The sequence below is a fragment of the Scyliorhinus canicula genome, chromosome 2 (genome assembly GCF_902713615.1).
Source record: "Scyliorhinus canicula chromosome 2, sScyCan1.1, whole genome shotgun sequence".
Taxonomy (NCBI): domain Eukaryota; kingdom Metazoa; phylum Chordata; class Chondrichthyes; order Carcharhiniformes; family Scyliorhinidae; genus Scyliorhinus; species Scyliorhinus canicula.
The window spans coordinates 98,293,039-98,365,127 of record NC_052147.1 but is presented as its reverse complement, the minus strand read 5'-3'; the positions used below and the strand labels follow the sequence as shown (position 1 = coordinate 98,365,127).

At 47.9% G+C, this 72,089-nt stretch overlaps 1 protein-coding gene across 2 annotated transcripts; it reads left to right on the top strand.

Annotated features, from left to right (window-relative positions):
- Window positions 1-19,311: 19,311 nt before the first annotated feature.
- On the top strand, window positions 19,312-60,920 carry jmjd7 (jumonji domain containing 7). 2 transcript variants are annotated; one of them, XM_038783914.1, is made up of 8 exons: window positions 19,341-19,459; window positions 29,023-29,176; window positions 29,816-30,069; window positions 30,772-30,828; window positions 34,023-34,118; window positions 39,272-39,348; window positions 55,393-55,552; window positions 60,046-60,920. In XM_038783914.1, the coding sequence occupies exons 1-8, from the start codon at window positions 19,411-19,413 to the stop codon at window positions 60,132-60,134; spliced, it is 936 nt and encodes a 311-aa protein (XP_038639842.1). In that variant the 5' UTR covers window positions 19,341-19,410; the 3' UTR covers window positions 60,135-60,920. The 2 variants fall into 2 exon arrangements, with proteins under 2 accessions (XP_038639849.1, XP_038639842.1); XM_038783921.1 differs by lacking the exon at window positions 29,023-29,176 and having other exon boundaries at window positions 19,312-19,459.
- Window positions 60,921-72,089: the final 11,169 nt, after the last annotated feature.

The following is a 72,089-nucleotide window of genomic DNA, read 5'->3' as shown; positions in this document are numbered from 1 at the left end:
GTGGCCCCCTGACCTGCCCTGCCCCCCTACCTATCCGCAAGAGCCCAATAGCCCCTCCATAGCAACCCCCAAGGCCTTCAATACCACATTTACCCCTCCCCCAACCACACCACCACTGTCCCCGACCCCTACCACTGTTCCCACCCCCTGCCACGTACCTTTCCTTCGGATCCCAGCACTTCATTCCAGGCAGCTGACTGCAGTTCCTCTTCTGGCCACTGCAGCACTGTTCCTGGAATGACTGAACAGCTGCTGACCAGTCCAATTGGCCGGCAGCTCTCCAAGGTAGGTCCCCCTCTCAGTGACAGGCAGACGTCCCATCTTCTGCCAGTCAACGCTCTTAGAGCTAGAGTCGGTGGGGATATGTTCTGAGCCTCCGCCATTCTGAAAATTCAGGTACCAAGTCTTTGTTAAAGAGGAAATGTGCAATATGGAGCAACATTAATTTTTGGTTCTTCACCCTCCTCAAGCCAGTTTGTTTTCACTCTTGTTACCTTCTGATGGATAAGTCCCAGCATGCACATCTTTGAGATAGAGGTAAAATATTGACAACACCTTTATTAGATGGTGGCATAGTCGGAATGTCACTACAGGCATGGGGGCATGGGCCAGACTTTACGCTCTCCCACTGGTGTGTTCTGAGGCAGTGGAGGAGGGTAAAATATCATAGATAGGATTCCCTCTAGGATCCCATCTACTCCGCCCTGGACATGATTTTACAGTGGGGCGGACAGGGATGTGAAGCTCACCTGGGCCTCTATTACCCAACCAACCTCAATTGTTAGGCTGGAGAGAGCCTGATGACCAAGAGTGGGAAACAGGAAAAGTTCTGACCTTCAGTGTTGGGTGGGAGGGGCTGGAAGATCCTCCCTCATGGGCCAGAGACCTCTGGCACCCACCCCCCCAATCGGCCTATCCGCTGACAGCAAGATCACCCTCAGCCTACCTCTCGACAGCAAGACCCCTTCACCTGCCCTTGGCCTACTCCCCGACAGCAAGATACCCCCCCCCCCCCCCAACCTACCCTCGACAACAAGATCTCCCAGGGCATCCCATATCCTCCCCCACTCAGGATCCCTGCTACTTACCATCAATGCGGTTCTTGGGACTTAGTCTCGGGCATAACGCTGCAGTACCTCTTCTGACCACTGCAGTGCTAAGCTTGGATGGGCTGGTGATGGGATGGTTCAGCCAATCTGATTGGCCAACAGCTCTCCAAGGTGGGACTTCTTTCCATGTGCGGACAGAGGTCCCGGCCTGCTGTCAATCCACACGCATTAGAGTGTAAAGTGGCAGTGGACGTGTCTGAGTCAATGAGGATGGTGTACCCACACTCTCCGGGTGATGAGCGCCACGTACCCAACATCCTGAAAATTCAAGCCATGGTGAGCCCAATCCTTTCACCATAGCAACTGGTGAAATTTAAATTTCAATCAATAAAATCTGGAATATAAATCTACTGTAATTAATGGTCGCTGTCACAAGCATCATTGATTGTTATAAAAATCCATCTGGTTCACTAATCCCTTTTAGGGAAGGAAATCTGCTGTCCTTACGGATGGGAACCTATGCAAGAAGTCAGAGGAGGAGGAAACAAGGACAAAATCAAAAGTCAGAAAGGGGAATAAGAAAAGTGATAGGCAGAGAAACCAAGGACCAGATTCATACAGGGCACAATGAAAAATATTGGGAACAAGACAAGTAATGTTGAAAAGACAAGCTTAAAGGCTTTGTGCCTTAACGCGCGGACCATTTGTAATAAAGCACATGAACTAATCACGCAAATAGACGTGAGCGGGTAGATATAATCGGGATTACGGAGACATGGCTGCAGGGTGACCAGGGATGGCCACTGAATGTCCCAGGGGTGTCCAGTATTGAGGAAGGACAGACAAAAAGGAAATGGCGGTGGGGTTGCATTGCTGGTTAAAGAGGAAATTAACACAATAGTGAGAAAGGATATTCGCTATGACAATGTGGAATCTGTATGGGTGGAGCTGAGAAACACCAAGGAGCAAATAACATTAGTGGGCATCGTAAGTAGACTGCAGTGGTGATGTTGGGAATTACATTAAATAGGAAATTAGAGACGCATGCAATAAAGGAACATCTTTAATTATGGGTGACTTTAATCGGCATATACATTGGGAAAATCATATTAGCCACAATATCATAGAGGTGGAATTCCTGGGCTGTACACGGGATGGTTTTCTGGACCAACGCGTTGAGGAATCAACTAGAGAACAGTCCATCTTAGATTGGGTACTGTGTACGGAAAAAGGAATTATTGGCAATTTAGTTGTGCAAGACCCCTTGGGGTTGAGCGACCATAATACAATGGAATTTTTCATCAAGATGGAGAGTGAAGTAATTGATTCTTAGTCTAGGTTTCTGAATCATAATAAAGGAAACTACAACCCATGAGACATGGGTTGGCTTTGGTCGATTGGGGGATGTTACTTAAAGGGATGACAGTGGATAGTCAATGGCAAACATTCAAGGAGCATATGGGGGAACTGCAACAATTGTTTATTCTTGTCAGGCACAAAATTGAAACGGGAAAGGTGGTCAATCCATGTCTTGCAAGGAAAATTAGAGATGTTCAATCCAAGGAAGAAGCTTACAAATTGGTCAAGAAAAGCATCAGGTCTAGGGATTGGGAGAAGATTAGAAGTCAGCAAAGAAGGACCAAGGGATTGACTAAGAAGGGGAAAATAGAGTACGAGAGTAAGCTTGCAGGGAAGATAAAAACTGACTGTAAAGGTTTCTAATGGTACGTGAGGAGAAAAAAATTGAAGACGACAAATATGGATCCCATTCAGTCAGAAACAGGGGACTGTATAATAGGGGCAAATAAAATGGCTGAGCTACTAAATACATACTTTAGTTCTGTCTTCACAAATGAGGACACAAATCAGAAATGTTGGGGAACATAGGGTTTAGTGAGGGGGGTACTGAAGGAGATCGATATTAGTAGAGAAATTAAATTGGGAAATTGATGGGATTGAAAGTCAATAAATCTCCAGGGCCTGAAAATCTACATCCCAGAGCACTTAAGGAAGTGGCTCTAGAAATATTGGATGTATTGGTGGTCATCTTCCAGGATTATATAGATTCTGGAACAGTTCCTGCAGATTGGAGAGTAGCTAATGTAAAGGGCCATTCACCTGAAGAAGGAGCCGTGCTCCGAAAGCTCGTGTTTGAAACAAACCTGTTGGACTTTAACCTGGTGTTGTAAGACTTCTTACTGTGCTCACCCCAGTCCAACGCCGGCATCTCCACATAATGTAAAGGGAGGTAGAGAGAAAACAGGGAATTATATACCAGTAAGCCTGTCGTCGGTAGTGAGGAGAATTCTAGAATCCATTGTCAAGGATTTTATAGCTGAGCACTTAGAAAACAGTGGCAGGATCAGACAGAGTCAGCATGGATTTATTTATTTTTAGAATATTTTTATTCTCCTTTTTCACATTTTCTCCCAAATTTACATCCACCAACAATAATCAGTAACGAATGCAATATCAATCCCCATATCAACAACAACAATCCCATCCTCCCACCAACCCCCAAACCACTGCCCGCATGTTAACATAAACAAATAACAAAAAGGAATCAGGAATCCCCCATAGCCACCATTAACACATACAGTCCCCCTCCTCCCAACGCCCCCTCCTTATGTTCGATGTAATCCAATTCTCGAAAGTGCATAATGAATAACGCCCATGAATTGTAGAACCCCTCCATCCTTCCCCTCAGTTCAAATTTGACCTTCTCAAGAGTCAAGAATTCCAGCAGGCCCCCCCCCCCCCCCCCCCCCCCCAGCCACGCCAGGGCACAGGGTGGAGAGGTTGCTCTCCATCCCAACAGGATCCACCTTTGGGCGATCAACAAGGCGAAGGCTACAACATCTGCCTCCGCACCGGTTTCCAACCCCGGCTGGTCCGACACCCCGAATATGGCCTCCCAAGGCCACGAGTCCAGTTTCACATGCACCACTTTAGAGATTACCCTGAAAACTTCCTTCCAGTAATCCTCCTATCAGTATGGATTTATGAAGGGAAATCATGCTTGACAAATCTACTGGAATTCTTTGAGGATGTAACTAGTAGAGTTGATGAGGGGAGCCAGTGGTTGTGGTATATTTGGACTTTCAGAAGCCTTTTGACAAAGTCCCGCATAAGAGATTAACGTGTAAAATTAAAGCGCGTGGGATTAGGGTTAGTTTATTGAGGTGGTTGGCAGACAGGAAACAAAGAGTTGGAATTAACGGGTCTTTTTCAAATTGACAGACAGTGACCAGTGGGGTACCTTAGTGATCAGGGCTAGGACCCCAGCTATTCAGAATATATATTAATGATTTAGATGAGGGAACAAAATGTAATATCTCCAAATTTCCAGATGACACCAAGTTGTGTGGGAGGGTGAGCTGTGAGGAGGATGCAAAGATCCTTCAGTGTGATTTGGACAAGTTGAGTGAGTGGGTGAATGAATGGCAAATGCAGTATAATTTGGATAAATGCGAGGCCATCCACTTTGGTAGCAAAAGTGAGATGGCTGACTATTATCTGAATGGCCATAAATTAGGAGAGGGGAATGTGCAACGAGACCAGAGAGTCCTCGTACACCAGTCACTGAAGATAAGCATGCAGGTATAGCAGGCAGTAAGGAAATGATATGTTGGCCTTCATTTTGAGAGGATTCAAGTGCAGGAGCAGGGATATCTTGCTTCAATTATATAGGGCATTGGTGAGGTGACACCTGGAATATTGTGTGCAGTTTTGGTCTCCTTATCTGAGGAAGGATGTTCATGCTTTAGAGGAAGCACAGCAAAGGTTTACCAGACTGATTCCTGGGAGTGCAGGACTGACGTACGAGGAGAGATTGAATCTGTTAGCATTGTATTCGCTGGAGTTCAGAAGAATGAGGGGGAATCTCATAGAAATCTATAAAATTATAACAGGACTGGGCAGGGTAGATGCAGGAAGGATGTTCCCGATGGCGGGTGTGTTCAGAACCAGAGGGCACAATCTGAGGATACGGGGTAGACCATTTAGGACAGAGATGAGGAGACTTCCTTCACCCAGGGCGTGGTGAGTCTGTGGAATCTGTTACCACAGGAAGTAGTTGAGTCCAAAACATTGTATGTTTTCAAGAAGCAGTTAGATATAGCACTTAGGGCAATGGGGATCAAAGGATAGGGGAGAAAGCGGGATTAGGCTATTGAGTTGGATGATCATAATGAATGGCGGAGTAGGCTCGAAGGGCCGAATAACCTTCACCTGCTCCTATTTTTTATGTTTCTATGTTTCTTACCTGGCCTGGCCTACATGTGGCTCCAGATCTATAGCAATGTGGTTGACTCTCAGCTGCCCTCTGAAATGGCCAAGTCCACTCATTGAAGGGTAATTAGGGATGAGCAACAAATGTTGGCCTTGCCAATGAAGCCCACTTCTTATGAAAGAATAAGGAAAAAAATAAAGTGCAAACCCCATTTTGTTACCTGGTTACTGAACGAGGAATCTGCAAGATCTCGGCAATCTCTTAAAGCAGCAGTAAGCTTTCATTCAAAATAGAAAGCAAATTTATCACATAAATAATGTTAGAACATAGAACAGTACAGCACAGAACAGGCCCTTCGGCCCTCGATGCTGTGCCGAGCAATGATCACCCCACTTAAACCCACGTAACCCGTATACCCGTACCCCAACAATCCCCCCATTAACCTTACACTACGGGCAATTTAGCATGGCCAATCCACCTAACCCGCACATCTTTGGACTGTGGGAGGAAACCGGAGCACCCGGAGGAAACCCACGCACACACGGGGAGGACGTGCAGACTCCACACAGACAGTGACCCAGCCGGGAATCGAACCTGGGACCCTGGAACTGTGAAGCATTGATGCTAACCACCATGCTACCGTGAGGCCCAAAATAACCACCATGCTACCGTGAGGCCAACAAAAATGTTGTAGCATTTTTATAGCACTTTTCAGAGCTCCAGTAGCTTTACAGCCAATGAAGTGCTTTTTGAAGTGTAGCCACTGTTACGACGTAGGCAGCAGTCAATCTGAGCACAGCAAGATCCCACGAACAGACACCTGATTAAAGGAATGATTTGCATTTAAATAGCGCTGTTCACAACCTCGGGCGTCCAAAAACATATTTTGAAATCTATTCACTAGTATAATGAAATGTGGATAAACTGACACAAAATCTGCTGTCAGTTAAGGGATAGTTATTATCCAGGGGAACTCATGGGATCTTTTACATCCACCAGAGAGGGTCTTGGTTAGCATCTTATCCAAAAGACATTGCAATCTCTGACAGTGAAGTACTGCATTGAAGAATTGGTCGTGATTATGTGCTTAAATCACTACAGTGGGCCTCACTTAATTAACTTATTAGTCCAACTCCTTGAGTTGTAAAAGTAACAGCGCAATTTGCCACAGGATGACGATGGTGAATACAGCATGCCCTTGCTTCACAAGGCCCCGCCTTCATGAAGAACCCGTCTTCTCAATCTTGCCCCTCGCTTGAGGTGTTGGTGATCCTCAGGTTAAATTGCCACCAGTTAGCACTCCCCCTCAAAGGGAAAAGCAGTCTATGGTCATCTGGGACGACGGTGACTTTACCTTACTTCACAAGGTGAGTCTGAGCTTCATCTGCATTAAATATCACAATTCTTTCATAAGTTCCTAGACAGGGACCTCGACAGTGCCAGCCACACAACTTTGGTGAAGACAATCGAATGGATGAGAAGAGGGCATCCTCCAGTTAAATCTTCCCTTAGCCTCCACTTGTTCCAAAGAAAACAAACACAGATGATCCAATCTTTCATACCTGGCAATGCCTTTGTAAATCTCTTCTGTATTCTCCCTAGTGTGTGTCACATCCTTCCTGTAATATGATAACCAGAACTGTATGCAGTACTCCAACTAAAACTAGTGTTTTATACAGCACGAGCATAATCTCCCTGTTCTTATACTCTAGGCCTGGACTAATAAAGGAATAAATCCCATATACCTTCTTACGCAAGGTTGGTTAGCTCAGATGGTTGGTGCGTGATGCAGAATGACACCAACAACATGGGTTCAATTCCTGTACCAGCTGAGGTAACTCAGGAAGGCCTTGCCTTCTCAACCTTGTCCCTCAAGTGTGGTGGCCCTCAAGTTAAATCACCACCAGTCAGCTTTCTCTCAAAGGGGAGATACCTGTCCTATCTTCAGGGATCTGTGGACAAATGCTCCAAAATCCCTGTTCCTCTACACTTTGCAGAATCTAACCATTAATTGTGCATTCCCTGGCCTTGTTTGCCCACCCCAAATCTATTGCCTCACACTTCCGTTTGTCATTTTCTGCCCATCTGACCAGCCATTCGATATCTTCATGCATTCTAGAACTTTCTTCCTCACTATCAGCCAGGCAACCATTTTTGCATCAGAAGTTGGAAGGGTGAGTAAGCTGGGTGGGAGGGATCCTTGATTATGCTGCCCGCTTTCCCCAGGCAGCGGGAGGTGTAGATGGAGTCAATGGATGGGAGGCAGGTTCGTGTGATGGACTGGGTTGTGTTCACGACTCTCTGAAGTTTCTTGCGATCTTGGGCCGAGCAGTTGCCATACCAGGCTGTGATGCAGCCCGATAGGATGCTTTGTTTGGTGCATCTGTAAAAGTTGGTAAGAGTCAGTGTGGACTTGCCGAATTTCCTTAGTTTCCTGAGGAAGTATAGGTTGGAAATTCCGTGGAGAGTAACTCAGTTCATGCCTCCCCAAAGCCTGTCCGCTATCTACAAGACCCAAGTCAGGAGTGCAATGACTGCAGGAGTCTCCACCTGACTGGATGAGTGCAGCTCCTACAACACTCAAAAGCTCGACATCATTATGGACAGAGCAGCCCATTTGATTGGCGCACGTTCAACATCTACCCCCTCCACCACCAACACACAGTGGCTACAGTGTATTATCTACAAGATGCATTGCAGGAACTCAGCAAGGCTCTTTAGGCAGCACCTTCCACAGCCATGACCTCTGCCACCGAAGAGTAGCAGATACATGGAAACACTGCCCTTCTGGCTGGTGAACTGTAACTAACGGGGTGCCGCAGGGGTCAGTCCTCGCACCTCAAGTGTTCACAATCTATATAAATGATCTGCAGGCAGGGACTGGGTGTAACATGGCAAAATTGACAGATGATACTAAAATAGGTGGGAAAGCAGGCAGTGAAGAGGCGATAAAGAGTTTATAGACAGCTTTAGATAGACTTGGAGATTAGGCCAAAATCTGGCAGATAGAGTTTAATATGGATAAGTGTGAGGTTATCCATTTTGGCTGAAAAAAATAGAGACCAAATTATTATCTAAATGAAAAGCAGATTCAATATGTGTCTGGGCAGAGGGATCTAGGTGCCTTTGTTCAGAAATGTTGTTGCAATTGTTTAGGGTGTTGGTGAGACCACATCTGGAGTATTGTGTCCAGTTTTGACCTCCTTACTTGAGGAAGGATGTGGTGGCAATGGGGACAATTCAGAGGAGATGAAAGGGTTAACGTATGAGGAGAGATTAAACAGTTTGGGCTCAGAAGAATGAGAGGGGATCTGATCGAGGTGCATAAAATACTAAATAGAATTGATAAAGTAAACAGAACAAATGTTCCCCCTTATGAGGCAATCTAGATCAAGAGGCAATCTAGAACAAGAGGTCACAAATATAGGTTGAGAGGTGGTAGATTTAGAATTGAGATGAGGAGGAACCACTTCTCACAGAGGGCGGTGAATTTGTGGAACTTGCTGCCCCATAGTGCGGTGGAATCAGAGTCATTCAATTGTTTCAAGAAGGAGATAGATACATTTCTGAAAAACAACATGTTAAAGGGATATGGGGAACAGGTATGGAGGTGGATTTGAGACCAGGAAGAGATTAGCCATGATCTGATTGAATGGCGGATCAGGTTTGAAGGGCTGAATTGCCTACTTCTGCTCCTAATTCCTATATTCCTGCATCAGCCCTTCCAAACCACACACCATCCTGATTTGAAACTATATCACTGTTCCTTCACTGTCGCTGGGTCAAAACCCTGGAACTTGATACAGTATAGACATAGAACATACAGTGCAGAAGGAGGCCATTCAGCCCATCGAGTCTGCACCGACCAACTTAAGCCCTCACTTCCACCCTATCCCGTAACCCAATAACCCCATCTAACCTTTTTGTTTTTTAAAAATTTATTTTTATTCAAAATTTTTCAATAATTTTTACAAACCACTACAAAAAGAAAAACAACGAAAAGAAAACATAGCAATAAAACAGAAAACAACTTAACCATTTAACAAAACAAGTTGAAGTATCTGCCCTTTACAAATGAAATCCATCCACCGCGCAAACCACCCCCCCCCCCCCCCCGGGTTGCTGCTGCTGCTGACCTCCACCTAACGTTCCGCGAGAAAGTCAAGAACGGCTGCCACCGCCTGGAGAACCCTTGCAAGGACCCCCACAAGGCAAACTTTATCTTCTCCAACCTGAGAAATCCCGCCATGTCACTGATCCAAGTCTCTACGCTTGGGGGTTTTGCGTCCCTCCACGTTAACAAGAGCCTTCTCCGGGCTACCAAGGAGGCAAAGGCCAGAACTCCGACCTCTTTCGACTCCTGCACTCCCGGATCGTCTGATACCCCAAATATCGCTATCCCCCAGCTCGGTTTTACCCGAGTATCCAAGACCTTGGACATAGCCTTTCCGAAGCCTTTCCAAAATCCTGTAAGTGCCGGGCATGCCCAGAACATATGGACATGATTTGCCGGGCTCCCTGAGCACCTCACACACCTGTCCTCCACCCCAAAGAACGTACTCATTCTCGCCACTGTCACTGTCGCCGGTGCACCACCTTAAATTGAATCAGGCTAAGCCTGGCACAAGATGAGGAATTAACCCTGCCCAGGGTGTCTGCCCACAGGCCCTCACCCAGCTCCTCCTCCCACTTGCCCTTCAGCTCCTCCAACGAGGCCTCCTCCGCCTCCTGATATATTTCCGATATCTTGCCATCCCCTACCCACATGCCTGAGACCACCCTGTCCTGTGTCCTCCGGGCAGGCAGCAGCGGGAATTCCCCCACCTGCTTTTTCACGAACGCCCGAACCTGCATGTACCTAAAGGTATTCCCCGGGGATAGCCCAAATTTCTCCTCCAGCGCCCTCAGACTAGCAAAAGTACCATCGATAAACAAATCCCTCATCCTTTTGATACCCGCCCTGTGCCAACTTAAGAACCCCCCGGCTATTCTACCCGGAACGAACCTGTGATTGTTCCGTACCGGGGCCCAGATTGGAGCCCTTGCCTCCTCCCTGTGCCGTCTTCACTGCCCAAGATCCTCAATGTCGCCGCCACCACCGGGCTCGTGGTATGAAGCGGAAACGGTGCTGTTGTCAGTGCCCCCAAGCTAGTATCTTTACAAGATGCCGCTTCCAAGCGTTTCCACGCCCTCTCTCTCCATTACCCATTTCCAAATCATGGATATATTCGCTGCCCAGTAATACCAGCAACAGTTCGGCAGCGCCAACCCACCCCACCCCCCCAAGTGCGCTCCAAGAACAGTCTCTTAACATGCGGGGTCCTGTTTGCCCACACAAATCCCGCAATAATCCTATTTACCCACTTGAAAAAGGACTTGGGGATGAGAATGGGAAGGCACTGGAAGACGAACAAGAGCCTGGGGAGGACCATCATCTTTACGGACTGCACCCTGCCCGCCAGGGAAAGCGGCAGCATGTCCCACCTCTTAAAGTCCTCCTCCATCTGATCCACCAGCCGCGCTAAATTGAGCTTGTGCAGGACACCCCAGCTCTTAGCCACCTGTATGCCCAAGTAGCGAAAGCTCCTCTCCACCATCTTTTTAAAAATAAATTTAGAGTACCCAATTATTTTTTCCAATTAAGGGGCAATTTAGCGTGGCCAATCCACCTACCCTGCACATCTTTGGGTTGTGGGGGTGAAACCCACGCAGGCACGGGGAGAATGTGTAAACTCCACAGGGACAGTGTGCCAGAGCCGGGATTCGAACCCGGGTCCTCAGAGCCGTAGGCAGCAATGCTAACCACTGTGCCACCGTGCTGCCCTTCTCTCCACCATCTTAAGTGGTAGCTCTCCCAGTCTCTTTTCCTGGCCCCTCGCATGTATCACAAAAAGCTCGCTCTTTCCAACATTCAGTTTATACCCCGAAAAGTCTCCAAAATCCCTAAGAATCTGCATGATCTCCCCCAACTTCTCCACCGGATCCGCAATGTACAGGAGCAGGTCATCCGCATACAGTGAAACACGATGCCCCCCCCCCCCCCCCCCCCCCCGAACCAACCCCCTTCATTTTCTGGACTCCCTCAACGCCATGGCCAGCGGCTCGATCGGCAGGGCAAACAGCAGGGGGACAGGGGGCACGCCTGCCTTGTCCCTCGATGTAATCTAAAGTACCCCGACCGCAGCCGGTTCGTCGACACACTCGCTATCGGGACCTGATACAACAATTTGACCCATTCTATAAATTCCTCTCCAAACCCAAATCTGCCTAACACTTCCCACAGGTACTCCCACTCCACCCGATCGAAGGCTTTCTCCGCGTCCATTGCCGCTACCACTTCTGCATCCCCCCCTTCCGAGGGCATCACATTCACATTCAGGAGCCTCCGCACATTCGGATTCAACTGCCTGCCCTTCACAAACCCTGTCTGATCCTCATTGATCACTCCCGGGGCATAGTCCTCAATCCTAGTGGCCAAAATCTTGGCCAACGGCTTGGCATCCACATTAAGGAGCAAAATCAGCCTATAGGAGCCACATTGCAGCGGGTCCTTATCACACTTGAGGATAAGCGAGATTAGAGCCTGCGGCATCGTCGGGGGAAGGGTTCCCTTTTCCTTAGCCTCATTGAAAGTCCTCAACAACAGCGGACCCAGCAGCTCCGAGAATTTCCTATAAAACTTTACGGGATACCCATCCGGACCCAGGGCCTTGCCCGTCTGCATGCCCTCTAGCCCCTTAACCAGTTCCTCCGTCTCGATCGGGGCCTCCAATCCCTCCACTCCCCCCTCCTCCACTTGTGGAAACCTCAGTTGGTCCAGGAACTGCCTTATCCCCCCCAGTGTTGGGGGGGGGGGTTCTGACTCGTACAATTTGCCATAAAAGTCCTTGAAGACCTCGTTAATCCTTGCCGAGCTCAGCACCGTGTTACCTCCCCATCTCTAATTCCCCCAATCTCCCTGGCCATCTCTCTCTTCCGCAGCTGATGCGCCTCCAGACCCGCCCACAGACCTCCTCGTCCGCCAGTAGTCCCATGTCCATTCTCCACAGAGGGCGTTTGTCTCTCTTCTCCCCCAGCCTCAACTCCACCCAGTGCGGGGCATGGTCCGAGATCGCAATGGCCGAATACTCCACTCCCCCTACTCTCGGGATTAGCGCCCTACTTACCACGAATAAATCAATCCGCGAGTACGCCTTGTGCACGTGGGAGAAGAAGGAAACTTCCTTCGCCCTTGGCCTGGCAAATCTCCACAGATCCACTCCCCCCATCTGGTCCATGAACCCCCTCAGGACCTTGGCCGCTGCCGGCCTCTTACCCGATCTCGACCTAGACCGATCCAGTGCCGGGTCCAGGACTGTGTTAAAGTCCCCCCCCCCCCCCCCCCCCATTACCAAACTGCATGACTCCAGATCCGGAATCCTACTCAACATCCGCTTCATGAACCCTGCATCGTCCCAGTTTGGAGCATACACATTCACTAGCACCACCCGGGCACCCTGCAACCTGCCACTCACCATAGCATATCGACCTCTTTATCCACCACAGTCCCACCGCCTCAAATGCCACCCGCTTGCTCACCAAGATTGCGACCCCCCTGTTCTTCGCATCCAGCCCTGAGTGGAAACCCTGCCCCACCCATCCTTTCCTCAGCCTGGTTTGATCCGTGATTCAGGTGCGTTTCTTGTAGCATGGCTACGTCTGCCCTTAGCCCCTTTAAGTGTGAGAACACACGGGCCCTCTTGACCGGCCCATTCAGGCCTCTCACGTTCCACATGGTCAGCCCCCCCCCCCGACTAGCCATCTCCTATTTTAGGCCAGCCACGTGCCTGCGCCTCCCGCACCCTCCAGCCCCCCAGGCGGAGACTCCCCGTCCCGACTCTCCCCTTTAACATCAGTTCCCCCTCAGTCAGCACAGCAGCACCCCAGCACCCCCCCTGAACCCCCCTCCCCCAAACAAGCATCCGCTTAACCCCCCCCCCATTGCACTCCCGTAAGTCAGCTGACTCATGCTGACCCCTGCCGCTCCCGCCTCCACCTCCAATCCCCCTGTGGGTTCCCCTTCCAAATCTCCAACCCCCCCCCCCCCACCTAAGTGGGGTAGAGAGAGTCCCCCCCCTACACCCTGTGTAAACAGAGAGAGAAAAACAAAACAAAGTACCGTACACTCCAACCCCCAGCTTCAGGTGCCACCCCCACCATTTCGCGGGTAAACCGCGCTCCCTGTCTGAGCCGACCCCACCTCCTGTGACGCAGCTCTTCCCAACTGCAACCTCGCCCAGAGCCTCGAGGGCCCAGAGCAAAGGGGGCCACAGAAACACAAGAAAACACGGGGAAAACCCCAACATAACATCACCCCCTTCCTCCCCCCCCCCCTCCAGCAACCCCTCTAACATACTGCAGTCCATTAACTCGAGTCCAGCTTCTCATTCTTAATGAAAGTCCACGCCTCGTCTGACGTGTCGAAATAGTGGTGCACGTCCTGATATGTAACCCACAGCCTCGCCGGTTGTAACAGTCCGAACTTCACCCCCTTTCCGTGGAGGACCGCCTTGGCCCGGTTGAATTCCGCACGCCTCTTGACCAGCTCTGCACTGCAGTCCTGATAAATACAGATCTCGGTGTTCTCCCACCTGCTGCTCCGCTCCTTCTTCACCCATCACAGGACACACTCCTTGTCGGTGAAGCGGTGGAACCTTACCACCATAGCTCTCAGCGGCTCACTCGCCCTCGGCCTCCTTGCCAGGACTCTGTGCGCTCCATCCAGCTCCAAGGGCCACGGGAAAGCCCCCGCGCCCATCAGCGTACCCAGCATCGTGGTCACATACGCCCCAGCATCCGACCCCTCCACGCCTTCCGGGAGACCCAGAATCTGCAGGTTCTGCCTCCTTGACCTATTCTCGAGGTCCTCCAGCTTCTCCTGCCATTTTTTGTGCAGCACCTCGTGCGCCTCCACTCTAACCGCCAGGCCCAGAATCTCGTCCTCATTATCAGAGGCCTTCTGCTGCACCTCCTTGATCGCCGTCCCCTGCATCTTCTGAGTCTCCACCAACCTTTCAATCGACGCCTTCATAGGGGCCAGCATCTCCGCCTTTAAATCCGCAAAGCAGGTTCTTAAAAACACCTGCTGCTTCCGTGACCACTGGGCCCAAGCTGCCTGATCGCTGCCAGCCGCCATCTTGCTTTTTCGCGCCTGTTCTCCTCTCTTCTCCAAAGCCGCTTTTTTGATTGCCCCACTCCTGGTCCACTCCATACAACGCTGGGGGACCCTCACTGTTTCCTTCCCACACCGGGAATCGTTGTCAAAGTGCCGATGGAGCTCCGTAAAAGGGCCCAAAAGTCCGTTATTGGCGGGAGCTGCTGACCATGCGACCTACCTAGGCATAGCCGCAACCGGAAGTCCCTCCTAACCTTTTTGGACACTAAGGGCAATTTAACATGGCCAATCCACCTGACCTGCACGTCTTTGGACTGTGGGAGGAAACCGGAGCACCCGGAGGAAACCCACGCAGACATGGGAAGAACGTCCAGGCTCCGCACAGACAGCGACCCAGCGGGGAATCGACCCGGAGACCCTGGAGCTGTGAAGCCACAGTGCTAGCCACTTGGGCTACCGTGCTGCCCATTAACACCATCTCTAACAGCACTGTGGGTGTACTTACACCACATGGACTGCAGCGGTTCAAGAAGGTGGCGCATCACCATCTTTTCTAGGGCAGTTAGGAAAGAGCAATAAATGCTGGTCGAGCCAGCGACACTCACATCCCATAAATGAATAAAAAAGTACCAGCAAAATACTGTCAAAAAGTCGGAAAACAGAGGAAATGGAAGTCGTGCAGTTGAGGAAGCCAATTGATAGTCACATTGTGATGCACGATCAATTGTACAAAGACTAAGGTTGGATACAACTGTGGCTTTATTGCAATAAGATGTGTGGCCTCCCACAGCAGCTGGCGAAATGGCTGCTGAATAGAGGACACGCTCCTCCTACTGGGCGGAGCCAGCAGGCAGGGGCTACCGGCGAACCTGTAGTACAGGGCCTACCTTACATCACCTAATACAGGTGTAACAGTGGTTTACCACATTCACCCCCTGTTAAAAATGAGTCCGGTGGGGATGGTGGAGAACTATATACAGTAGTATATTTATGTACAGTGTTTTATCAAGGAAAAGAAAAGAAAATGTCCTTTGAAAGTCCGGTGCCAGTTCGAGATTCAACTGGTCTGGTGCCTTGACGTTCCGCTGGGAACGACGTAGCGGTGGCGGCGATGTCGATGCTGGCGATGCCGATGCTGGCCTGATGTTGGATGACTCCGGGAGTGTGCCGAAATCCTCTTCATCCTCGGGCGTGGGCAGGGGGGGAGGACGGATGGTCCTGGTGGGGTTAATGTTGTGAGCGCCGGGGGAGGGGAGGGTGGCGCCGGGCCGGAGAAGTATGTATGGGTGGAACCTGCTAGTGCCAGGCTCCTGAGGGAGACAGTATCTTGGCGGACGTCAGGGTATGCCGCATACTGGGGGTTGGCATAGAGCAAGTGCACCCTATCCACCAACGGGTCCGCCTTGTGGAGTCGGACGTGCCTACAGAGCAGGACCGGTCCTGGAGCTGCAAGCCAAGTGGGGAGCGACACCCTGGATGTGGACCTCCTGGGGAAGGCTAAAAGACTTTCATGGGGTGTGTTATTCGTAGCGGTGCACAGTAGTGACCGGATCGAGTGTAGTGCATCAGGGAGGACCTCCTGCCAGTGAGAGGCTGGGAGGTTCCTGGACCGTAGGGCCAGTTGGACGGCCCTCCATACCGTCCCATTCTCCCTCTCTACCTGCCCGTTTCGCCGGGGATTATAGCTGGTCGTCCTGCTGGAGGCGATACCCCTGCTGAGCAGGAACTGACGCAGCTCATTGCTCATGAATGAGGATCCCCTGTCACTGTGGATGTAGGCGGGGAAACCAAACAGAGCGAAGATTGTGTTTAGGGCTTTGATAACAGTGGCAGATGTCATATCGGGGCATGGGATGGCGAAGGGGAATCTGGAGTACTCATCGACCACACTGAGAATATACGTGTTTCGGTTGGTGGAGGGGAGGGGCCCTTTGAAATCCACGCTGAGGCGTTCAAAGGGGCGGGAGGCTTTCACCAGGCGCGCACGGTCTGGCCGGTAGAAGTGCGGCTTGCACTCCGCACAGACCTGGCAGTCCTGGTGACTGTCCATACTTCCTCGACGGAGCAGATTGCGAGCTTTGACGAGGTGATAAAGTCGTGTGACCCCCGGGTGACAAAGGCTGTCGTGTAGGGCCCGGAGTCGGTCTACTTGTGCGCTGGCACATGTACCTCGGGAAAGAGCGTCTGGGGGCTCGTTTGCCGGGGCGATACAAAATCCCGTAATTATAGGTGGAGAGCTCGATTCTCCACCGCAAGGTTTTATCGTTTTTGATCTTGCACTGCTGCGTGTTGTTGAACATGAAGGCTACCGACCATTGGTCAGTGAGGAGAGTGAATCTCCTGCCGGCCAGGTAATGCTTCCAATGCCGCACAGCTTCAACGATAGCCCTTGGGCCTCTTTTTCGACGGACAAGTGCCACATTTCTGAGGCATGAAGGGTGCGGGAAAAGAATGCCACGGGTCTGCCTGTCTGATTGAGGGTGGCGGCAAGTGCGACGTCTGATGCGTCACTTTCTACTTGGAAGGGCAGTGTCTTGTCTACTGCGTGCATCCCGGCCTTGGCTATATCAGCTCTGATACGGGCGAAGGCCTGTTGTGCCTCGGCCGTAAGGGGAAAGTGGATGGACTGAATGAGTGGGCGGGCCTTGTCCGCATAGTTTGGGACCCACTGGGCATAGTAGGAGAAGAACCCCAGGCAGCGTTTGAGGGCCTTGAGGCATTGGGGGCGGGGAAGCTCCATGAGGGGGCGCATGTGGTCGGGATCGGGCCCCAGAACTACGTTCTGGACCACATAGTCAAGGATGGCTAAGCAAGTTGTGCTGAACACACACTTCTCCTTGTTGTAGGGGAGGTTGAGGAGAGTGGCGGTGGGGAGGAATTTGGCAAGGTTGGCGTTGTGGTTCTGCTGATCGTGGGCGCAGATGGTGACGTTGTCTAGGTACGGGAAGGTGGCCCGCAAACCGTACCGGTCGACCATTCGGTCCATCTCCCTTTGGAAAACCGAGACCCCGTTAGTGACGGCGAAGGGAACCCTCCTGGTGGCAATGAGTTTGCAATCTGGAGTTAGATTGGCAAAGAGGGAGGGTGGGTCGACCTTTAGGGTCGCAAGGCCACACACCGTGAGGGGTGGTAGGGGCCCGCCAAATTTGAGGGTAAGGCTCTGGAGATTGGTCTGAAAGTCCAGGCCTAGTAGTAGTGCAGCACAGAGATTAGGAAGGACGTAGAGGCGGAAGCCGCTGAATTCTACGCCCTAGACCGTGAGAGTGACCGTGCAGAACCCCGGATCGCAACGGAATGGGATCCGGAGGCCAGGGAGATTCTTTGATTGGCGGGGTGGAACACGAGGGAGCAGCGCCTTACTGTATCCGGGTGGATGAAGCTTTCGGTGCTCCCGGAGTCCAGCAGGCAAGAGGTCACGTGACAATTGATTCTCACGCTGGTCGAAGCGGTGGCCAGGTTGTGCGGACGAGACTGGTCGATCGTCATTGAGGCGAGCTGTGGTCGGTTGTTGCTGGTGTCAGAAGATGGAGAGCGTGGGGGCCCAGGTCATGGAATGCTGTCGGCGTCCACGCCCCGTGGGGAAGACAGAATGGCGGCACCTGAAGATCTTGCGGGGGACAAAATGGCAGCGCCCGTGGGCTGCACGTCGCGGGAGCTGGACAAGATGGCGGCGCCCATGGGCCGCACGTAGACTGATTGGGGGGGGGGGAAGATGGCGGCGCCCACTGGCTGCTCGCGGCCCTGGGACGTGAAGATGGCGGTGCCCACTGGCCACTCGTGGCCCCGGGAGGTGAAGATGGCGGCGCCCACTGGCCACTCGTGGCCCCGGGAGGTGAAGATGGCGGCGCCCACTGGCTGCTCGCGGCCCTGGGAGGTGAAGATGGCGGCGCCCACTGGCCACTCGTGGCCCCGGGAGGTGAAGATGGCGGCGCCCACTGGCTGCGCGTGGCCCAGGGAATCAGTGCAGACTCGATGGGCCGAATGTCCTCTTTCTGCACTGTAGGAATTCTATCATTCTAAAAGCCAGCCCAGGAAGGAGCTGGCATCTCATGATGGTCCCGGCAGGGATTCGGGAGTGTTGCTTAGTTGCTGTATTTGCTAACTGTGAGTAGGAAATAAACAATTTTCGGCTTGCCGTTTCAGGGCTCCTCTGACTACAATACCAATCAAATGATTATTTGTTCTCCTCCAGCTTTTCTCCCCATCTGTAACTTAGTTCAATTACCCTTCCTGAGTGCTTGCAGTCTGAGAGATTAATTAATCTTTAATGCCTGGTCCTGAAAGGCATTAAATAAATGCAAGCCTTTCCCTTTTTTAAAAAGTGACATTGACTGATCGAGTCTGCACTGACCCTTTGAAAGACCACCCTACGAAGGCCCTAACCCCCAGCCTAAGGGGCCAATCCACCTAACCTGCACATCTTTGCACTGCGGGAGGAGGCCGGTGCTCCCAGAGGAAACACACACAGACACTTGAAAAAGTGCAAACTCCAAAAAGTCACCCAAGGCCAGTATTGAACCTGGTTCCCTTGAGCTGTGAGGCAACAGTTCTAACCTAATGTTAGGATGGGTTTCTCAGTGTCGGATTTAGGACCATGTATCTGGTAATTGCAAATTGTTGAGAAGAATTAACCTTGACTGACCCTCTTAGGGTTCAGGCAAGCATTGCGTATTAATCTACGATGAGAAAGTTTGCAGATGTGGTTCAGCGTCTAACCTTTTCCATAAAAAGCTGAACAGGATCCAAACTGTTCAGGTCAAGAGGTAGCACTGAGTCCTCCTGGCCTCCGGGTGTCGCTGTGAGTCCTCCTGACCTCCGGGTGTCGCTGTGAGTCCTTCTGGCCTCCGGATGTCGCTGAGTCCTTCTGGCCTCCGGATGTCGCTGTGAGTCCTCCCAGCCGCGGGGTGTCACTGTGAGTCCTCCCAGCCGCGGGGTGTCGCTGTGAGGTGGATCGCTGCTCCTGAGGCCGGCCGGAGATGCAATTGGTGCGGGAGAGTCTGTGGCGAGTGGCGCAGGAGGCGCGGGGTGAGTGTGAAAAGGGCCCAGAGTCGGGCAGCTTCACTCAGGTCTGCAATTGACTGCAGTCCTATCGTTATTGACTTACTTCAGGCAGCACCATCTTAATTGCCACTAAGGTACCACAACCCCGCTCCTTCGCCTCCTACCGACCCTTTGCTCCATCCCCGTGCCCCCAGGTCTGTGCCACCTTCCCACCTCCAACCCTGTGCCCCCTTCCCACCTCCAACCCTGTGCCCCCTTCCCACCCCCAGCCCTGTGCCCACTTCCTACCTCCAACCCTGTGCCCCCTTCCCACCTCCAACCCTGTGCCCCCTTCCTACCTCCAACCCTGTGCCCCCTTCCTACCTCCAACCCTGTGCCCCCTTCCCACCTCCAACCCTGTGCCCCTTCCCACCTCCAACCCTGTGCCCCCTTCCCACCTCCAACCCTATGCCCCCCTCCCACCTCCAACCCTGTGCCCCATCTCACCTCCAACCCTGTGCCCCCTTCCCACCTCCAACCCTGTGCCCCCTTCCCGCCTCCAACCCTGTGCCGCCTTCCCGCCTCCAACCCTGTGCCGCCTTCCCGCCTCCAACCCTGTGCCGCCTTCCCGCCTCCAACCCTGTGCCGCCTTCCCGCCTCCAACCCTGTGCCCCCTTCCCGCCTCCAACCCTGTGCCGCCTTCCCACCTCCAACCCTGTGCCGCCTTCCCGCCTCCAACCCTGTGCCGCCTTCCCACCTCCAACCCTGTGCCGCCTTCCCGCCTCCAACCCTGTGCCGCCTTCCCGCCTCCAACCCTGTGCCGCCTTTCCGCCTCCAACCCTGTGCCCCCATCCTACCTCCAGCCCGTTTCTCCCAGCCCAAGTTCCTTCCCAATCCCTGCATACTCCATCCCAGCCCACCCTGCACCCCCCACCCCTCCATCACACCCCTACCCCTCCATCACACCCCTAACCCTGGTGACCCATCCCATCCCACCCAAACCCCTGTTCCCCCATCCCAACCCCTGTTCCCCCATCCCAACCCCTGTTACCCCATCCCAACCCCTGTTACCCCATCCCAACCCCTGTTACCCCATCCCAACCCCTGTTACCCCATCCCAACCCCTGTTACCCCATCCCAACCCCTGTTACCCCATCCCACCTGTTATGGGCCAGGGTTTAGAAAACTCCAAAAATATCATGGCGTTCACTTGACCGACAACTGTTTATTAATTTTGGTTATGAGAAGCACAAGGGACTACATTACAGGCCTTAAGCACTTTCAATCAAAAACAAAGTTTATTCCATGAAGTTGTTAACATTTTTAAAAACGCACACAGTAGGCATTTTTATCAACTACAAACAGAAATACCCCACACAGCTACAGTACTATATATATATATATATATATATAAAACCCTTCCTACATTTCCCCTTAAACAGTTCCAATTTAGTAACAAGATCCCAAAAACCAGAAAACCCTTTTCAAAGGTGTGGCCAGCACACAGTACTCAAGACCTGGTTTAGATGCTCTTGTATCCTTTCCAAAACAGGTTTGAATTTCTTCCAGAAAACAATTACTTCTTTTCAAGTTATCACGTAATCTGGAAACAGCTTTTAAAATACAGAGAGAGAGAGAGAGAGAGACAGGACAAGACTTCTCTGTCGGAATCCAATGTGAAAACAAAAGCAAAAAATCCAAAGCCGCAAAACAGGCCCAAACCGAAGCGCAAGTAAAACCCAGGGCCACAGTCCGGCTCCACCCATACAATGACATCACTGAAGCCATGTGATAACACAAGACATCCCTTAAAGGGACATTCCCATGACACACCACATTGCAACCCAAACCATGTGCTCATGTCCCACCTTTCTGGTTCTACGCCTGCCCCCATTCCTCCTCCTCCACCACCTGGCTATTCCCTCCCCCCTCCATTCTGCACCTTCCTCCAGCCCACCCTGACCTCCCACCCCTCTCTGTTCCATCCTGCTCCCGGCCTACACTGCATGGAGGTAACATTCTTTCGATGCCTTTGTAGTTTTCTAACCAGTACACAACTGATTTGGCAGTGCTTTAATTATACTTCTCCATTTCCTTGTGGCTTTCGTGTATCTTCTGGCGATTACTCTGGATCAAGCCTGCACAACAATCTTGTGAAATGTCATCCCTGATAGAGCAGTATTACTTATTGCTGGCTGTGTTTGTAGTATCTTATCAGGCCATCCACTTGCTGAGGGAGCATCGGTAACCCCTCATCTTTGCTGGCCTCATCTCTAATTCAACTTATTTCAGTGATGGTTGCATTCACGAGGTGATGGATCTTGATACTATTATGGGAGCGGCGTTTTCAGAACCCCAAAATGTATCATGGAGTTCAACCAACCTCTCCCTTTAATGTATTGTTGCTTTTAAAGCACACGGCTTGGTCTCCAGGTATGGTATTACAATTATGGACACAGGGGTTTTTAAACCCAAAACAATGTTTATTCCATGAATTCAACTTAACCTTTTTAAATAAACATTAGATCCCTTAACACCCCTTACTTCAAAGACAACCCCGAAAATAATACAACACTAAATAATCCCTCAAAATGTTCCTTCAAACCTCCAAAAGACTTAACACCTTTAAACAGAAACACATCAGGTTAAAGACATTACTATTATGAGTTTAAATGACCCAAATGGTTCAGAGATAGTCTTTCATGGCAGAGATCACAGCAGAATCCAGCTCACTGCAAACACAGACACACCCAAGCTCTTTTCCTCAAAACTGAAAACCAAAACACTGCAAAATGGCTGAGCTAAAAACCCAGCTCCACCCACACTCTGACATCACTTCAGTAATATGAGCTGCCCAATTTCTTAAAAGTACATTGCTTAAACATCCATTTCTTAAAGGTACTCTCACACATGACAATACCTAAATCATGCATTTCTCTGGCGGCAACAGTAAGGCATATACAAGCACCATTTCTCCTCTTGACCTGTATTTCAGAGTGAAATTGTAACTCTACAACTCTGGTGATGAATTTTTCTTTCATTTCTGGGAGTTCTCTTTCGAGCTTTCAATTGGTACTCTACATGCGATATGAATCATTGGTTTCATCGCTACATCAATAGTGATGTGATACTCAAAATCTTCAAAGCATCCAATCATCTCACCAATACACTCTGGATATGTTTGCTGCACTTCTGTCTTGCTTCTGCTTGGCTGGCACTTTTCAATGGGTGCACTACGTTCAATCCTCAGTGACCCGCCCTTTATCTTGTGGTCCACTAAGATCTGTTGCAGGTCTTTGCAACTGCTCAACCCGAGGATAACAGGATCATCTATGTGAGTAACAGAGAAGATACAGTTAACATCTTTACCTTTGTGTGTTCCACTCCTTTGGGTTGTTCTTACCTCAGTTCCCCCAATGCTATTAGCATGATGTTACTTGGTTTCAGAGCATCATTTTTTGGTAACCATTTTCCCCCATATTTTCAGGAAAGATCTTCTGGTACAGCCTTGAGTGGGATGGGGTTACTCTGTGCGCCCATATTGATTGGCAGTGTGATATTTATGGTTGTGGGCTAATTTCCCTCTCTCTGATCTGAAGTGTTATGTGAATTTCTTTTCTTTGGGAAGTGTAGTAATCCACGGGAGGCAGGAGTTCCGTCACCACACCAATAACGATATTACAGGAGCAGCTACAAACAGTGCTGCTAGCAGTCCAGTCAACTTAAGACTGCTCACAAAGCCTACACAGGTGATTATATGGGCTCCCTCAATGAGCTATCATTGAGGGAGCTCATACTCCAATTGGCCAACCAATAAAGCCAATTGGAGTTCATTACAGGCAGTGTCACATCCAGGCATTTCACATGGTTGTATGGTTCCAATGTCTGTTATCTTTTAAACACTTTATCTTCTACCAGGGTATGATGTTTTGGTATCTTTTCCTACTCATTCATCCGGTTGCTTTGCTTCTGGTAATTCCTTTCCCATCTTTTGTCCAGCATATCTTTTCCCCAGTGATTGGCCTTTCCACAAGCTCTGCAGGTTGATCCATTCACTGCAGTTGATCCATCCGTGGGGGTATTTCCTTCTCTCTCTGAACTCCCATGTCATCGTCTACTACTTGTGCCCATTTTTCTCTCTGTCTATGGGACATTCTTTTGATGCTGTTTTGCTCCTGCAGCCCCGCCACCGTTCACTTGACTGAACCGAAGGCTAGATATTTAGGTAGTCAGTGTCTGCATCTGTCTACCCATGGCTTCACGTGCTCTGGCAGTGCCTGCAGCCTGTGATGTTATGAGCTTGTCCTTTCCAGTCAGATTGTTTCTTACTTCAGGGTTTATAGAGTCCTAAACTGTTCCTTGAATTTTTCTGGCTCCATTTTTCAATCTCGTTGAGAAATGTTAACATAGAACAGTACGGCACAGAACAGGCCCTTCGGCCCTCGATGTTGTGCCGAGCAATGATCACCCTACTCAAACCCACGTATCCACCCTATACCCGTAACCCAACAACCCCCCCCTTAACCTTACTTTTTAGGACACTACGGGCAATTTAGCATGGCCAATCCACCTAACCCGCACATCTTTGGACTGTGGGAGGAAACCGGAGCACCCGGAGGAAACCCACGCACACACGGGGAGGACGTGCAGACTCCTCACAGACAGTGACCCAGCCGGGAATCGAACCTGGGACCCTGGAGCTGTGAAGCATTTATGCTAACCACCATGCTACCGTGCTGCCAAACCTGGTTCCTTTCTCCAGCTTTGAAATTCAGTCAGTGGATCCCGTGACCTAACTTTGGCTGGGGACATACTAAATTTTTCAGAAGTTTTGTGTCTATTTTTACTATCATCCTCACTGATTTCCCACCCTCAAATAAATCTACTTCCTCTCCTGCCCACAAAGGATGGTCGTGAAAGGTGTTAATAAATGCAAGTCTCTCTTTTAAAAAAAAATAACATTGAACCAAATAAGACAGTATAACAGTCAACCAAATGCTGGACAGAGGTAAAAGTTTAAGGTATACCGTACAGGAAGAGCGAGAGACAGAGGTTATAGGGAAGTAGTTCCAGAGTTTAAGGTCTATGCAGATGAAGACACGTGGTCGAGCGATGCATGAGGCTAAAACTGGAGGGCAGCAGATACCTCTGAGGTTACTGTAGCTGAAGGAGATAACAGAAATAGGGAGGGATAAGACCCTGTGGATTTTGAAAATGAGAAAGAATTAAGTATCAAGGATTGGCTTCCCCGGAAGGCAGTATACATCAGTGAGCAGGTACAGGGGTGATCGTGCAAGTTTCGCTAGGAGAAACAAGCATTGGGTGATCTGAAGTTTGCAGAGGGTGGATGATCGGAGGCCAGTCAGGAGAGCATTGAATACACCATGTCGAGGAAGCAAAGGCATGGATGAGGGTTTCATTGTAGATGAGCTGAGGCAGGGCCGGAGTCAGACAGTGTTGGGAATGGGCAGCTTTACTAATGGCGCGGATATGAGATCCGATGTTATCGAGGTGATGACTTGGGCGTTGGAGTGGATAAATCATCGGAAAATTAATGAAGCAGCTGAGGATGATTGGACCTAGGCCATTATCTGGAGGAACTCCTGCAGTGAAGTCATGGTGTGGAGGTGATTGACCTCCAACAATCACACCTGCCTTTGTACCAGGTATGACTCCAGTGGCTCAAAGAGTGCAGTGCCAACAACACTCCAGGGCAAAGCAGCTCATTTGAGTGACTCCTCATCCATCACCGTAAACATTTGCACCTTCCAACACAATGGCAGCAGTGTGTACCGACTACAAGCTGCACTACAGCAACTAACCGAGGCTCCTTCAAAAGCACCGTCCCAACCTGTGGCCTCTGCCACTTAGAAGGACAAGAGCAGCTGATTCATGGGAACACCTCCTGTCTATAAATACACCATTCTGACTTGAAACTATATTGCCGTTCCTTCATTGTCAGTGGGACAAAATCCGAGAACTCCCTAATAGCACTGTCTGTGTTCCCACAACACACGGTCTACAGCGGTTCAAGAAGGTGGCTCATCACCACCTTCTCCAAAGCAGTTTGGGATGGGCAGTAAATGCTGGGCTAGCCAGCAATGCCCACACCCCTTGCACAAATAAAAAAAGAGTTTGGAGAGGAAAGAAGGTTGGAGATGGGGTGGTATGTTCTAACCACAAAAGCATCAAGGGTGAGTTTCTGTGAGGCAAGGAATGATGACAACAAATAACAGATTTAAAGAGAGACAGTACTTGAGCAGAAAGGAGTATTAACAAAATCAACAAACATGAAGGCTCAAAGAACTGGATGGTCGACATTTTAATGTGATGGGTACAAAGGGGCAGGAGGTGGCTCTCATGAACAAAGTGAGCTTGGAGTAGGTATGAGAAAGAATAGGAGAGAAACTGGGGATAGATGCAAATTCAGGGAAACATCAGAAAGGGGGTGCATTAGAAAGGGTTACCCTCAGGAGGACATGGGGAATCGATGGAGTAGAGGTAGCTGAGCAGATAAGGTAGGGCACGTTTGCACAGTGATTAGCACTGCTGCCTCACAGCGCCAGGGACCTGGGTTCAATTCCGACCTTGGATGTCTGTGTGGAGTTTGCACTTTCTTCCCATGCCTGCGTGGGTTTACTCTGGGTGCTCCGGTTTCCTCCCACAGCCCAAAGATGTGCAGTTTAGGTGGTTTGGATATTCTAAATTGTTCCTTGGTGTCCAAAACGTTGGCTAGGGTAATGGGGGTGTAGGCCTGGATGGGGTGCTCTTTCAGACAGTCGGTGCAAACCCGATGGGCCGAATAGCCTCCTTCTGCACTGCAGAGATTCTTTGATTCTATTAGCTCAATCTTGGTGGCACAGAAATCCATCCCCCCAAATCTCCTCCAGCATTCAGCTGGGGGAACTGCCCTTCACTAGCTCTATTCTCGGATCGATTCTGGCCTTGCACATTCCCCCTGTGTCTGCATGGGCTTCCTCTCACAGTCCAAAGATGTGCAGGTTAGGTGGGGTTACGGGGCTTCAGGAATAGGGCAGGGGAGTGGGCTAGGTAAGGTACTCTTTCAGAGGGTCGGTGCAGACGTGCTCAATGGTAACGCCTGGGATGTTGTTCATGGGGTATTCAGCGATGGTAATGCCATTGTATGTCAAGGGGCAATGGTTAGATTCTCTCTTTTGGAGATGATCATTGTTTGCCGCTTGTGTGGCGTGAATGTTATTTGCTACTCGTCACCCCCAAGCCTGGATATTGTCCAAGTCTTGTTGCATATGGATTTTAGTATCTGAGAAGTCACGAATGGTGCTGAACGTTGTACAGTCACCTGCGACCATCCCCACATCTGACCTTATGATGGAAGGAAAGTCATTGATGAAACGGCTGAAGATGTGCCTAGGACACTACCCTGAGGAACTCCTGCAGTGATGTCCTGGAGCTGAGATGACGGATCTGCATCCATCACAACCATCTCCCTTTCTGCCAGATATGATGGCATGGTAGCACAGTGGTTAGCACTGTTGCTTCACAGCTCCAGGGTCCCAGGTTCGATTCCCGGCTTGGGTCACTGTCTGTGTGGAGTCTGCACATTCTCCTCGTGTCTGTGTGGGTTTCCTCCGGGTGTTCCGGTTTCTTCCCACATGTCCCGAAAGATGCGCTATTAGGTAATTTGGACATTCTGAATTCTCCCTCTGTGTACCCGAACATGCGCCGGAGTGTGACGACGAGGGGATTTTCACAGTAACCTCATTGCAGTGTTAATGTAAGCCTACTTTAAAGTTTAAGTATAAGTCTACAATAAAGATGATGATTATTATTATTAATGAGCCGTAGCCAGAGAATCACCTATAATGATTCATCTTTCCACTCCTCCATTACGTCTATAGTCCCCCAAAGGATCTGTGCTTGGCCCTGCCTTCTATTTCCCATCTACGTGCTGCACCTTGATGATATAATCGAAAAACACAATTGTAGGTTCCACATGTTCAACATTCAGCACTATTTCACCACTATCTCTCTGGGCCCCATCGCCATTTCTGACCTGTCACATTGCTTGGCTGACATCCAGAATTGGATGAGGGGAAATGTCTTCCAAGTAAATATTGAGAAGACTGAACCCATTGTCTTTGGACCCTGCTACAATTCCATTCCTTGGGCACCATTTCCATACTCTTTGCAGACAACTATCTGAAGCCAGCCAGACGTTTTGCAATCCCAGTGCTGCAATTGATGTCAAGATTAACTTCCACACATCCGCTCCATTACCAAGATTCTGCACACTTCCTCCTCTGTGACCTTGCCTGACCCGTACCCTGTCTCAACTAATCTGCTGTTGAATCCCTTATCCGTGCCTCTGTTACCTCTTGGCTTAACTATTTCAATTTCCTCCTGGCTGACCGCCCATCTTCCACCATTGTGCACATCCAAAGTTCTGCGGTCCATATCCTAACACACACCAAGTCCTATTCACCCGCCAGCTCCTGTGTGCTCCCAGTCTCGTAAGACTATAATGGAAAAAAATATTTATTTCAAATCCCTGCATGGCCTCATCCCTCCGAATTTCTGTAACCTCATCCAGCTGTACATATCTTTTCAATCTCTGCACCCTTCAATTCTGGTTTTCTGCATCTCTGACTTAATCAATCCAAATTAATTCTTGGTGGCCATGGTCTTAGTTGCCTGGGATCAAAGTGGAAATTCCCTCCCTCTGTCTTCCTCCTTTAAGATGTTCCCAGAAGATGACCACTGCGACCAAATCTTGGGTCATCTGCCCTAATAATTCCTGTGTTTAGTTGTCAAATTTTGATTGATGTAGCACCTTGATGATATCATCTAAAAACACAATTGTCAGGTTTCACATGATGATGCACTATATAAATACTGTGGCTACCAGAGCAGGTCAAAGGCTACGAATCCTGTGGAGAGTAACTCACCTCCTGACCTCCCACCCACACACACAGACACGCAAAGCCTGTCCACCATCTACAAGGCACAAGTCAGGAGTATAATGGAATACTCTCCACTTGCCTTAATGAGTGCAACTCCAACAACATTCAAGAAGCTCAACACCATCCAGGATAAAGTAACACGCTTTATTGGCACCCCATCTACAAACATTCCCTCCCTCCACCAATGACTCACCGTAGCAACAGTGTGTACTATCTACAAGATGCATTGCAAGAACTCACTAAGGTTCCTTAAGCAGCACCTTCCAAACCGACGACGAGTACCATCTAGAAGGACAAGAGCAGCAGATACCTGGGAACCCCACCACCTGGAGGATCCTCTCCAAGGCACTCACTATCCTGACTTTGAAATACATCGCCGTTCCTTCGCTGTCGCTGGGTCAAAAACTGGAACTCACTCCCTAACAGTACTGTAGGGTTATCTACACCACAGGGACAGCAGAGGTTCAATAAGGTGACTCACCACCACCTTCTCAAGGGCAATTAGGGATGGGCAATAAACGTTGGTCGAGCCAACGACACTCATCCCATAAAATAATTTTTTTAAATGCTTGAGACGTTCTGCTATGTTGTATAAATTATTATAAATGATAAAAACATGTATTGTTGCTTTCTCGCTAAAGGCTCCAATCTCTACTTTGTTTGCAGAGCTGTACTTGAATGACTCAGTCCCTTACTTAGACCAGCCCCCCACACCACTGGAATTGCAGCGAAGCTGGCTGTGTCCCAACAAGCCCTTCATTGTGCGGAATGCTATTAATCACTGGCCAGCAGTCTCCAAATGGACAGCCTCCTACCTTAGGTGTGTTTCTAACTCCATTTGCTTATTGTCCTTTTGTTTTACTTCAGTTCTTCACATTCAGTACTTCTTTTCTGGACCTTTTTATTTCTGCATACAGCCTTAGCCACGATTCCGCGACTGCAGATGTGCACTGAGACCTGTCGACTAAGCTGTCTGCAACTTTGCTGTCTGTCTTGGCGTGGGATGGTGCGAGATGAGAACTTTTTTTTTCTTTTCCTCAATTTCCGTCAATTGTCCTTGCCACGATTTTTAAATTTTCATCTTCGTTCTCGCCCCTTCCTATCACTGTTCCAGCACTACAACCCACCAAAATATCTGCACTGCCCTAATTCTGACCTCTTGGACACCTCTGGTTTTAATCGCTCAGCCATAGGTGCTATGTTTTGAGCTGCCTATCTCCTAAGCACTGGAACGTCCTCCCTAAACCTCTCCCTGCTCTCCTCCCTTAAGACGCTCCTTAAAACCTACCTCTTCCGCCAAAATGCTTGCTCATCCACTCTAAATCTTTCTGTGGCTGAATGGAAAATTATGTTTGATAAAGCTCCTGATAAGCACCTTGGACTGTTTTGCTACTTTGAAGGTAGCATAAAAATGCAAGTATTTTCTAGCATGTTTAACATTCAGGTGTTTAACTTGCAGAGAAATGGTTGGAAAGCAGATGGTGAGTGTGGCGGTGACCCCCAACGGTTACGCCGATGCCGTGCACGAGGGCCGGTTTGTGATGCCCGAGGAGCGGCGAATGCCATTTGCAGACTTTTTGGACATCGTAGAGGGGAAGCGCACTACGAGCGGAGTGTTCTACGTGCAGAAACAGTGCTCGAACCTGACGGAGGAGTTTCCTCAGCTCCTGCCGGATATAGATCCCCACATCCTGTGGATGAGTGAGGCCCTAGGTATTGGAGTGCTGAGCGAAGCGTGGTGATCACAGTTTAGCTTATTTTACATTGCACGTTTGTCAGGAGCTCACATCGGAGATCATAGAAATAAAATGTTAAATTACTTTCTCCTCTTTCCATATGATCCACCAGCCCATACCCTCTCCGGTTATGTTCCCATCACTAAGATGGTGATGGTTGAGAAGTGGGGCCTTTTTCATGGGTCCCCAGGCTACGCTCTTTTCATATCGAGGATGTTTTTTTGTGGGTGTTAACTACCTTATTTTATGTATTGGTTGTGCTGATGGTGAGACCGTAAAGCAGACTTCAGACTCAGCTGGAGACTACTGCAGCATTCATATGTCCCAAGGTAGTCTGCTTCGGACGGAAGAAGATAGATGGGTGGGGGGGGGGGGGGGGAAGACTCCTGGAGTAGCAGCGGCCACACCCACTCCTCCTACTTCCAGAAAAATAAAGAGGTCACCTACCTACCTCTGGTCTGGTCAGACGGATCGCCTGCAGACCATCCAGTTGGAGGGGCCGCAGTGTCTGGGGGTGGGGGGCAGTGGATGGAGCAATAAGTTATTCCACCAGGATGAATGCCTGAAGATTCAGGCTCCTCCCTTAACAGGCCGAAGGGCAGTCGAGTCGCTCTGTGCCAGCCTAGGTTCTGATTCTTTTATTGTGGGGTTCATGTGTTTTTTTCCTTCACTCTTTTAGGAAAGGTGCCTGATGCAGTAAATTTCTGGTTGGGGGAATCAGCTGCAGTAACTTCCTGTAAGTAACCAGAGCCTGTTACTGGTGTATAAATCAGGTGTTGGACAGTGACGAGAAATGCCTGTTTAAAAAAAAAAAGGGGGGGGCGGCATCTGTTTTGGGAGGTATTGTTGGGAAGAGCTGCCGCAAGGAACCCGTGACGACTGGTGAGAAGTTTTACATCAAGCTGATAGCTTTCCCATTACTGAGTGACCTCCTGTGTTGTCCGGGCAACAATGTAGCACAGTGGTTAGCACTGTTGTTTCGCAGCGCATGGGTCCGAGGTTCGATTCCCGGCTTGGGTCACTGTCTGTGTGGAGTTTGCACGTTCGCCCTGTGTCTGCGTGGGTTTCCTCCGGGTGCTCCGGTTTCCTCCCACAAGTCCCGAAAGATGTGCTGTTAGGTAATTTGGACATTCTGAATTCTCCCTCTGTGTACCCGAACAGGCGCCAGTGACTCGGAGATTTTCACAGTAACTTCATTGCAGTGTTAATGTAAGCTTACTTATGACAATAAAGATTATTAAAATTATTAACATCAGGCCCTGTGCCTGCACGCTTCTATAGTCACTCTGTTTGGCATAACATGCATTGAGCTTCAATTTGATTTGCTGGCTGGTCCTGGTTCCTCAAGCCATGCAAATCCACTTCCAACCCTGCAGTAACCCATCACAGTGTTGGTATATCATAAAGTCAGTTTTATGGAGCTGGATTAACACCTGTATAGATACAGTCAGTAACACAGGGTGCTGGGGAGGGGTTACTGAGTGACAATGTGAGGGAACTGGATTAACATCAATAGAGATACAGTCAGTAACACAGGGTGCTGGGGAGGGGTTACTGAGTGACAATGTGAGGGAACTGGATTAACATCAATGGATATACAGTCAGTAACACAGGGTGCTGGGGGAGGGGTTACTGAGTGACAGTGTGAGGGAACTGGATTAACATCAGTAGAGATACAGTCAGTAACACAGGGTGCTGGAGGAGTGGTTACTGAGTGACAGTGTGAGGGAGCTGGATTAACATCAATAGAGATACAGTCAGTAACACAGGGTGCTGGGGAGGGGTTACTGAGTGAGAGTGTGAGGGAGCTGGATTAACATCAATAGAGATACAGTCAGTAACACAGGGTGCTGGGGGAGGGGTTACTGAGTGACAGTGTGAGGGATCTGGATTAACATCAATAGAGATACAGTCAGTAACACAGGGTGCTGGAGGAGGGGTTACTGAGTGACAGTGTGAGGGAGCTGGATTAACATCAATAGAGATACAGTCAGTAACACAGGGTGCTGGAGGAGGGGTTACTGAGTGACAGTGTGAGGGAGCTGGATTAACATCAATAGAGATACAGTCAGTAACACAGGGTGCTGGGGGAGGGGTTACTGAGTGACAGTGTGAGGGATCTGGATTAACATCAATAGAGATACAGTCAGTAACACGGTGCTGGGGGAGGGGTTACTGAGTGACAGTGTGAGAGAGCTGGATTAACATCAGTAGAGATACAGTCAGTAACAAACTGCTGGAGGAGGGGTTACTGAGTGACAGTGTGAGGAAGGTGGATTAACATCAGTAGAGATAGAGTCAGTAATAGGGTGCTGGGGAGGGGTTACTGAGTGACAGTGTGAGGGAGATGGATTAACATCAGTAGAGATACAGTCAGTAACACAGGGTGCTGGGGGAGGGGTTACTGAGTGACAGTGTGAGGGAGCTGGATTAAAATCAATAGAAATAGTAACACTGGGGGCTGAGGTTACTGAGTGACAAGGTGAGGCACAGGAGGTTTATGCAGAGATAAAATCTTTATTCCCAGAGGATGGTGACAATCTGGAATGCACTGCCTGGGAGGGTGGTAGAAGCGCGTTGCCCCACATCCTTTAAAAGGTTCCTGGAATAACACTTGGCACATCATAACATTCAAAGCTATGGGCCAAGTGCTGGCAAATGGGTAGGTAGGTCAGGTGTTTTTCATTTGTTGTTGCAGACTGGATGGGTCAAAGGGCCTCTTCTGCACTGCATTATTCTGTGAGGGAACTGGATTACCAAAGGTCAGATTCCATCTTGTACAAGGATATTTGCTCATAGGCACCCTTGAGATTTCTTTTCATAAAAATAATTTTACTGATTCAATTAGATCATAGAAAAACATGAAATAGACAATTTGTGGACCTATTTCCATTTTATTATTATATAATATTTATAGACTGCTCAATATAAAATGCTTATTTATGTTTTTCGTATCACAAATATTTATCTGAAGCATATTTACAAGACCTTAATGTCAGGTTCCACATCTATGCTGATGACACCCATCTCTGCCTCACTACCACCTCTGCCAACCCTTCCGTTTTTCAGGATTTGTTACATAGCTTGCCTGACATCCAGTCCTGAAAGAGCAAAGATTTTCTTCAATTCGGGAAGACTGATCACATTGTCTTTACTTCCCTTCACAAGCTCCTACCCTAGCCATTGACTCTATCCCTCTTCCTGCTACTCTCTGAGGAAGAAGTAGTCTGTTCATAAACTTTGTGTTGTATTTGACTCAGGATAAATATTCGACCACAGATTCACTCAATCACCAAAACTTCCTGCCTCATCTCAACTCATCCTGATACCTTCATCCATGCCATTATTCCTTCTGACTTGAGCTGAACCAAAATTCTGCTACTTGTATTTGAATCAGCACCAAGCTCCATTCAACCATCACCCACGTGGCAACTGATCCGCATTGGCTCCTGATCCAATTCTATCATTGCCAACCTCATTTTCAAATCCTTCCGTGGCTTCATCTCTCCTTATCTAATCTCTGCCAGCCTTCCGAGGTATCCTCACTCCTCCAATTCTGGCTTTTTGAGAATCCACAAGTTTTATTTTTCCACCATTGGAGCATTTGGTACCTCCATCTTCTCGGTCCTAAACTCTGGAATTTCCTTCCTAACCCCCTCTGCCTCACTACCTCTTTCTCCTTTCAGTTTCTCCTTAACCTACTTCTCGGCCAAGCTTTTCAAATGTCTTGTCCAGGATTGTTTGTATGCCATAAGCAAGATTTTACAATGCTACACGTAGATATATATTCTGCACTAGAAAATGAGCAACCTTGGCTAACTGTGTGTGTTCTCCATGGTATACTGTAAATCCATTGCTTGATTTGGCTGCACTAGATTTCCTGCACATTTGTGCCATTTTACTGACCCTTATTTCTCAACTTTATTTCAGTGCATAAAGATCACTATGAGAACCTGTACTGCGTGGTTTCGGGAGAGAAGCACTTTATCCTCCACCCTCCCACTGACAGACCCTTTATCCCATATGGTAGGTCAGGCTTTCACAGCACTGTCCCTTACCGCTGAAATCCTGTCTAACCTGGCCGTAAAAATAAATGTGATTAGTTGTTCTGAGCCAATTTGTAGAACAGATCATTATTCTATGTGAATTGTAAGTCTCAATGCCAGACGCCATGATGGTGGCCGGTAAGGGAACTGGGAATAGAACAAAGAACAAAGAAAAGTACAGCACAGGAACAGGCCCTTCGGCCCTCCAAGCCTACGCCGACCATGCTGCCCGTCTAAACTAAAATCCTCTACACTTCCGGGGTCCGTAACCCTCTATTCCCATCCTAATCATGTATTTGTCAAGATGGCCCTTAAACGTCACTATCGTCCCTGCTTTCACCACCTCCTCCGGCATCGAGTTCCAGGCACCCACTACCCTCTGTATAAGAAAACTTGCCTCGTACATCTCCCCTAAACCTTGCCCCTCGCACCTTAAACCTATGCCCTCTAGTAATTGATCCCTCTATCCTGGGGAAAAGCCTCTGACTATCCACTCTGTCTATGCCCCTCATAATTTTGTAGACCTCAGGTCGCCCCTCAACCTCCGTCGTTCCAGTGAGAACAAACCGAGTTTATTCAACCTCTCCTCATAGCTAATGCCCTCCATACCAGGCAACATCCTGGTAAATCTCTTCTGCACCCTCTCCAAAGATAGTGTGGTAGTTATGATATGGAATTAATTTGGTCTGCATTGTTCCATCAAACTCTTTCCAGTAAAAAATGTAGCACTGGTTAGAAGCATATTCCCACTCAGCCATTCCAAATAAACAAAACACTGAACTTCCCTTCCTGGTCCCAATACTAGCTGACATTATAAATGGTTCCCTCCCCTCAGCTATTGCTTCCTACCTTCTTTCATACCTGCTGTCATAGAGTCATAGATGTTTACAGCATGAAAACAGGCCCTTTGGCCCAGCTTGTCCATGCCGCTTGTCATCCACCCCAACTTTACAAATGCCAACCCTTTCCCCAGCTGACCTTGATGTGGAGATGCCGGTGTTGGACTGGAGTGAGCACAGTGAGACTTCTAGCTGACCTTGTACAACACTGAAACCCATCTCCAGCTTCTGTTGCCCCTTGTCCTGGAACACCTTATTGCTTCCCAGACCCATGCTCACCTTTCCTACAGTTTCAATCAGGTCCCCATTACTGACACTGAAATTGCCTTAAACAAAGTCAAAAATGACACTCTTTTCGTCCTCAGTGCACCTTTTAACATCGCCAATCACACTCCTCTCCTCAGTTCTCCAGCTTCGTGTGATTTCCCTTATCTACTCACGCATCTGCACTGATGGCGTCCTTTCTTGCCTCTGCACTGCTATTTCCAAAGAACCCCAAAGGATCTAACCTTTCTTCCTCTCCTTCCTCATCTAAATGCTGCACATTGGAACAGAACTGCAGATGTGTTCAATATCTATAGTGACACACAAATTTATTACTCCACAACCTCTTGAGCCCATTGCCCGTCTGCATTGTCAGACTGACTGCTTGTCCAACGTACAATTTCAGATGAGCTGCAGTTCCTTTTGCTTAAACTTTTTTTTATAAATGTTTTTATTCAGTTTTCGTATTTTATATTGAACAAATTACAAATTGTTAGGAGAGAGAAAAAAAAAAAACAAACAAAAACAAACACGCAAAAATTAACATACATATTTACAGGTAAGCATCTTCGTAGTAGTAACTGCGCCCCCCCCCCCCCCCCCTCAACATGTTTATTTAGCTTGGTTTTGGGCCTTAGCTAGCCATCGAACCCCCGTAACGAACCTGTAGCCCCCCCCCCCCCCCCCCCTCCCCGCTACCTTCCCCCGACTATTCTTCCTCTTGTACATTGGCCACAAATAGGTCCCGGAACAGTTGCATGAATGGCTCCCACGTTCTGTGGAAGCCGTCGTCCGACCCTCGGATGGCAAATTTGATTTTTCTCCATTTGGAGAGATTCCGAGAGGTCGGACAGCCAGTCCGCAGCTCTGGGCGGTGCTGCTGACCGCCAACCAAACAGGATTCTACGGCGGGCGATCAGGGAGGCAAAGGCAAGGGCATCCGCCCTCCTCCCCAGGAATAGATCTGGCTGTTCTGAAACCCGAAGACCGCCACTATCGGGCATGGCTCCACCCTCACTCCCACCACTTTGGACATTACCTCGAAGAAGGCTGTCCAGTACTCCACGAGTCTGGGGCAGGACCAGAACATGTGGGCGTGGTTGGCCGGGCCTCTTTGGCACCGTTCACATCTGTCTTCCACCTCCGGGAAGAACCTACTCATACGGGTTCTTGTTAAGTGGGCTCTATGTACCACTTTTAGTTGCGTCAGGCTGAGCCTTGCGCACGTGGAGGTGGAGTTGACCCTATGCAGTGCTTCGCTCCAGAGTCCCCACCCGATCTCCATCCCAGGTCGTCCTCCCATTTCCTCCTTGTTGCGTCCAGTACGGTGTCGTCCCTATCTACCAGTCGGTCATACATGTCACTACAGTTCCCTTTCTCTAGGATACTTGCGTCCAGTAGGTCTTCCAGTAGTGTCTGTCGTGGCGGGTGTGGGTACGTCCTTGTCTCCTTTCGTAGGAAGTTTTTGAGCTGCAGGTACCGTAGCTCGTTCCCCCCAGCTAGCTGAAATTTCTCTGTCAGTTCGTCCAGTGTTGCGATCCTGTCGTCCGTGTATAGGTCCCTGACTGTCAGTGTTCCCCCGTCCTGCCTCCACCTTTTGAAGGTGGCGTCGGTCAGTGCTGGTTTGAACCTATGGTTGTTGCAGATGGGAGCCCTGTTCGACATTTTGGTCAGACCAAGTTGCTGCCGCAGTTGGTTCCAGGATTGGAGGGTGGCTGTCACCACTGGGCTGCTGGAGTGTTTTTTGGGTGGGGATGGGAGTGCTGCCGTGGCGAGGGCCCGGAGGGAGGTTCCCATGCAGGAGGCCTCCTCCGCACGCACCCACTCAGCTTCTGGCTCCTGGATCCATCCCCTTACTCGCTCGGCTGTTGCTGCCCAGTGGTAGAATTGTAGATTCGGGAGGGCTAACCCTCCCTGGTTTTGTTTTTTGTAAGACCTTCTTTGGGATCCTAGCATTTTTACCCCCCCATACGAACGCCATGATGAGTTTGTCCAGCGCTTTGAAAAAGGCCTTGGGGATGTAGATCGGAATGGATCTAAACAGGAAGAGGAACCTGGGCAGTACGTTCATTTTGATCGTCTGAACTCTCCCCGCGAGGGAGAGCGGAGTGTGTTCCATCTTTGCAGGTCCTTTTTAACTTCCTCCGTCAGGCTGGTGAGGTTCCATTTGTGGATCCCTTTCCAGTCATGGGCTATTTGGATCCCCAGGTAGCGGAATTTATGTCGGGCTTGTTTGAACGCAGCCCCTTTAGTGCTGCCCCCCCCCCCCCCCCCCCTTGCGGGTGTAATGGGAAGATCTCACTTTTGCTCATGTTGAGTTTGTAGCCCGAGAAGGCTCCAAACTCTTCAGGAGCGCGATGATTCCGTCCATGCTGCTTTGTGGGTCCGAGATATAGAGGAGCAGATCAATCGCATAGAGTGAGACTCTGTGCTCTCTACCTCCCCTTCGGATCCCCCTCCAATTTTTTGCTGCCCTGAGCGCGATTGCTAGCGGTTCGATTGCTAGTGCGAACAGCAGCGGGGACAGTGGGCATCCTTGTCTGGTGCCCCTGTGCAACTGGAAGTATTGGGAGTTGGTATTGTTGGTCTGTACACTCGCCATGGGAGCGTTGTACAGGAGCTTTACCCAAGCTGTGAACCCTGTTCCAAGCCCGAACCGCTCCAGTACCTCTATGAGGTATATCCATTCGACTCTGTCGAAGGCCTTTTCTGCGTCCAGGGAGACGATCACCTCTTGTGTTCTCTCCCCGGAGGGGGTCATTATCACGTTCAGCAGGCGCCTGATGATCGCGGTCAGCTGTCTACCTTTGACAAAGCCCGTCTGGTCCTCTGTGACCACCTCAGGTACACAGTCTTCTAGCCTTTTGGCTAGGATTTTGGCCAGTATTTTGGCGTCTGCATTCAGCAGAGATATGGGTCTGTATGACCCACATTCCGTTGGGTCTTTGTCTTTCTTAGGTATCAGCGAGATTGAGGCCTGTGCTAACGTGGGTGGCAACGTGCCCCTAGCTAGCGAGTCTGTGAACATCTCCCGCATGTGCGGGGCCAGCGCTGTCGCAAATTTTTTGTAGAAGTCCGCCGGGCTTTTGCTTAAACATTGGGAACACCGACATTGGCTTTGAACCTCACCACAGACTCCATATCTTCTTTCAGCGCCATCTCAGGCTGAAGCAGACTGCTTGTAATCCCAATGGCCTTTTTGACTCTACGATGAGCTTATAACCCAATATCTTCTTCATACAGGCCACTTACTTCCATTTCCAAAACATTTGCCCATCTCCGCCTCTGCCTCAGTTCATGTGCTGCCGATGAATGCCTCACCCATGCTTTTGTCTCCTCCAGATTCCTTGACGTCTTTGCTTTGTTCTATCTCTGTAACCTTCTCCAGGCCTAGAACCCTGCATTTCTACCACTGTGTTTTCCCTTCTTCGCTGTTCACTAAATGGCAGCTGTGACTTCTACTGTCTGCGCCCCACACTCAAGAATCCCTTCTCTAAGCCCCTCCACTTCCCTTTACTCCTTTAGGTCCCTCCTTGAAACTCACTTATTTGACTAAATATTTGGTTGCTGCTCCTCATCTTTTGTTTCCTTACATCTTCATACCTGGACCATGAGATTGTTTTCCACATTTGCTTTCCTTTTAGCAGCGACATTTAGCCGCTAACCCTGCTGGTTGGTCAAGCCAAGACTGCATCATCTGCAGTTGAGGAGTTAGACGGGACCTCCTCCCAGTCACCAAGGAGTACTCTCGTTGACTCAAACGCCACAATGTGCACAAGAGCCAATCCCACCAAATGTCTTTCCCTCTCTGTGGGCTGTTGCTTCCCTCCTGTCGGCCTTTCCTGCTTGTGGTATGACTGAAATCAGAGGCTCAGAAGATGAGAAATGAGCAGAAATGACCATTTTCCACCATAGTCAGTGTTTTAAACTGTCGGAAATATCGTGTCTGGGGAATGCCACTGGTTGTCTTAAATGTAACATTGAGACTGGGCTAGTCAATGAAACTCAGGCCTGTTGTTGGTTTTGCAGAAATTCTTCCAGCCTGCAACATATAAGGTGAATGAAGATGGTTCCTTTGATGTGATAAATGTACAGAATGCAGAGAAGGTAAAGAACCCTTCACAAGGATGAAAAGATATTCTATGAAAATGTGTATATTTTTCAGCTAGCTTTTTCTATAAGTAATTTTGGTCCCCCTGTTCTTTCAGACCTTGGCTCACCCCTGGCTTCTAACCTGCTGTCAATTCCTTTTATAAATGGTTAGCGGGAAGTGTCAGAAACCAATTATTAGTGATACTGCGCAATCATCTATTTTCTCTCTTGCTGAGAATAGCTCCAGTGCCCGCTTAGTACCTTCTGTGCCATATTGTGCAAACTGATAACTTGAGGTGGATTCAACCCACCATCTTCCCACATTGAGCAAAATAGTCATCTAACACGAGAGACCCAAGAGTGCCTTGTGTGTGAAATATAACACAATTCTGACCCAGTCAGGGTGCTTGGATGTGATTCGAGTAAAGGCAGAATTCAGAGATGTTGCTGAAAAATCTTTCATGAGGTAAAAAGATGTAGCCCGAGCTTTTGAGACAAGCTAACACCTTGAAGTAAAATATTAAAATGATACTAAAAGACAGTGAATAATTTAATGAATAAATATAACAGCCCCGACCTTAACGAGAGCAGGGGGCGGGATTCTCTCGGGCTGGGCCGGAGAATCCTCGCAACTGGCACGAATTGCGCCGCGCTACCCTGATGCCGGGATGCGATTCTCCACTCCGCGGAGAATCGGTGGCATTGGCGCCGGCGTGGTTGGCACGGCGTCGGTCTGGGAGCCGTTTCTACGTGACCCCCTCCCCCGCCAATTCCCGGCCCGGGGTGGGCCAAGCGGCCGTAGCAAAAAACCCGAGTCCTGCCAGCACCGTTCTAATCTGCTCTCAGCTGGCGGGACCTCGGCGTAGAAGGGTTGGGGGGGGGGGGATATCGACCCCGGGGAGGCCTTTGTTGTGGCCTGGCCAGCGATCAGGGCCCACCAATCGGCGGACCGGCCTCTCGGGCTGGGGGCCTCCTTTCTTCCGCGCCGGCCCCTTTAGACCTATGCCATGTTGCGTCAGGGCCTGCGCGGAGAAGGGAGCCACTGCGCATGCCCGGTGTTGACGCTGGTTGCCACTGCGCTATCGCGCGCAGGTTGGCGGCAGTACCACTGCACATGCGCGTACCCCGTGGCGCCCAGTTGACGCCGGGATCAGCAGGCTGGAGCGGCGTGGGCGCGTCCAGTGCCGTGCTAGCCCCCTGTAGGGGCCAGAATTGCTGATCCTGAGGCCGTGTTGACGCCGTCGAGAAACGTGACAGCGTTTCCGATGGCGTCAACACTTAGCCTCAGGATCAGAGAATCCCGTCCAGGATTTCTAAGCAATATTCCGAGGGGTAAAGACTGCCGGTTGCAAAACCCATTACATTTCTGGGAGTTAAAAGTCTTCTCTCGATATTATTGTGAAAAGTCTAATATTATAAAATATTAAATTAGAAATTTATCCTGGACATTAATAGCTAAATTGGCACGTGATTTTTTTTTCAAAAAGCATTTTGCATGATTCAAGCAATAGGGAGAACCAAATGCTGAGAAATCTAGAAGTGGCTTTCCCATCATAAAGGTTGTATTGGTATTTTCTATCCTATATGTTGAGAAATGTGACTAGGAGTATAGATATGTACACTATTCGATAGACTTATAGGATGTACAATATGTATAATTAGTGCTTTATTTAGGAAAATAATACACACGGTAATAAGAAGGATTGAAGAAGTCCTTTCCGAACAAGTCAATTTATTTTTGATCTTGTGCACAAACCATTCCACAAGCTATTGCCTGTCAAGCCACTGCTTTGTTTTACTAAAAACAGGCGAACCTAAACCTGAATGGTGTGGTTAGATCACAGTGAAGTAGGCAGTAAATTACATATATTGTATTCCACAAACCAATGTACACAGAATAATTTGCCCTTTTTTTGAAATGTGTTTGTATCAAGTTTTAGATAATTTGATGATAAAACAATTTCGATCAATCTTTTTGTGTCGCATTTAACCTGGTCAGACGGGGCTTTACTCCCAGGATCTTCCACCACTGTTCACTGCATGGCATCCAGCAAATGCAGGGAAGGTGTCCAGTGTGTCCCAGGGGAAACATTCTATCTCCTGTTTGGTGTGCTACTTCACGATGCCGTGGCTGAGACTGGAAATACAGTGTGGCAATTTACAGACTCAAACTGGTATGCTAACAGTCAAAACTCCAAAGCCGTTTGCCAGCGACAGCTCATTTCTAGTGAGCTAAAGGTGCAGCATCTCCTCTGAGCCTTGTGAGTAATTGTTCCACCTGGTTTAGGAGCTGGTAGTAACAACTATAATACTGAGTGGGTTGATTGAAATCAAGATAGCAGCATTAACTCTAACTCTATAGTTGATTTTCCCTACCCTAAGCTAGTGATTGAGGTAGTTAGCTGGGGCTCCTGAACACCATTCAGTGATTCATGCTGCCAAGTATGCATTACACACATTGGACAAGCACAGAAATGCAAAACAATCTGGAAGCAGGAACCCTTCTGGTTTTAATAGAGGTGAGAGGAGGGGCAGATGAACAATCCACTCATGGGAAGTCATTTTATCAATTAAATATTATCTTGAAGCTTCCTGCCTTAATTTTAACAGTCATTATGTTTTGCTCACATCAACTTTGTTTCCCATGACCAAAAAATCTGGCAGTCAAAGGAGATGAGAAAAACCTAATTCATGAGGTATTGCTTGTGGGTCAGGAGGAGCAGAATTGTTTCTTCCAGCCCCACCAAGCTACCTTTTCCCCCGCACACCCAGCAATCAGTCTACTCCCTGTGCACTGGAAACATAACCTGTCCTCTTGACACTGTTAGGCGTCCCCAAACCACCATTTTTACACCCAACCCCCTTCTGTTCCCTATCCTGAGCACAAGGTCATTTGGGAAACCATTATTCCAGGGTTCCCGAACTTAGCTGCAACAGTACCCCACACCCCTTCCCCTCCTGGGCTAAAGCCCAGGCCTCATGGTTTATGCTCACAAATGAAGAATGGTCAGTTGGTAATATATTACAAGCATGTTGGTGTGCACAGAAATTAGTTGGTGCTTTCAGATGTAAAGGTGTGTTTTTGGAGCTGGAGAGAGCTGTCATGATTTTTTTTTTTTTAAATTCCAATGAAGGGGCAATTTAGCGTGGCCAATCCACCTGGCCTGCACATCTTTGGGTTGTAGGGGTGAGACCCATGCAGACACGGAGAATGTGAAAACTCCACATGTTCCACGATCAAACCCTGGTCCTCGCCGCCTTGAGACAGCAGAGCCATTGTGCCACCGGGGAGCTGTAATGATGAGTGTTGCTAAAGCAGCCATGGGTATACCTACAGCAACAGCTTCTCTCCTTGTTACTTGGAAACACAGGCTTGATTAGTAAGGGGTTCAGGAGTAATGGGTGAAGGCAGGGGATAAGAAACACATCAGCCATGATTGAATGGCGGAGCAGACCCACTGGGCCAAATGGCCAAATTCTGCTCCTATGTCTTAGCGTCGTATAGTACCAAAAGGGCCACGTTCTCTTCAAGCTTACTGTCCACTTCAAGCCAAGTTAGTCTCTGTTCCTTTAGTCAAAAGGAGTCTGGTAATGCAAAGTGATTGCGGCCTTGGCAGTGGGCTTTGTTTTCAGAAACATGGGTGAAGTACCAAAGAAACATTCCACCTGAGATAGTTGGTGGGACTGTGGATACTGCTTTCCTCCTTCCCTTCATTTGTATCCCAACTTCAATCACAGCCGCTCAACAGTCTCAGGTTAGTGTGATAAAGAATTAAAGTCTCCACTCATCTACAAAAAGGTATTTGGTAGTAAGTTCAGATCTGTCTCCACAAATCCACAGCTAATATTTAAGGATTATCAACGAGTTCTTTACCCAAGGCTATATTTACTGGTTCAGCTCCTGGTTCTTTGCAGATGGTATTCTTGTCTCAGATATGCAGACTGAGGCTGCACGGCGGTGCAGTGGTTAGCACTGCTGCCTCATGAAATTGCAGATGCACTTGTGATGATTTACCAAAATTCACTAGACTATGGGGTGGTCCCGGTGGATTGGAAATTAGCAAACGTGACACCACTGTTTAAAAAAGGAGGTAGTCAGAGAGCAGGAAATTATAGGCCAGTGAGCTTAACTTCGGTAGTAGGGAAGATGCCGGAATCTATCACCAAGGAAGAAATAGCGAGGCATCTGGATAGAAATTGTCCCATTGGGCAGACGCAGCATGGGTTCATAAAGGGCAGGTCGTGCCTAACTAATTTTGTGGCGTTTTTGAGGACATTACCAGTGCAGTAGATAACGGGGAGCCAATGGATGTGGTATATCTGGATTTCCAGAAAGCCTTTGACAAGGTGCCACACAAAAGGTTGCTGCATAAGATAAAGATGCATGGCATTAAGGGTAAAGTAGTAGCATGGATAGAGGATTGGTTAATTAATAGAAAGCAAAGAGTGGGGATTAATGGGTGTTTCTCTGGTTGGCAATCAGTAGCTAGTGGTGTCCCTCAGGGATCCGTGCTGGGCCCACAATTGTTCACAATTTACATAGATGATTTGGAGTTGGGGGCCAAGGGCAATGTGTCCAAGTTTGCAGATGACACTAAGATGAGTGGTAAAGCGAAAAGTGGATACTGGAAGTCTGCAGAGGGATTTGGATAGGTTAAGTGAATGGGCTAGGGTCTGGCAGATGGAATGCAATGTTGACAAATGTGAGGTTATCCATTTTGGTAGGAATAACAGCAAACAGGATTATTATTTAAACGATAAAATATTAAGCATGCCGCTGTGCAGAGAGACCTGGGTGTGCTAGTGCATTAGTCACAGAAAGTTGGTTTACAGGTGCAACAGGTGATTAAGAAGGCAAATGGAATTTTGTCCTTCATTGCTAGAGGGATGGAGTTTAAGACTAGGGAGGTTATGTTGCAATTGTATAAGGTGTTAGTGAGGCCACACATGGAGTATTGTGTTCAGTTTTGGTCTCCTTACCTGAGAAAGGATGTACTGGCACTGGAGGGTGTGCAGAGGAGATTCACTAGGTTAATCCTAGAGCTGAAGGGGTTGGATTATGAGGAGCGGTTGAGTAGACTGGGACTGTACCCGTTGGAATTTAGAAGGATGAGGGGGGATCTTATAGAAACATTTAAAATTATGAAGGTAATAGATAGGATAGATGCGGGCAGGTTGTTTCCACTGGCGGGTGAAAGCAGAACTAGGGGTCATAGCCTCAAAATAAGGGGAAGTAGATTTAGGCCTGAGTTTAGGAGGAACTTCTTCACCCAAAGGGTTGTGAATCTATGGAATTCCTTGCCCAGTGAAGCAGTTTTTATGGTAAAGATAGATAGTTTTTTGAAGAATAAAGGGATTAAGGGTTATGGTGTTCGGGCTGGAAAGTGGAGCTGAGTCCACAAAAGATCAGCCATGATCTCATTGAATAGCGGAGCAGGCTCGAGGGGCCAGATGGCCTACTCCTGCTCCTAGTTCTTATGTTCTTATGATGCCAAGGACCCGGCCCGGGGTCACTGTCCGTGTGGAGTTTTCACATTCTCCCCTTGTCTGCGTGGGTCTCACCCCCACAACCCAAAGATGTGCAGGGTAGGTGGATTGGCCACGCTAAATTGCCCCTTAATTGGAACAAAAGAATTGGGTACTCTAAATTTATTGAAAAATAAATAAGGTATGGAGACGCACACAGGTTGTAGCAACCAAGAATACAATGGAAATGTGTCAGGAAATAACTAAAGCAAACAAAAGTTTGGTCTCATTCACAAACTCTTATCAGGCCTAAATGCTTTTGAGTGCCAGCTCATGGATTGTTGATTCAGGTGAATTAGTTATTGTGGTGGAGGGAAACATTGGTGAAACATGGGGGGGAGCTAGGAGTGAAAATGAAAGTCAATAGAAACTTTTCAGCCAAACATCAATCCAGTTGTTAAATAAGCTATTGAGGAACTCCATTGGAGCAGCCAGTTTAATTGTGAGAATGAGTTGTACATGTTCTTAAAGATTGAACAACATGGCAAAGAGCTGGAACTGATCTTTCAAAAAAAGACCTTTGTTCCGCTTAATGGCATTATCCTGTTCTTAGTAACCTTGCCAGTGTCTCTGCAGCTGCACACATCATTATGCTGTGCTACTAGCAGCCATTTAGTAAATCTCTCTGTTACCAATGCACTCGGCATTTGAAAGGCCTGTCCGGGCCCACTCAGTCCCTATATCCTTGGATAGTTAGTGTTGTCTCTTAACCCTTTCTTCCTTGTAATATTGTAGACGTGCAAAGCGTGCAATGCACTGGATCTCAGTGAAGCCTGCTCTGTTAATGTGGATAAAGTAGGGCCATTATACTGTATTGTTTTGCTTTAATTTATTTTTCTCTCTCAAAATTCATCCAACAACAAAGAGAGCTTTTTGAATCAAAGCCAGTTGTGGAGTGCTCTTCAATTCTGCATTGCTTTGTCTAATGAAGTTGTGATCCCAGGGATTTGACTGATAATTCCAACATTTGTGGATTATGTAACATAAACATTGATTAGTCAGCTTTAGTAGAGCTCTATAAGCCTTGCAGGCTGATTGCCAAGTGGTCTGTTTGATATTCTCCAAATCCCAGCTAAACAGATTTGTTTGTAATCGACACTGATTCATTGTAACAACTTCAGACTGCTTCCTTACAAATCTCTTGACCATTCAGCTCAAAGAGGTATTTAGTATGAAGATAGGTTCAGAAAATGATTCAATGCTGGGGAACCAGTGGCGAATGAGGTTCAGAGCATTCAATTTTCAGACTTTTCGCAAAGCCAAAGGGCCTTTTACATTTCAACTGGGTCATAGACAAATAGCTTAAAAGCATGGCTTTCCCAAATGCTTAGAACTGCATCACGTGTCTGTGCTTTGATGTTTTGTGCAGTGTATTGTTGGCAATAGTATTAACATAATAAATATCTGAATTTATAATGATGCAACGACATTGCACCATGACATTGGAAAGAAAGACTTGTATTTGCATAGCACCTTTCAGCACTTTACAGACAACTTGTTGGAAGTGTAGTCACTGATTTAACAGAGAGAATGCAACTGCCTGTTTTTGCACACCACAAACTTACAACAGACAGTGATGTGATAATCAGATAATCTGTTTGTGCTGTTGATTGAGGGATAAATATTGGCCATGGCAGCAAGGATATCTCACCTGCATCCTCAAAATGATCCCATGGGATCTCTTGCATCCATCAGAGCAGGTAGATGGCGGCTCAGTCTAACGTTTTATTTGAAAAACGGCATCTCTGGCAATACAGCAAGTGCTCATAACTGCACTGAGGTGTTAGCCTTGATTTTAAGCTCATGTCCTGGAGCGGGACTTGAATCCAGAACCTTGTGACTCGGCGAAAGGGCTACCTTTCTGAGCCACAGCAGCCACGCAACTGCCGCTGAACCTCTTTGCTATTAATTCATTAGCCCCAAAGTTAGTCCAAAGTTGTGCAGGTTAGGTGGATTGCATAATCAAAGCATAATCAAAGTGGGCAGCATAATCAAAGACCCCTCCCACCCGGCATACTCACTGTTTCAACTTCTTCCATCGGGCAGGAGATTCAGAAGTCTGAGAACACACATGAACAGACTCAAAAACACCTTCTTGCCCGCCATTACCAGACTCCTAAACGACCCTCTTACGGACTGACCTGATTAAAACTACACCCCCGTATGCATCATCCGATACCGGTGTTATGTAGTTACATTGTGTGCCTTGTAATGCCCTATAACGTATTTTATTTTTCTTTTATTTTCACGTACTTAATGATCTGTTGAGCTGCTCGCAAAAAAATACTTTTCACTGTACCTTGGTGTACACGACAATAAACCAATCCAATCCGATTGGCCATGCAAAATTGCCCCTTGGTATCCAAAGATGTGTAGGTTAGTTACGGGGATAGGACAGGGGAGTGGGCTTCAGTAGAATGCTCTTTCGGAGGGTCAGTGCAGAATTGATGGGCCGAATGGCCTCCTGCACTGCAGGGATTCTCTGATTACAACCAGGATGTTCACTGGAAAATTGACCTTCCTTACTGCCAGTCTAAAAAATGAGGCAGATTTATTTTGATGTGAGAGGCCCACACTATGGGAGACAGTGACTGAAATCAAAATAAACGCACCACCAGTTGCTCAGAGCAATTGGGGGTGCACGGACATGACCCAAATAATCACAACAGGCATGAGATACTATCAAAATTTTACATTCAAAATGTAATCATCAGGCTGTAACAAAATTGCTGACCCTCTGGCTTCAAAGAACATAAGAAATAGGAGCAGGTGGTATGGTGGTGCAATGGTTAGCACTGGTGCCTAGCAGCAGCAAGAACCCGGGTTCAATTCCAGCCTTGGTTCACTGTCCGTGTGGAGTTTGCACATTCTCCCCATGTCTGTGTGGGTCTCACCCCACAAACCAAAGATGTACAGGGTAGGTGAATTGGCCATGTTAGATTGCTCCTTAATTGGAAGCATTTTTTAAAAGAGCAAAAAAATAAATAGGAGCAGGAAAGAGTAGGCTTTTTGGCCCCTGGAGCCTGCTTTGATATTCAATTGTGGCCTCAATTCAATGGTGGGTAACCAGACATTTTATTGACCGTTGCCCACGCGCAGAGTTTCTGTATTCCGCTGGTTTCCGTCCACGTAGTTTTTTTCCTACCGGTACGACTGAAGTGATACGCATGTAAAGCAAGGGCAAGTGAACTGAGGTGCGTGCTGATTGCTCACAGCATTGACTGAGAGAACCATGCACTTCTGTGCCCAAAGTATAAATATTTATTTTGTTTTTACCACTTACCGAGGTGATGACAATTCTATTAATATACTTTCTATAATTTGTCATGAAATATTTGGTGTGTATTAAATGCATTCAATCTTGTTTGAGGGTCATAGTTTGTGAACATGCTGATTTCAATCTTGCGACCCACTGAGATGAAGGAGGGTCACTCATGCGGCCCAATCACTAGCCTTGGTTGCCCATCACTGCCTTAACTCCACTTTCCTACTGCCCCGATAACTCTTGACTCCCTTGTCAATCAGAAATCTGTCTAACTCGGCCTTCAATATATTCAATTATATCTCCTCCACTACTCTTGTGAAGAGAATTCCAAAGACCAACAACTCTCTGAGAAAAGAAGTATAGGCCCAACCTACTGAACCTTTCCTCATAAGGTGACACTTTCATCCAAGGAATCAGGCTAGTGAAGCTACTATGTAAGAAATAGCATTCATTTTAGTTACTTCTCAAAGAATTGGTCTACAGCAAGAAGACAGTGCACCAAAACCAACAATTATTTTCCAATGTCACTAACAATGTTGACGTTCTTCTTGTAAGATGTACTGACATGCATGCGCAACCTTTTGTCATTCACTCCCATCATATAGAATCCTAATGTGCCAAATTCCTCACATACAACCTATGCACCTCACTCTTCAATTGAAATAAGGGAGGAGTAGCACCTCGCAGAAGGCGGGCTAGCCGTACTCTTTGGCATGACTTATCCTGTGTATCCTGACTTAACAGTGAAGGTCCTCACCTTCACTCGGCTCTCACCTCAGGTTCCAAGTTGTTGTGAACATGTCACAGCGACCATACTCCAGTAAACTGCCTCGATGGGCATGCTCAACTAGGTGAGGGTACCCATTAGGTCTCCTCTCTTCGGAGATTTAGGATTTTGTCCACCACAGCATGTGAAGACTGATTCCGGCCATCTGGCAGATGAGACCAATCTAAACTCCAATGGTCTTGAAGACGGGTCAGCACCATATTGTGGAACATATAGAGTTTGATAAGACACTCAAGATGTCCTGGTCGCCCCCTGCACCAGATCTATCTCCAGTTGTCTAGGCTCATCTTGGAACAGGATAAGTCAGGAAGAGAATGATGCTGATGGTGCATGACTCTCATAATAATCCAATTAATGTGCAAGTCACATCATCATTTATCTGTCACAAGCTCTGTGGCGGTTTTCAAGCAACATAGCAACAGATGTGGATTCACTGGGAGCGGTAGCTGTGAATCTGCACACAAGCGGCTCAGGCAAGTGTCATTTTTCACTGGAGTGAAGCAAAAATTTGACTTGGCAGCCCCCTTAGTGACTAAGCAGCTCTTTTCAGGACCACACTGCTCATCTCTAGTATGAGGAAGGAGGTAGAAACAATGACATGACCATTGTCGGCTTAACCTCCCTGGTGCGCAGGTGGCAAGATTTCACCAACACGGTCGTATGTCAATCTCAAAAAAGAAAGTAACGGTGATCCTCGTCTTGATGCTCAAATAGCCTGTCATGAAGGAATCTTTCTCCGAGAAACTCAAAAGTCGTCTGTATACAGCAAAAATGGGCACTTGCATGGAGGATAACTGGATGAGCTTCAGGGATGCAATGTACTCCACTGCTCGAGAGGTTCTTGACCCTATCTCTCATAAGCATCAAAACTAGTTCAATAAAAATACTGAGTAGTCCAGAAATAACTGGAGGAGAAACATTTGCCTCTACAGGGTATATTTCAATGACACGTCATCGCTATCCAAGCACAATGCCTACCAAAATATCTGCAGAACTGTCCAATGCAAACTCATAGAAATGCAGGACATTTGCCTGAATCAGAAAGCAAACTTCACTCATATGCAGGCCACAAAGACTTGTCCAGATTCTAGAAAGCTCTGAAGTCTGGTGTCTGTGGGCCCCAGTCTATTGGTTCATTGGCAATCCTCCGTGCCGATGGGTCAACACTCTTCACAGAACAAGAATTCCAGAAAGATGGGCAAAGCACTTTAACCACGTCATCCATCAGCCATTATCCAACAATGAAGAAGCAATCAAAAGGCTGCCAGGGGTAGCCATGAACTGATCTGTTGATGACCCTGCCACATAGGTAGAAATGGCCAAACTCCAATCTAACTGCAAAACTTCCAGAACTGATGCTATTTCAGTTGAGACGTATAAGACGGGAGGTCAGTTCTTGGTCACGACTCTTACTGGACTTCCGGTGAAGGGTAGATATGCTGTGCAGTCACACATCAGGTGGCTCTCCTCTTTTAGCCGGTTTTAGCCCACTAAATTAGACGAAAACATCCCCTCACCTTCAACAATACGAATTACAGCAAGAGCGACAGGAAGCAGCAATTGGAGAGGCCGCAGAGACACCAGAAACGGCAGCATGGGTTAAGAGCGGCGAGCAAACAGATCAGCAGACCCTCGAGGTGAGGGGTACCAGGCCACGTCCGAGAGAGGGAGACCAGCGGCCTGAAAAACAGAGACATCCCCCCCCCCCCTTTTATCCAAAAATCGGAATAGATAGACAGAAAAGGAGACAGTGGGAAGGAGGACACAGGAGGCAGAGAAAAACCAATGGACAGTTTGCACGGGAGTGTATCGCCTTGTCATGAACAGGGGAACCAGTTCGCAGAAAGGAGGGGGCGAATGCAGCAGAGCACAGGAGAGGGCGAGGAGGAGATAGAAGGGGGAACCCAACATAGCGGGCCTAGGGGGGGACCAGACTGACCGCAGGAGGGGGCACCACATTAGCGAGAAAGTTAGCGCCAGGAGGTATGAGTGAGGGGCGGGCTGTGCACATATCACACCAGGGAGAGAGTGGCTGGCAAGGGGAGGAGGGGGAATAAAGCAGAGTTGGAGGGGGGCCTAGGGGGTGCAGCAAGAGGAGGGGGAACAAAATGGCGGGGGGGGGGCTGTGGATTGGCTTTAGCAGGTCATTCTTGGAAACATGGAACAAGATGGTACTGCAAGCAGCCGCTTTGGAGGGCTCACACATCACGGCCATGTTGCGTGGTCCCTGGAGAAAGGGAAACCCCAGAGCGCAGGGGCCCGGCTTCTATGGTGAGCACAGTGAATGCGACTATTTTGGATGGTCCCCTAACAAAGTGAAACACTGAAGGGGGGGGGGGGTTGGAGGGGAGAGAGAGACAACACCCCCCCCCCCCCCCCCCCCCCAATCACCCCATCAGAATAGTCACGGGGAACATCAGGGGACTTAACGGCCCAGTGAACATTTCCAGAATGTTCGCCCATCTGAAAGCTGACATAGTCTTCTGCCAAGAGAGGCACCTGAGGGAAAAGGACCTACTGCGGTTAAGGAAGGGCTGGGTTGGGCAGACAAACCATTCACGTTACAGGACAAGAGCCAAGGGGGAACCATACTGATGAGCAAGAGGACGGTGTTAACTGCGACAGAGACGGTTACAGACGAAGGGAGACAGTACATCATTGCCAGCAGTGCTCTGGACGGGGCACCGGTGGTCCTGGTGAATGTGTACGTGACCAACTGGGCCGACAGGGAATTTGTAAAGGAAATCCCCAATATAGACACCCACAGACTAATCATTGGGGAGGGGGGGGGACTTCAACTGTGTACAGGACCCGTTGACGGACAGGTCAAACCCCAAAACGGGAAAATGGCAGGCATGGCTAGAGAACGGAGGATGTTTATAGAGCATATGGGGCTGTAAACCCATGCATCCAGGTGAGAAGGAATTCTAATTTTGTTTTGTATGTATGCAAGATCTATACCCGCATCAACGACTTTGTAGTGGGGATCCCGAGATAGACAGGGTGGAATACTCCGTGATTGTAATCTCATACCATGCTCCACACTACGTGGTGTAAGGTTGGAGATGGGTTGTGCCCAACGTCCCACATGGAGATTGGACACGGCCCTCCTGACCGACGAGGTCTTCGGCCAGAAAACATTACCGGCTAACAGCGAACAGCAGCCAACTGCTAAACGTGATGATGACCCCATCCGGGAGTAGAATAACAGAGGTGATCCTCTCCCTGGACGGAGAGAAGGCCTTCGAAAAAGTCGAGTGGAAATTCTCATTGAGCCACGAGAGCGGTTTGGGCTGGGGACAGGGTTTACCTCATGGGTGAAACTCCTGTACAATGCCCCCAAGGCGAGTGTATGGACCAACACCACCAGCTCTGAATACTTCCAGCTGCACAGGGGCACAAGACAGGATGCCCGCTATCCCCACTCCTATTCACCCTGACAATCGAGCCACTGGCGATCGCCCTCAAGAGCGGCTAGAAGCTGGAAGGGAATCTGAAGAGGACACAGAGAGCACAGAGTCTCATTCTATGCAGATGACCCGCTCCTCTACATCTCGGGCCCGCAAAGTGGCATGGAAGGGATCATGAAGCTCCTGAGAGAGTTTGGAGCCTTGTTGGGCTACAGGCTCAACCTGAGCAAGAGTGAAGTATCCCCATGAACCCGAAAGGGGGAGGGGCAGAGCTGGAGGGACTACCATTCGAACTAGTCCAAAGCAAATTCTGCTATCTGGGGATCCAGATTACCCGCAACTGGACAGGAATCTTCAAGTGGAACCTGATCAGTCTGGCAGAGGAAGTAAAAATGGACCTACAGAGATGGGACACACTCCCTCCTGCTCTTCCTAGTGGGGAGGGTGCAGGCGATCATGATTAACGTGCTGACCTGGTTCCTCTTCCTGTTCGTATCCATACCGATCTACATCCTTAAGGCCGTATTCAACGCGGTCGACAAACCAACTATGCCGTGCGTTGGGGGGGTGGGGAGAGGAGAAAGTACCCCACACAAGGATCCCCAAAAACGATCATAGAAAGAAGAAGAAACGGGGGGGGGGGGGGGGGGGGGGGGGGTCTGGCCCTCCCAAATCTTCCGGTGCTACCACGAGCCATCCACAGCAGAAAGAGTGAGGGGATGGGTGAAAGAACCAGAAATGGACTGGGTAAGAGCAGGGTAGAGCTCCTGTACAGGGTCAACCCTCCGACCTCGCCAGGGCAACACTCCTATCCCCACCAACCAAACACTCAACAAGCCCAGTGGTGGTAGCCACACTCCAGACATGGAGCCAAATGCGACCGCACTTCAGCTTAACCAAAATGTCTACTATTTCACCCATCTAAGGCAACCACATGTTTGAATCAGGCATGCTATACACCACCTTTAGGAGGTGGAGACAGGACGGGACGGGACACTGACCATTAGGGACGTCTACACAGAGGACAGGCTAGCGACCTAAGAGGAACTGACAGCTACCCAATGGGAATGAACCTCGGTACCTACAGGTTAATAACTTCCTCCGCAAGGAGTCGACAACATAGCCATGGACCCCGAGACGAGCAATATTACAGGAACTACTAGATGTGGACAACCTGGGAGGGGGGAAACTTCAGGGGCCTGTATGGACAGCTGTTAGGACACGCTCCTCACTGGACGAAACCCGGGAAACATGGGAGGAAGAACTAAGGATGGAAATAGGGTGGGGATTCTGGAGTCAAGCACTGAACAGGGCCAACGCCACCTCCACTTGCGCAAGGCTAAGCCTCATGCAGCTGAAAGTGGTGCACAGAGCGCATCTGACAAGAACCTGAATAAGCAGGTTCTTCCCGGAGGTGGAGGACAAATGTGAACGGTGCCATGGAGGCCTGGCCAACCACACCCACATGTTTTGGGCTTTCCCCAGACTTGCTGGGCTCTGGATAGTCTTCGAGGCCTTCGAGTCAGTGTCCAAAATTATGGGGGTGAGGGTGGAGCCGTGCCCAAGAGTGGCAGTCTTGGGGGTATCGGATCAGCCAGAACTATTTATGGGGATAGGGGCTGACGCCCTTGCCTTTGGTTCCTTAATCGGCCACTGATGAATTCTACTCAGCTGGCGATCACCACTATCCCCGGGCGGGGAACAGAGGGAAGTAGATCCTTTTTAAAATATGCGACAGGTTTAGATAAAGGATCTGGATCGGCGCAGGCTGGGAGGGCCGAAGGGCCTGTTCCTGTGCTGTAATTTTCTTTGTTCTTTGTTGTATCCACAGCTGCAGACAGGCTGGCAGACCTGTTGAAATTTCTCCACCTGGAGAAAATCAAATTTGCCATCTGAGGGTCAGAGGAAGGCTTCCACAAAACGTGGAGGCCATTCTCCAACTTGATCCGGGACCTGTTCGAAGTCAACAGCCAATGGGGGGAGGGGGGGGGGGCACGGGAGCCAGCAAGAGCAAGGAACAGATAGGGAGAGGAGGAGGCCAGAGAGACAGGAGGGGGAGGTTTGAGAACCGCCGGTAATATGGGGCCTACAGCAAGTCCACAAAGAACAGAACCCAAAAGAAACACCGAAAACAGAGGAGGGGGGGTTGACATTTGCACCTCTCCAGGGGTGTAGAGACCAACTGAGCTCAATTAATTTAGCACAGACCAGGAATCTAATATGCAATCTTGTGCCCAGCATAATAATAATAATCTTTGTTAGTGTCACAAGTAGGCTTGCATTAATACTGCAATGAAGTTACTGTGAAAAGCCCCTAGTCGCCATACTCTGGCGCATGTCCGGGTACACGGAAGGAGAATTCAGAATATCCAAATTACCTAACGGCACGTCTTGTGGGGGGAAACCGGAGGAACCCCACTCAAACTCCGCACAGACAGTGACCCAAGCCGGGAATCGAACCTGGGACCCTGGAGCTATGAAGCTAACCACTGTGCTACCGTGCTGCCCACTGGTTAGTAATTCACCACGCTGCATCTTAACCTGCTTGGCCACTGGAGAGCTGTATCCAGTTGGTTTATAGGAGCTTGATGTTACCCATTTTCCAATATGTCTCCAATGTGAATCCCTGATATTCTTAACTGTAGTATCATCTGGACATGGGCTTCACTCCAACAATGCTTTAAACTGACACTCCAGTGCAGTAATGAGGGAATGCTGCATTGTCCGAGGTGCTTCACTTCAATGGTATTTTAAACTGAGACCCTGTTTCCCTACTCTGGTGGGCATTAAAGATTCCATGATACCAACTGAAGAAGAATAGAGTATTTGCTGAACTCTCTCAACTAACGCCACCAGGAAAAAATGAACAAAATTGTAACATTGTTCATATGATTTTAGTGCATAATTGTTACCACATTTACCTGTAGAACAGCAAATGCACATCAAAGCACAGCATTTATTGCATGAAACAGTTGGAAATACCTAATTCTTCAAGTGATAGCCTGGCACCAAAATGGAAACGGCTCTGGTTTTATGTAACTAATTGCCTATTCTTCCCTCCCCAAAACCAGGTACCTTGGATTCCTCTTGATCCCCTGAACCCTGATCTTGGCCGTTACCCGGAATATTCTCATGCAAAGCCTCTCCACTGCACAGTGAGAGCAGGCGAGATGTTGTACCTGCCCTCTCTCTGGTTCCACCATGTCCAGCAGTCACATGGCTGCATCGCAGGTACAGTATTCATGCAATTTATCATAGAAGAGAAAAATTGACGTCATGCATTGATACATAGTGAGTCACTGAACACCACATAGGATGAAACCAAAAGGAGATGTGGACCCATTAGAGTCAAAGACAAATGTAATTATAATGGGAAACAAGAAAATGGAAGAGACGTTAAATACTTATCTGTTTTCGCTGTAGTAGACTCAAAACAACATTCTGAAAGTAATGGGGAACCAAGGATCTAGTGAGAATGGTGAACTTAAAAGAGTCCGATATCCATTTTATTTTTAGTCGTCATAGTCCCAGACAACCATAGGCTGCTTTCCCCTTTGACAAGGAGAGCTGACTGGTGGTGATTCAACCTGAGGGCCGCCACACATCAGGCGAGGGACAAGATTGAGAAGACGGGGTCTTCATGACTAGCTTCAGCCGGTACAAGAATGGAATCCGCACTGCTGGCCATGCTCTGCATCACAAACCAGCCATCCAGCTGACTGAACTAAACCAGTCCCATTATAAATAAAGAAATAGTAATGGAGAAATTAATGGCAGTGAGTGGCAACAAATACCCTGATAAAAGCAAATTACTGCGGATTTTGGAATCTGAAACAAAAACATAAAATGCTGGACAATCTCAGCAAGTCTGACAGCATCTGTGGAGAGAGAACAGAGCTAACGCTTCGGGTCTGAGTGACTCTTTAACAAATACCATGAACCTGACGACCTGCTTCATGGGAATTCCTGTATAGATAATTGATGTTTTGGTTTTGATCTTCCAGAACTCCTTAGATTCTAGAATAGCTGCCAGCGATTGAAAGGTAGCAAACATGACCCTGCTATTTAAGAAACTAAGTGTGGAGAAAATGGGCACTGTAGGCAGGTGAGCCTAATGTCAGTAGTGCTAGATTCACCGATTTAGAGGAAACATCCTCTCCACGTTCATTACTGGGGATATTGAAACAGGGCACTTAGAAAACTATAACATGATTAAGCAGAGTTAACAGAGATTTATGAAAGGGAAAACATATTTGACAAATGCGATAGTTTTTGAGGATTGACTAGTAAGGTGGAATGGATGTAGTGCATTTAGATTTTCAAAATGTACTTGGTAAGGTATTATACAAGAGGTTATTATGCAAAATTAGGATTTGTACAATTGGGGGCATTCTATTAGCATGGAAGGATTGGTTAATGAACAGGAAACAGCAGGAAAAACAGGACACAGGTTGGCAGGCTGAAACATACAAATTAGGAGCAGGAGTAGGCCACTCGGCTCTTCAAGCCTGTTCCTCCATTGAATAAGATCGTGGATGATCTGATTGCAACCTCAACCCCACATTTCTGCCTACCCCGATAACCCTTCACCCCCTTGTTAATCGATTATCTAGCTCTGCATTAAAAATATTTAAAGATTCTGCTTCCACTGCCTTTTGTGGAAGAGAGTTCCAGAGACCTGAGAACACATTTCTCCTCATCTCTGTCTAAAATATTTTTAAACAGTGACCCATAGATCTAGATTAACCGACAAGAGGAAACATCCTCTCCACATCCACCCTGTCATTACTCCTCAGGATATTAAAGGTTTCGAGCAAGTTGCTTCTTACTCTTCCAAACTAATGGATTCAAACCTAACCTCTCCCAACATTTCTTCATAAGACAACTCACTCATTCCTGGTGTTAGTCTAGTAAGCCTTCCCTAAAGTGTTTCTAATGCATTTACATCTCTTTTGTTAAATAAGGAGACCAATACTGTACACAATACTCCAGATGTAATTTCACCATTGTACAATTGAAGCATAACTCCTCTACATTTGCAACCAATTCCCCTCACAAATGATAACATTCTATTAGCTTTCCTAATTACTTGCTGTATCTGCCTTTTGTGATTCACACACTAGGACATCTAGATCCCTTTGCATCTCAGAGCTCTGCAATCCCTCACCATTTAGACAATAAGCTTATTTTATTCTTTCTGCCAAAATGGACTATTTTGCATTTGCCCACATTATATTCCATTTTTCGCCCACTCACTTAACCTATCTATGTCTCTGTAGCCTCCTTACCACATCTTCACAACTTACTTCCCTATCTATCTTTGTGTTGTCAACAAATTTAGCAACCATACCTTCAGCCCCTTCATCCAAGTCATTTATAGAAATTATAAAATGTTGAGGCCCCAGCACTGATCCCTGTGACACATCACTCGTCATCCAGAAAAAAGCCCATTTATGTCGACCCTCTGGCTAATCTTCAATCCATGCCAATATGGTTCCCCCTGCACCGTCAGCTTTTATTTTCAGCAATAACCCCTCAATACCTTATCGAGTGCCTTCAGGTAATTGAAGTACAGTACATCCACCGGTTCCCCTTTATTCGCAACACTTGACTCCTTCAAAGAACTGCAATAAATTGGTTAAATATAATTTCCCTTTCACAAAGTCATACTGACTCTTCCTGATTGCCTTGAATTTTTCCAAGTGTCTAATACTGCAGGAATCTGTACCTGTGATCGTAGCTATTTTCAATCTGTATTAATGGCTTAGATGTGGGGACTAAGTGTAATTATCCAAGGTTGCCGACAATACAAAATTCGGTGAGAAAATAAGAAGTGAGGACGACTCAGAGAAGCTGCAGGAGGAATGAGTAGACAAGAATATGACACTGCAGTACAGTGTGATAAAGTGTGAAGTTATCCACTTTGAAAGGAAAATCATAAAGCAGAATATTCTTTGAATGGTGAAATGCTAGGAAATGTTTGCATTCAGAGGGACTGAGGTGTCTTTGCACATGAATCACAGAAAGTCAACATGTAGGTGTAACAATCAATTTGGAGGGTAAATGGTATGTTAGCTTTTGTTACAAACAGATTGGAGTATAAGAGTAAAAGAGGTCTTGGTACAGGGCATTAGTGAGACTACACCTGAAGCATTGTCTTCAGTTTTGGTATCCTTACCAAAGGAAGAATATACCTGTATTTACACTAAAGGGAGTACAACAAAGATTCACTCAACTGGTTCTTTGGATGAAGGGATTGTCTTATGAGGGGAGATTGAGTAGACTTCGGCCTATATTCCCCAGAGTTTAGATGAATGAGAGGTTAAATGTTACCTATTTTCCAAAATGTCTCCAATATGAATCCCTGATATTTATTCTTAATTAATATTATCTGGGCATGGGCTCCACTCCAAAACATACTGACACTCCAATGCAGTAATGAGGGAGATTGAAGATTGCTTCACTTCAATGGTATTTTAAACTGAGACCCTGTTTTGCCTACTCTGGTGGGCATTAAAGATTCCATGATACCAGTTGAAGAAGAATAGAGTGTTTGCTGTCCTCCCTCAACTAACACCAGGGAAAAAATGAACTGATTACACATTTTAATATTGTTCATATGATTTTAATGCAGATTTGTCAAAATTATTTCCCTTTCATAATAAAGTATTAACTCTGCTTAATCATATCATGATTCTCCAAGTGCCATGTTACCATGTCCCTAATAATAGATTCTAGCACTTTGCCTGCTGCTGATATTAGGCTCACTGGCCAACGGTTGCCCATTTTCTCCACACCTCCTTTCTTAAACAGCAGGGTTATGTTTGCTACTTTTCAATCGTTGGCAGCTGTTCCAGAATCTAAGGAGTTCTGGAAGATCAAAACCAATGCATTCATTATCTATACAGGAAACCCTAGGAAGCATGTCATCATGCGCAGGATATTTGTTGCAACTTAGTGCCATTAACTTCTCCACTACTATTTCTTTAATTATTGTAATAGTCTCTCTTAAGTTTCCCATTCTCACTAGACCCTTCGATCCCCATTACTTCCAGAGTGCTTTTTGAGTCTACTGCAGTGAAAACAGATGCAAAGTATTGAAACATATAAATGTTTTTAGGGGCTTGACAGGGTAGATACTGAGGAGGATGTTTCCCCTGGTTCAGGAATCAACAACACTGGGTCACAGTCTCCATAACAAGAGGTGGTCATTTAGAACTGAGATGGAGAGAAATTTCTTCAAAGGATTGTTGATCTTTGGAACCCTCTATACCAGAGAACTGTGACTTGTCAGTTGTTTAGTATATTCACGACAGAGGTTGCTAGATTTTCTGAAAATTTGGACACCTCTAACCAGATCATTGTTGTACAGCACCAGAGCGGAACAAGTACTCGCATGTCAGATATATCACATGCACGCTGTAAAGCTATTGTCCCAATAATGTGACTCAGCCTCCCCCTCAGGACAGTGACCTCGACTGTTCCAGTGTGACATTTTTCCCTCCGCTAACCAGCCTGTTGTCTCTCTGGGTGAGATTACCAATTCAGTGCCTCATTTGGAGTCTGTGCTCAAATAAGAATGGACTGGGATTGCACCTTCAAGAGAGTGGAGCAGAAAATGAGATCGTTGAAAAACAAAATTCAGAGGAAATGCAGCTTTTTGTTCTGAGAACAATTGTTAGCATGGACCCAGTACCAAGTTTGGTTTCCTTTTTCTGTTTCAGTGAATTTCTGGTATGACATGGAGTACGATATCAAGTACAATTACTTCCAGTTTCTGGACTCTATAACAAAAGCAATGAATGCCGTGTGATTTACCCAGATAAAGATAAAGGGTAGTTTAGGCGGCAACAAAACCGGATCCAGACTTCATGAACTCCTCCATATAAATGTGAACTGCATCAGAAATACTGATACATGTGGACTGTGTATTTCACTATGTGCCTGAGTAGTCACTGCGTTACCACTGCAAATGAAACACTTTTGTTTTCACTTTGGTGAAACAGCGCCAAGTACCAAGATTAAATAATTGCTGCAAGTTTATTTTTCATTACTATATAACTAATAATGTGCTAGTACCTCAGACCTGGTGTTTACATGTACAGTGTCCCAGGCTGAATGAATACACGTGGTAATACTGAATGAATACAAATCTGCTGCTCCCTAGGTGGAGATCCATGAGGTTGTTTTGAAGATTGTGCGTTTTGTCCCTCATCACTTCAAGGTCCTTTATATAATAACTAACCTAGTTCAACAGGTAAACTGGTGCAGCAGTGACTTGCACAGTGGCTCTGTGCAAAGTGCAGAAATCCCACCATTAATGATAACCCACATCAGCAACTCACCAAGCCTCCTTCAACAGCACCTACCAAACCCACCGCGACCACTTGAAGACATACGGGAACACTACCACCAGCAGTTTCCATTCTGAGTCTCTATTGTGTCACTGGGCCAAAATCCTGGAACTCTGTGAGTGTAGCTATCGCGCGTGAACTGTAATGATTCAAGAAGATGCTCACCACCATCATTTCAAGGGCATTTAGGTATGGGTGACAAATTGTGGCCTTGCCTGTGGCACTTGCATCTCATGAAAGAATTTTAAAAAATCATTGTTTGAATAAAGAATTTTTAAAAATCATTGTTTGAATAAAGAATTTTAAAAAATCATTGTTTGAATATGGTTGGGCTATTTATCAGATAATTATTGGTATCCTGTGTGGAGCACTCCTTCATGACCATGCAGGCTACATCTGCCTTTCAAATGTCAGCTGTCTGTGCAGCCTCAAGCAGGTTTAGGTGGCTAGAAACTCAGGAACACAAGGTCCTAACTGCGTATTAAGCAATATGTTGCGTAAGCACAGAATGTTTTACTCTACCTCATTAATAGCAATAACCAGTGTGTGGAGAATAGTGGTATACAAACTTCATCCTACAGGTGAGGCCGATGGGCACAATATTGTGGGATAACCTGGAAATTTCTGTTTTCCAAAATATATCTTGTATTTGTTGTTTAATAAAATAAGCATATGATGAATACCTTTTCTGTTATTTATGGTGTGTTATCAAAACTGCTTTGGTCATTTGAACCATGTTGTTAATGGTGGTTTATACACTGAACCCAGTAAACCACACTTTATCTACAGAGGGTCAGACTCCCTAATCTGCAGTTTCATTAGTGTCTCTCTGCAGGACAGCATATGGTTCCTGAGTGCATACTGTTATATTCCTTGTCTTAATTCTCCAAGATAGCCAAAGATGTAGTGTTGACAAAGAACATAAAACTAAATGTTTAAATCAAAACTAATTTTTTTTTACACTACTTCACGTGATTAGGTTCGCACACTTTACTGAGTAACAGATAACAAAATAATAGTACTGAATCTGTGATACAGTAATTAATAGTCTCTCTAATATATAAACTACACTCTTAACTCAACCTCACACTATCCTTCTACATCAAAATCAGCTTCACCCAGCATGCCGAGAGACGCAGGGCGCGATTCTCCCATATGGGGAGAAATCGTAAGGCTGGCGTCAAATCCGGGCGGGTTTGACGCCAGCCCCCCCCTTCCCGACCGGGAACCGATTCTGGTCCCCGGTCGGGGCTAGCATGCCGACGCCGTAAACTCCGGCATCGCGGGCTTAACGAATTTCGTTAAGCCCGCTTGCCAGAGTTAGCGCCGGCTGACGCGTCATATGACGTCAGCCGCGCATGCGCGGATTGGAAGACTCCAACCCGCGCATACGCGGATGACGTCATCGCGCATTTGCGCGAAACCCGCGCATGCGCGGGCCGGGATGCCCCTCAGCCGCCCCGCGAAGTGATAAAGCGGGGCGGCGGAGGGACAAAGAGTGCGCGGGCATCGGGTCCGCTGCCCGCGATCGGTGCCTACCGATCGCGGGCCCATGGCACCCTTGGCACGGCCGTGGTACTGCCGTGCCAATTGGTGCCATGGTTTTAAAGATCGAGAGTTTACGGCCGTTTTTACGAACGGCCAGACCAGGTGTGTTTGCCGTTCGTAAAAACAGCCGTAAAGGGCAGGGAACTCGGCCCATCGAACAGCTGAGAATCGCTGCCGGCCGTAAAAAAACGGCGTCAAAAGCGGAGTCGGGCGTGGGGGGGGGGAGAATAGCGGGAGGGCGTCGGAACAGCGTGGCCGTAAAATTTTATGAGCCACGCTATTCTCCGCACCGTCGGGAGTGCGGAGAATTGCGCCCGCAGTCTTTTTTAAGATCACTCAGTGACGCCATCTAGTGTTGATATACATGTAATCTCTCTTGTTAACTCTTTACTATACGTGGACTATACATATCATTACAGATACTGGCCACTCAACCACAGGGTGCAATTAGTGGATTCCAGACGCTAATCCACAGAGTGTTAATGGATTCCGGCTACTAAACCGCAGACGTGCTTAGTGGATTCTAGCTACTTGACCACAGTGTTTCTTAGTGGATTCTGACCACTAAGCCACAGAGTTCTTTAGTGGTTTCCAGCCAGTTAACTGAAGCAGCTCTTTGTTGAGCTGCCAGAAAAATGCTATCAGAACACCAGACGCTCAGGCCAATCTTGAGCTGGTTCGCAGCCACTAACCCACTGGGGCGGCACGGTAGCACAATGGTTAGCGTTGTTGTTTCACCACGCCAGGGACCCGGGTTCGATTCCCAGCTTCGGTCACTGTGAGGTGTCTGCACGATCTGCGTGGGTTTCCTCTGGGCGCTCCGGTTTCCTGCCACAAGTCCCAAAAGACATGGGGCGCAATTCTCTGCTCCCGAGAAGTGGCGGGTTGATCTTGCGGGGCGTGGAGGGGAAATAGTGCGTCCGATTGAGACGCCGGCCCGACGATCGGTGGGCACCAATTGCGGGTCTGTCCCCTCCCGAGCACAGTCGTGGTGCTTATTCCCCACCAGGACCCCTACAAGCCCCAAAATGGGCTCTCACGGCGATTTCACGACGGCAGCGACCAGGTGTGGTTGCCGCCTTCGTGAAACAGTCGTGAACGGCAGGCCGCTCGGCCCATCCGGGTTGAAGAATCGGCGATTCTTCCGAGCGTGGGGAGCGGAGAATCGCGCCCATGCTGTTAGGTGAATTGAACATTCTAAATTCTCCTTCTGTGTACCAGAACAGGCGCCGGAATGTGGCGACTAGGGGATTTTCACAGTAACTTCATTGGAGTGTTAATGTCAGCCTACTTGTGACAATAATAAAGATTATCATCCTGACTTAGAACTATATTGTCGTTCCTTCACTGTCGCTGAGTCATACTTCTGGAACTCATTTCCTAACAGTACAGTGGGTATACCTACACCACTGGGTCACCACCACCTAAAGGGCAGTTATGAATGGGCAATAATTACTGGGTTTGGCAGCAGTGCCCACATCCCACGGGTGAATTTTAAAAAATTTACACAGGTATCTATGCTCCACACGAGCCTCCTCTTCATTTCATTCACCCTACCAAATTAATGCAAATGGTGATCTATTCAGTGCTTTGTATAACTGTAACATAACTTCCACCCCTTTATACTCTAATCCTCTCGTTTTGAAGACCGCCAACGGTCCTGATCTCTCTCCGTTTTAGTAGTATGTACATCCGCCTGCAAAATAGATGACCCCTGCTTGAGTCTCACCCCCACAAACCCTAAGGTGTGCAAGGTGATTTGGAGTTTTTAATGACCCCACATTCGCCCACTTAGAAATCAATTTGCCGTAGATTTGAGGCAATACGTTATAGAATCTGTGCAGTGCAGAATGAGGCCATTTGGTCCATCGCATCTGCACCCAGCTGCCGAAAGCACCCTACCTAGGCCCACACCCAAACCCTATTCCTGTAACCCCATCTATCCTTTTGGACATTAAGGGGTAATTTAGCTTGGTCAATTCACCTAACCTGCACATCTTTGAACTGTGGGAGGAAACCAGAGCACCCGGAGGAAACCCACGCAGATATGGGGAGAATGTGAAAACTCCACACAGTAACCCATGGCTGGAACTGAATCCAGGTCCCTGGGGGTGTGAGGCAGCAGTGCTAACTACTGTGCCACCACACCACCCAGAATTTAATTCAATAATAACGATTTTCTTGTTAAAGTATTTATTTTGAGAAAGCTGATTTGGAATTTTCTTTAGCACACAGTCCCTATGCCTATGTTAGTAAGGAATGTGTCAGCATTCATTAGCTCGGGTGTTACCACACAAATCAAATGGTTATGTTCTAGCTATAGTAGCTTTCAAATGGAAAAGTAGAAAAACTGGGATTCTGGTGGCGGCCATGTAGGGAGTGGTCGTCCATTTGGTGGCTCCCGCTCAAGGTGGAATTGTTTGGTCCGCCCCCATCCAATTTGAGGTAAATGGTGCATGAGTACTGAGGGAATGTAATACTCCTCTGGTGGAACGGGTTTATGGCTTGCCAAATGAGCAGTGTAACGAACAAGAGGCGGCAGTTTGATGGAGAGATTAGTAGAGGTGCAACACAGGAAATGATGGCAGAGAGTAGGGGGATATGCTGCCCGCCCAGTGGTCTATGGAACAGCTGATGAACTTTCTCAATAACAACTCCCAGCAGCAAAGGAAGGAGGCCTGAGGACCTGGCTACGGTGGTGGAGCCGTTTAGAGTGGTTATTGAGCGTGTGGAACAGAAGCAGGAGGCACAGGGCTTGGCAATCCAGAAGATGAAGGAGACAGTGGGGGAGCACGAGGATCGATTGGCCTCGCTGAAGGCAGAGATGGGGATGGTGACGAGCGGCCAAAAAGGACTGAGGGGGAAGTTCGAGGGTCTTGAAAACCATTCAGAGGCAAAATTTCCAGGTATATCTGAGGGTATTGAAGGAACACAGGCGGCCAAGGATGTAGTGAACATGTTGGACAATTTGATGGGGAGGGGGTCTTTGACCGGTTCTGGATCCGAGGCTGGACCGGGGTGGGGCGGATTCCCCGTGGTGGTTTGGGAGGCATGGGGCACAGGAGTTCTCGTACTTTTCACATTAGTAGCGGGTGTACTCCTAGATTGACTTCTTGTAATGGATAAGGTGCTGTTGGTGGGGGTAGCCAATTCGGAGTATTCAGGTATTCAGAGATCGTGGTCTCTGCAGCACACTGGGTGGAGTTGTGGGTGGCACAGGGCGAGGTTCAGCGGCCACAGTGGAGGTTGGATGTGGGACTGTTGGAAGATAAAGGGGAGAGGGTGAGGGAGGCGTTCCGAAGCTACGTAGAGCTGAACAACATGGGGGGGTCACCCTTAGCTTTTCTGGATACACCACTCCAAACCACTGTCGGACAACACCGCCTTCACTCATCCGAAAGCCACTCGCGCTTTGCCAGTTCCACTGTCAAGTCCTGATAGATATGAACCTTGGCGCCAGCCTATTGCACCTCCCGCTCCTTCTTTGCCCAATTCAATACCTTCTCTTTCATGTGATATCTGTGAAAACAGATAAATCACTGCCCTTGGAATCTCGTTTAATTTCGACTTCGGCCTCAACAACCAATGAGCTCAGTTTAATTCATACCGAGAGGGTTCTTCCCCCTCCCCCATCAGTTCTGCCAACATCTTGGCAAAGTGCTGTCGGCCTCGAGCCCTCTGCCCCCTCGGGCAGGCTCACAGTCCTTAACTTTTGTCGTCTCGAGCGGTTCTCCATATCCTCCAGCTTTGCTTGCAGCCCCTTATTGGCCTCAACGACCCTCTGCATCTCGTCTCCCATCAAGGTGAGCTGATCGCTGTGCCGCGACATGGCCTCTTCCACCCCCTTCATCTTCTCACTTTGTTCCCTCACCTCAGCCGACATCTTTGCAACAGCTACCTTCACCGGGGCAATTGCCTCCGCGACCAACGCCTTCAGCACCACTGCCATCTCCTTTCTCATCACCTCCATATGCTTTGCAAACTGCTTTTTGAGCTCCAGAGACACCACCTCAGCCATCTTCTCTGCTGTAAGCAGTGCGACTCCAACCAGCGGCCCGGCCTCCACCCTCCTGTCAGTCCCCGGGCTGGGCCTCACGCTCAACGGTGAGCTCTCATTCTCTTGCTTCCTCGCTGCTGTCTTCCTCTGATATTTGGAAACCTTTCACCTCTTTGCCGGTTCTTAGTCCTTCATGAATTGCCCCCAGGACCGGGCATTAAAAATTTCCAAAAAGAAAAAAAAACATATAAACCTCAAGCAGGAGCCACGCAACGTTTGACGAGCCCTCTACATGCTGCCTTCGGCTGCCTTGTGTTCTGGGCCCTGCCCCGCTGCTCCGGCTGCTTCAAGCACTGACCTCACTGCCCCTGCTGTTCCAGCTGCCTCACGCTCTGCCACCATTTCAGCTCACTCCTGGATTTTGGCCTGCCGCCTCGACTGCCTCATGTCAGGCTCCACCCCCGCCACTCCAACTGCCACCCACTCCGGGCACAACGTCTCTGTTCCGGCTGCCCGACACACCCTCGGGGTTCTTCACCGGTTTCAAACCGGCTTGGTTTGGCAACCATCCCTTAGGCCCTAAATGCCGAAAGAAGTTGGGGGGGGGGGAGAAAAAACGGGAAAACCCCCCGAAAGCAGTGTCCGCCGGCGAGAGCCTCTTCTTAACGCTGCCGCTCCACTCATGAGCGCCATCGGAAGCTGGATCTACGATTTCTAGGGCCACTTCCTTAAGTACTCTGGGATGAATATTATCAGGATCTGGAGATTTGTCCACCTTCACTCACTTTAATTTCCCCAGAACCATTTCTTTACTAATACTAATTTCCTTCAGCTCCTCACGAAAACTTCTGTTTCTCAGAACTTTCGATACATTATTCATGTCTTCCTTTGTGAAGACAGAAGCAAAGCACAAATTTAGTTCCTCAGCCATTTCTTTGTTCTCTGTTATTAAATCCCCCGTTTCTGACTGTAAAGGCCCTAGGTTAGTTTTTATCAATCTTTTTGTCTTTACGTATAAACTTACAGTCAGTTTTTGGGCAGCATGGTTAGCACTGTTGCTTCAAAAGATCCTAGGTTCGATTCCGGGCTTGGGTCACTGTCTGTGTGGAGTCTGCACATTCTCCCTGAGTCTGTGTGGGTTTCCTCCGGGTGCTCCGGTTTCCTCCCACAAGTGCCAAAAGATGTGCTGTTAGGTTAATTGGACATTCTGAATTCTCCCTCTGTGTACCTGAACAGGCGCCAGAGTGTGGCAACTAGGGAATTTTCACAGTAACTTCATTGTCGTGTTAATGTGAGCCTACTTGTGACAATAATAAAGATTATTATTATGTTCCCTGCTAGTTTACTTTTATATTGTATTTTCCCCTTCTTAATCAATCCCTTGGTCTGCCTTCGCTAAATTTTAAACTGTTCCCAATCCTCAGGTCTATTGCTTTTTCTCGCTAATTTGTATGTCTCTGCTTTGAATCTAACACTATCTCTAATTTCTCTTGTAAGCCATGGTTTGGCCACAGTTCCGTTTCTACTTTTGTGCCAAATAGGAATAAACAACTTTTGGAGTTCACCTATTAGTTCCTTGCATGCCTGCCATTGCCTGTCCATTGTCCTTCCTTCAGTAATGTTTCCCAGTCCATCATTGCCAGCTCATACCATCATAGTTACCGTTATTGAGGTTCAGGACCCTGGTCTCAGAATCAACTATCTCATTTTTCACCTTGATAAAGAATTCTACCATATTATGGTCACTCATCCCCAAGGGTTCTCTCACAAGTAGATTGCCAACTAATCCTTTCTCATTACACAGCACACCCAGTCTAAGATGGCCTGATTCCTTGTTGGTTCCTCAACATACTGGTCCCAGAAAACCACCCCATATACGCTCCAGAAATTCCTCTATTGTACTGTGACTAATTTGAGTCACCAATCTATATGTCGTTCAGAAGTTTTACTCCAGCGTAAGACTCCATTGAATTTCCCCTGGAAGTCCAGATTCACCAAGTTAAACGCATAGCCTGCAAGGGTGAGATTAAAAGTTTTAAATTACAAAATAAACTGTCCTGAATAACATATTTTGTTCGTTCAGTCAGAAGTGCCATTTGAAAGAAGTTTGTTGCTAATCCCAACCCCGAGTCTCTCAAACAGCAATTCCCTTTTGTTTTATAAATTTAAAGGGCCCAATTCATTTTTTCCAATTAAGGGGCAATTTAGCATGGCCAATCCACCTATCCTGCACATCTTTGGGTAATGGGGATGCAACTCACACAGTCACGGGGAAAATGTGCAGACTCCGCATACGCAGTGACCCAGGGCCGGGATCGAACCCAGGTCCTCGGCGCCGTGAGACAGCAGTGCTAACTACTGCGCCACCATGTCGCCCAACTGTGCAATTTCCTAAACAGCAAACCTACGGTTCTTTTCTACGCATCCTGACTCACAACGTTGCTGATTAAATTAAATCAGCAGCCTGCCGACACACGTAACCATTGCAGACCCTTGTTAAGGCAGAAGCGCACCTCTGCCAATTTGGAAAGCCCGCCAAAAACCCGGCAAGTGCAGGAAGATCCATTGTTCGGCACTGAAGGGCGAAACCATCTTGGAAGCCGATAATCTCTTAAAGCTGTTAGATGCATTGGACTTCTGAATTCTCCCTCTGTTCACCCAAACAGGCACCAGAGTGTGGCGACTACGGGTTTTTCACAGTAACTTCATTGCAGTGTTCATGTAAGCCTACTTGTGACAATAATAAAAATAATTATTATTGACACTTTTGAAAATCTTCAAAATGGATGACAATGCCACACTTCCAACTCCATTGGGCTTCACCCAGGGCCCAGATCAGTCACAGAATTGGACGAAAATATTTTTAAACCTCAGCCTTCCTACAGACTGAAATAAAAAAAGTCAGAAGCAGAACAAGTTAATGCACCTTTTTCCTTGATTAGGCAAATTTCAGATAACATTATTGCACGAGTAGCTATTGATGAGTCATCTGCCAAATTTGAGTCATCTTCTAAATTTGAGAATGTTTTAAAATCTTTCGACATTTATTTTAACCTGAGATCCAATGAAATGTCGAAGCCAAATTTAATGAGAGACCAGCTGCCTGGAGAATCTGCCAGGTCCTTTAGAAACAATCTCTACAGGCTGGCAGAGGGATGTGAATGCAATGATTTAAAGTCTGAATTCATCCGAGACTGTATGCTTCAGTCGAATCGTGCTGGGTGTTGCAGACGATTCACTCTCTGACCTCTTACAAGCTAAAGATAATCCTACCATAGACAACGCAATCCAGCTTGTTAGACTGCCTGAGTTACGTGAACAACACAGGACCATCCCAAGGGGAGAGAACACTATTAAGGTCAGAAACCAACTCTCAGCACTATATCAGGTCACAGAAATGCAGGGACCAACCAAGTCAAGGAAAGCAATACTTGAACCGCCTATCAGAGTGATCTTGCCAATGTTGTGGTGCGAAGCGCCCTCACAGGAAAGATTTTTTTCCCCCAATTAAGAAGCAATTTAACATGGCCAATCAACCTACTCTGCACATTTTTGGATTGTAGGGGTGAGACCCACACAGACATAGGGAGTCCCCACAGGGAAGATTAGTGTCCTAATGCTTCCACTGCAACCGACAAGGACACTTTGTGCAAGGCAAAGCCCCAGCACTGCTCAAACATCCCAAAGATAATCCATGAGGTTGAGACTAAAGACTTTGAAGATATACAAGCATGCTCCTGGGGTGACATCAGACAGCGTGGCTCCTCATTTTGGAATGCTGCCATCCTGATAAATGGTCATCTAACAAATTAGATTCAGATGCCAGCGTTGAGTCCTCTCGGATGAGGAAATATGGCTCCATGGCCTTTAGATTCAAATGGCGGACACTCCACTTTATGGATCAGAGGGAGTCCGATACCCAATCATCAGCATGAACCTTAAACTACTGAGGAATGGCCTTCAATCTTCTCCAGAAGATGTCAAGGCTACTTCTGTGTTTAGCCAGCCAAAAAAGCATGGTCCTAAGCCCTCAAATATTAGTGTTCAGATCTGATTTCACCTGCAATCTCTCTATTTTTTGCAGAGCAGGTTTGTCCATCATCATTCCAGGTCCTGGAAAGTCCAATGGTCAGACAAACTTATCGCACCAGAAATTACCACAGCACCTCCGTTGGAAGTGGTACCAGAGAAGCATCAACAGTCTGAGGAGCCTCTGTCTCCAGCTGTCAGTACAGTCGGTACAGTCACCAACCAATATGCACACTTGACAACTTCCAGCCAGGCTGCCAGAACCACAAGGAATGCTGGAACCCTGTAACAGTCTTGCACCATCAACAACAAAGAAACAGAAGTAAGCATGCTACTCAATCTCTTCTTGTCACAGGAATACCCTTCCTTAGGCTCACAGAACTTGCTGTTGGCCCAAACAGAAAAAGAAGAAGAACTGGCACCGCCAAGCTGACGATGATCATTTCCGTCCACCCCAGGAGAAATGATCAAGAATAACTGCAACTATGAACGGCAAAACCAGCCAGATCAAGCAGACGTGGTTTAGCATCAAGCAACAGAAGAAAGGGATAAACCATACACAAAGCACCAGTCCAACCTCCAGGCCAACAACCACCGGGGTCTACCATTCTCCTGACAGAATGGTAAATAAGATGTGGTCGTGTTCTAAAGCCTCCAGAATGCCAGAACCTCGACCTTCAAGTTGTGTGAAAGTTGTCAACGTTAGCAATGGTATTGGAATAGTGTTCAGTTTAGAAAAAGAAGGTAAATGCACAAGACTTACAACAATGTAGGACTTGAAGTAAACTAAAGTAACTATATCCATGGGATAAAGACTTGTGGAGAGGTGCTGTATAAGGTTCTGCTACATACGGGGTTAATGTGGAACTAAGTCAGTACCAGAGCCCACACAGCGATGTAAGAAGGCACAGGACCGAGAGCCTGGGTCAGTTTAGATGTACGAAGAACAAGGGTGCAGTTAGCTTCATACCTGTATCCACTACTCTATGTTTGTATATAGTTATGAATTGTTAACATGCTCAAGACTATGAAGCCTACCTCATGGTGAACGAAGCAGGATTCTTCAGTTTGGGGAGGGGGGGGGGGGGAATGGTGATGTGGGGGAGGCTGGAAGGGACTGGGGGAAGAGGTTAGAGGAATGGTGGGGAGTAGATTGCGAGCCATCAGCTTGGGAGCTTTACATTGAGCTTGTCTTGTTGGGCAGGAAGAGATTCTTGTCATTCTTATGCTAGACCCCTGGATGGAGCCAGTGTGTCATCCTGAAGATATGGCAGTGCACGAAGCTCGACTCCTTGGGGATGGTGGATAGCAAGCAGTAAAGCAGAGGATGGAGATTTTAATAATAAGATCAGTCACTTTTTGAATTTTAGCCATCATTTCTTAAAAGCCACAATTCTTTTACTCAATTATCAATAATCACTTAGATTTTGATTTAGTGTCACATGTACCGAGGTACAATGAAAAGTATTGCTCCGCGTGAGGTCCAGACAGATCGTTCCATGCATGAAAAAACATCGACATACAATAAATGCACAATGTATAGACATAGACATTGGGTGAAGCGTACAGGAATATACTACTACTCAGTAGAGAAGATGTGTGAAGAGATCAGTTCACTCCACAAGAGGGTCGTTCAGGAGTCTGGTAACAGCGGGGAAGAAGCTGTTTTTGAATCTGTTAGTGCGTTTTCTCAAACGTTTGCATCTCCTGCCTGATGGAAGAAGTTGGAAGAGAGAATAACCCGGGTGGGAGGGGTCTTTGATTATGCTGCCCGCTTTCCCAAGGCAGTGGGAGGTGTAGACCAGTCGTGGTCCACGGTTGGGTGGCGGGCGGGTGTTGG

What these genes read in the sequence shown, in the direction of transcription:
- jmjd7 (XM_038783914.1), top strand. Translation starts at nt 19,411, where the DNA reads ATGCAATTGGTGCGGGAGAGTCTGTGGCGAGTGGCGCAGGAGGCGCGG. An exon ending in GTGGATGAGTGAGGCCCTAG is followed by an intron (nt 30,070 to 30,771) that starts GTATTGGAGTGC and finishes TCACTCTTTTAG; the next exon opens with GAAAGGTGCCTGATGCAGTA. An exon ending in ATGTACAGAATGCAGAGAAG is followed by an intron (nt 39,349 to 55,392) that starts GTAAAGAACCCT and finishes CCCCAAAACCAG; the next exon opens with GTACCTTGGATTCCTCTTGA.